The sequence below is a fragment of the Lontra canadensis genome, unplaced genomic scaffold (assembly GCF_010015895.1).
Source record: "Lontra canadensis isolate GAN:19392208 unplaced genomic scaffold, GSC_riverotter_1.0 scaffold222, whole genome shotgun sequence".
In the NCBI taxonomy this organism is placed as follows: domain Eukaryota; kingdom Metazoa; phylum Chordata; class Mammalia; order Carnivora; family Mustelidae; genus Lontra; species Lontra canadensis.
The window spans coordinates 646337-715280 of NW_022631216.1; the positions used below are offsets into that span (position 1 = coordinate 646337).

General features: G+C 45.5%; 4 protein-coding genes and 1 pseudogene across 14 annotated transcripts in view; 2 read left to right on the forward strand and 3 right to left on the reverse strand.

Moving 5' to 3' along the window:
• Positions 1-3235: 3235 nt before the first annotated feature.
• LOC116862137 (HLA class II histocompatibility antigen, DM beta chain) lies at positions 3236-8449 on the reverse strand. 5 transcript variants are annotated; one of them, XM_032849275.1, is made up of 6 exons: positions 8154-8446; positions 7196-7477; positions 5607-5891; positions 4054-4170; positions 3859-3894; positions 3236-3485 (listed from the first exon to the last, which is right to left on the reverse strand). In XM_032849275.1, the coding sequence occupies exons 1-6, from the start codon at positions 8206-8208 to the stop codon at positions 3469-3471; spliced, it is 792 nt and encodes a 263-aa protein (XP_032705166.1). In that variant the 5' UTR covers positions 8209-8446; the 3' UTR covers positions 3236-3468. The 5 variants fall into 5 exon arrangements, with proteins under 5 accessions (XP_032705166.1, XP_032705170.1, XP_032705169.1 ...); XM_032849279.1 differs by having other exon boundaries at positions 7196-7388; positions 8278-8444; XM_032849278.1 differs by having other exon boundaries at positions 7196-7388; positions 8154-8444.
• Positions 8450-15603: 7154 nt separating this feature from the next.
• Positions 15604-20148, reverse strand: LOC116862136 (HLA class II histocompatibility antigen, DM alpha chain). 2 transcript variants are annotated; one of them, XM_032849273.1, is made up of 5 exons: positions 19964-20148; positions 18419-18703; positions 17558-17836; positions 17202-17327; positions 15604-16144 (listed from the first exon to the last, which is right to left on the reverse strand). In XM_032849273.1, the coding sequence occupies exons 1-5, from the start codon at positions 20049-20051 to the stop codon at positions 16128-16130; spliced, it is 795 nt and encodes a 264-aa protein (XP_032705164.1). In that variant the 5' UTR covers positions 20052-20148; the 3' UTR covers positions 15604-16127. The 2 variants fall into 2 exon arrangements, with proteins under 2 accessions (XP_032705164.1, XP_032705165.1); XM_032849274.1 differs by lacking the exon at positions 15604-16144 and adding an exon at positions 16569-16832 and having other exon boundaries at positions 17199-17327.
• Positions 20149-34074: 13926 nt separating this feature from the next.
• On the forward strand, positions 34075-45740 carry BRD2 (bromodomain containing 2). Of its 4 annotated transcripts, none has more exons than XM_032849258.1 (13): positions 34075-34183; positions 36770-38092; positions 39710-40013; positions 40630-40767; positions 41261-41399; positions 41483-41697; positions 41795-42169; positions 42673-42801; positions 42985-43233; positions 43352-43617; positions 44248-44552; positions 44763-44885; positions 44993-45129. In XM_032849258.1, exons 2-13 carry the CDS (start codon positions 38064-38066, stop codon positions 45127-45129), a joined length of 2409 nt encoding a protein of 802 aa, XP_032705149.1. In that variant the 5' UTR covers positions 34075-34183; positions 36770-38063. The 4 variants fall into 4 exon arrangements, with proteins under 4 accessions (XP_032705149.1, XP_032705151.1, XP_032705152.1 ...); XM_032849260.1 differs by lacking the exon at positions 34075-34183 and adding an exon at positions 36087-36175; XM_032849261.1 differs by lacking the exon at positions 34075-34183 and having other exon boundaries at positions 38064-38092; positions 44993-45740.
• Positions 45741-61452: 15712 nt separating this feature from the next.
• On the forward strand, positions 61453-62509 carry LOC116862142 (annotated as a pseudogene).
• Positions 62510-68041: 5532 nt separating this feature from the next.
• The window catches only part of LOC116862130 (HLA class II histocompatibility antigen, DO alpha chain), a 2957-nt gene continuing 2054 nt past the window's right edge, over positions 68042-68944 (reverse strand). For all 3 annotated transcript variants that reach the window (XM_032849263.1, XM_032849264.1, XM_032849265.1), the window contains 3 exons: positions 68616-68897; positions 68392-68527; positions 68042-68154 (listed from right to left, as the gene is read on the reverse strand). In XM_032849263.1, coding sequence (XP_032705154.1) covers positions 68151-68154; positions 68392-68527; positions 68616-68897 — 422 coding nt within the window. In that variant the 3' untranslated portion in view covers positions 68042-68150. The remainder of the gene's footprint in view (positions 68155-68391; positions 68528-68615; positions 68898-68944) is intronic.

Here is a 68944-nt window from a genome sequence, read left to right on the forward strand (position 1 = left end):
TTAGATCCCACATATGATTGAGATCATATCAAAAGAGGAACCTCAAACTTGAAATCAACACAGTTCTCTAAAGTATTGGTATCTGCCCCAAGGGTTGAAGGGACTCCCTGCCTTGTGTGTGCCCTTGGGAGCATAGAACCAGCCCTTCATGGGTGGACAGTTGGACTAGATGACCTTTAAAGTCAATTCCAGGGACGCCTGGGTGGCTCAGTTGGTTGGACGACTGCCTTCGGCTCAGGTCATGACCCCGGAGTCCCGGGATCGAGTCCCGCATCGGGCTCCCAGCTCCACGGGGAGTCTGCTTCTCTCTCTGACCTTCTCCTCGCTCATGCTCTCTCTCACTGTGTCTCTCTCAAATAAATAAATAAAATATTAAAAAAAAAAAAAGTCAATTCCAACTCCAAGTTCAGCTTTTAAAATGAACAAAACATTGAAAGGAGAGAACCAGGGGTGCCTGGGTGGCTCAGTGGGTTAAAGCCTCTGCTTTGGCTCCGGTCATAGTCTCAGGGTCCTGGGATGGAGCCCCGCATCAGGCTCTCCGCTCAGCGGGGAGCCTGCTTCCTCCTCCTCTCTCTGCCTACTTGTGATCTCTGTCTGTCAAATAAATAAATAAGTCTTTGGAAAAAAAAAAAAAAGAAAGGAGAGAACCACCTGGATTAGATATAATCCAACAGCCCATCTGTCTCTCTCCTCTCTCCCCCCACCACCTCTCTCTCTCTCTCTCTCTCTCTCACACACACACACACACAGAGCTTTTATTGACATTTTATTATGTTTAACATTCTAGTCTCCTCATACAGTCCTAGAGCTGGCTCACCATTATCCTACTTCTTTCCATCCAAGCACCACTCATCACCCCATGTGAGGACATGTAGTTCCTCCCTTTTCTCCCTAGTCTGGCTTCCTGGATCCCAGACACCTACGTGGCACTTTCTCCTAACTCCTTACCTGGAAACGGACAGCCATCCCTATAAAACACAAACACACAAAGTTAGGGCAGAGAGAAGCCTGCCAGGACTCTCCAGAGGAGGACTGGAAGCTATCCAACTAGCTGACTCTCTCTTTCCTTCCCCTGGGGGTCCTGTCACTTTGATTCTCACTGCTGTGACCAGACCCGGACCCTCTGGATAGGCAGCTCCCTCAAAATCAGCCCTGCAGAGACACCACCTAAAGCCCTACCCCAAGACCAGACTAGCACTTCAAAAAGAATTTATTTTGTCAACTAAACAAAAACAAAAATCACGAATAGAAAAAGGAAAATGAGGGGCACCTGGGTGGCTCAGTGGGTTAAAGCCTCTGCCTTCGGCTCAGGTCATGATCCCAGAGTCCTGGGATCGAGCCCCACCTGGGGCTCTCTGCTTAGCGGGAGCCTGCTTCCTCCTCTCTCTCTCTCTCTGCCTGCCTCTCTGCCTACTTGTGATCTCTGTCTGTCAAATAAATAAATAAATAAAGGAAAATGAAACAACATAAGACTTTAAACAGCAAGTTTTCAAATTAAGTCAAGCAGAAGTGGAAGATTATTTACATGATGCACAAGCTTAATCATTAAATGCTGTATGTAAATGCAAAAAAAGAAATACAAAACTGATAAAATTTCTAGAGATTAATTTCTGAGCCAACATTTGCCAATTACCACAGCGCTCAGCACTTTCCATCTTCCAACCTTATATGGCCTTGTTCAGAGAATAATCGTTTTGAATTCATGAGCACTTTCCCCTCCCATTGACTCCTCCACGAAACTCCTTCCAGAACAAATGCCCTTGATCACAGGGATCCTTCTGGGGAAACCAGGGGAGTGGAAGAGATCAATTCACTGGTTGGACAAACCCTGAGCACCTACTTTGGACATCAAGTCCATAAGAACAGTGCTTCCTCCATTCCTCTGTAGGTCCCCACCAGCACAGAAATGGTCCAAGGATGAAGGGTTTTAGACCCTATGATACACACACACACACACACACACACACACACATTCAAGGATAGCAGCACACAAGAAGGTTTTACAGTCTATCTTCTGCCTCTTCCCCCAGCTCATCAGATTCTGATCTTACGTATTCCTGTGCAGACACCCACATGCAAATATGCATCCATAACCCCTTGTTCTCCCTCCACAATATTCCGTTAGGCTAAGCTGCTTCAAGTATTTGTATTCACTTCTGGCTTCTTTTTCTTGCCCAAAGTCTGGCGTCCAACTCTAATTCCAAAGGCAATGCCACAGCCCCGCTTTCTGTGTCCAGCAGGTGTCGCCCCTCACCGGAAACAAAATGCACCCTCCCTTCTACCGTGAGAAATCTTTACCCCTACAGCAGACGTCCCTCGGGTTGGGGTTGAAAGCGGGGCTCTGGAGAGAGGTGTGCTCTCCTAGAGTGAGGATCCTCTGAATAAAGCCATCTACTTACTTCCAGCTAAGGTAGACAAACATCCCATGGGAAATTTGTTCTTTGATCTTGGGCAAGTTATCCACACTCCAAGCCTTGCTTTCTTCACCTGTGATATGGAAGGAGACAACCTTTTTCTCCTGGCGTTATTGGAAGAAGTAAGTGAGATACAAATACAAAGCACTTAGCCCAGCACCTGGGTCATTATACGTACTTGAGCTGTGGGCTTTTCCCCACTTAGGGTTTGGAAGAAATCACCACCCAAAACTTCTATCTGAAGTTAAGCTCTGCCCCCTGAGTCTTAGCTAAGGATCCACATCAGAGCTGCAATGAGGATCCGTGAGATAATACATGTAAAGTACCCGGTCCAATGTCTGGTCCAGAAAGCTGAGTAACAAGCAATAACTAACATCACTCCTGTGGGCTCAGCACATGCCAGCAACGTTCTTAACCATCTGCAAGTATGAACGCACTCAATCCTCCTAAGACCCCTTATGAGGTAAGTAATCTGTCAATTCCCTGCCTCTCTCTGATTCTGTGACTCCATCCAACCACAGTTTAATTTCTTTTTATGAATTATAGATCAGAAAACTGCCCCCAATTCTGTCATGTCTAGAGGGAATAATTAAGAGGACATACTGACTCCTCCACTCAAGGAGGAGAGAATTAACCCCAACCCATAACTCTGCTCATGGTCCCTCCCCAGGGCCTCAGGAAAAAGCATAAAAAAAAAAAATACAACAATATTTCCACCAGAGTTTATTCCTCAGAGATGATCACCAGTAACTCACTGGCCCCTGTGGCACACTGTGGCTTCCAGAAAGGTCTTTAATCTCCCTCCCCAGATGATATTCAACCCAGAAATATAGTTAGCCTTGGACAATAACTTGATTACACAATATTCCCAGGATTGAGTTCCCCTAGCGTGCTAAGGTGTACACAGGGTGGGCTGGGAAGTTCAAAGATCCGGATGGAGAAACCATAGGATCCAAGAAAATGTGTAGGGTCTGACGATGTTGGGGGGACACAGCAGCATCACTAAGACTCTGAATCTCCTCGCTTGCGGTATAGAAGGTGTAGGTCTCTTCCTCTAACTGACATGTTGACCTGCAGAAGAAATAAAAAGGAAATAATAAGGCTTCAAACCAACTTGACCCCATCCTCTGTCTCTAGAGCCATCCATGCCAGAGCCCTTAATACGATGACATCAAAAATTCTAGATCACCAAGGACTAATACTACAAAGCCACTTTCAGTTGTCTCCCCATAAACACTCCATTGGATAGAAGAAGGGGGTGTGGTTGCTCCTCTTTCCTGCTCCTAATCCCAGCAATGGCACTTTAAATTATGCTCTTGGCTACATCCTGGTGAAGCCTCGCCCCTACTATAAACACCATTAGCTGAGCCCAGCACTGACTCCCGAAATCTCTCACCACCACCCCACCAAGGACCAGGAGGCAAACAACTAACACAGATGTTACCTTCTGGATAACTGGCCCCAGGGAGGAAAATGTAGCCTGGAAAAAGAAAATATCTGATTAGGGGACAGTCTGTAGATAAAAGTATCTGGTGTTACTCACAACAAATGAGGTAGCAATGGGAAAACCAGTCACAGACAGAAAGTGAACAGAAATTGGGAGTGAGATTGGCAACAGGAGGTCAGGGACGGCACTCACCGGAGGAGTGAACTCTCCGCCAGCTGAGCAAACCAAGAGAGAAAATGACGAAGCCCAGGCCCAGAGTCACTGCAGACACGGAAACCTTCAGTGTCTGCATCGGGGACAGCCCAGGTGCTGCAAAAATAGAAACTTACTGGAACCAATCTATTGCCCATTGCCAGAGCAACTTAATTTAGTGTGACTTCCAGCTAGGAAGTTCAAAGGTGCTTTAGCCCAATGCCAAGAGTCTGGCGCACACCAACCTATACCCAAGGAAACAGACTTTACTCAAAAATCCCCATCCTGTAGCTCTCTACTGCTAGAGCAGCCCTGGGGGACCCCTCTCAACACAGTTAGCACCAGAGCTTCTAGGTCCTCTCTAATATACTGGGGTCTCTCGGGCATCTTTTTTCCCTTCCTCACCCTGAAGGTCTTCTCACCAAAAAATAAAGGATTCCTCATTCTCCTCAATATTTACCCCATAGTGACTATGTTGGCTCCCTTATGTGCTCTAACAGAGTATTTATCTATTAAAATGTCTTTCCACCTTTCTTAACTCTCAGTGATCCCATTCCATGAGTTATCTGACTACTGAGGTATCTCTTCCTGTCCACCTCCAGATTTCCAGAACTGGTCTCCAGCCCACCCCATAGCTCCCACTTCCTGGAACCCATCATACTCTGAATCCACCCTACCTGGATTCCTCCCACCATGCTGAAATGAACATTCCATCATCAAAGGAAACTCTGGCACACGCTGGGGAGGAGACTTTCCCAGGAGAGTTCTGGTGCACCTGTGGGTTCTGCTTTTCATGCCCTTCTCAGCTGCCCAGCAAGACAGCATTCCCCAAAGGGGAGCCCAATCTCAGCAGCCAGTCTAGGATCCTGTTCCCCAGCTCTTCGTAGATACCCCTCCTCTTCCTCATTGCTCCCTCTTCTATTTCCTCAAATATGTGTACCAAATCTCTTGGTACGTTTAACTACTTCCAATCCTGGGGTTCAAGCAGTGGTTATTGGTTCCTTGTTCATTAGCCCCCAAGCATGTAAACCAAAGTGTTTGCCAGCCAGGCTTTTTCTTCCTTGACAGAGCAGCCCAAATTCACAACTGCCCGTACGCCGAGAGAAAGTCCCGTTTCTTCCGAAAGCTTTTTTATTCCTTCGGTTCCCATTCCTGGCCAGACAACAGAATAGTTGAAATCTGAAGATCCTAAAATGTTGCATCACAATTTTTGGTTGTGAAAACATGGTCACCAAACCACATCCTCTTTTCAGGATAGGCACGCTGCTCTCCTGCCACCCCCAGATGCACACATGACATCAACCACGCCACCGTGGCAACAGCAACAGTAACTCTTCCCATTCCTGTCTCCCACGGCCTCATCTCTGGTCATCAGCCCTCCACCAGTTCCTCCAGACTGGCTGCTCATTCTCAGCATCTCCCTCCCTGCTGTCATTCCCTGGACCTGTCCACATGTCACTCCCTGAGCCAAAATGTTGGTGTTCCTTGTCAACAACCCATGCACAGTAGCTCTCTGCTTCAACCGTAATTCCTCCCACCCTCCATGCACTTACTCCAGTCCTGGAAGACAGGCTCAGGAGCCCCAATGTGCACCACCACACAGGTGTAGGTGTCCCCATAAGAAGGGGTTGTAGCTAAATAGGAGACAGTCTGATATGTCCAGTCTCCATTGGGCTGGGCCATCTTAGGGTCACTACTGTGAGGAGGGACAGGCTGCCCATTCTTCCTCCACCAGATGGTCACATCAGCTGGATAGAAGCCCCAAACGTAGCAGGCCAGCATCACACTCTCCTTCGTGTTAAAAGGAGTGGTTTTGGCTACTTGCACAGTTGGTGGCCCTGCATAGGAAGAAAATGTGGTCGTGAAAGAAGGCAACATTCTGGCTTTTTCTCCAACCCGGTTTCTTTCCTGCTTCAACTCTTCATGGCTTTTGCCAACTGACCCTTCCCACCCCCACTCCATGCCTCCACACATCCCTTTAAAAAAGGAATTAGAATTATTCCTGCTTTGCTCTTTATTTCCCCTCATTCCTTCACTGCTCTTTCAGATTCCTGATCCAACATTATGGTTGATCACATTAAGCAGAAGCCAGGTCTGAACTGCAAGCTGTTTCAGAAGTCACTGAATATATATTTCAAGTAATATATTGATAATTTCAAGTGAAATGTTTATTTCAAGTATATAAGCTAACCGTTATCAAGCATTGTAGGTTAGGATTTATAAAGGTAGAAAAAGATGTCTGTCCTCAAATCTAATTTAACAAACTTAAGTGGCTGAATCAAGCAACATTTTTCCCTCAGATAGTTTAAGGAAATGAGCCTAACTCAGATCTAACTCTCTTAAATTTGGATTAACATAATCTGAATTAATGAGATTGTTAATATTGCCATTCCCTACTAGTATATTCTTCTAGGTGGCCCTCCTGCTTGCCTCTACTTTGGTGCTTTTCAAACAAAATCTTAAATAAAAATCCAAGAAATTGTGTTAAAAGGCAGTTTCACTAGGCTGCATCCCCAAATATTTTCACTGAGAAGATCTATAGTGGCACTCAAGGGCTTGTATTTTTAACAAGCACCTTCCCCAGGCAATTCTGAGAAAAGTGGTCCAGAAGTCACATTTTAGACATATTACTCTGTCTAATGGAGATCTTCATGTTTTCTTTTATCAGTCTCAAGTCCTTCTCAGTGCAAGGGATTGGGGGCAAGAAAGCATGTTGAAATTCCCAGGGAGGCTTTCTAAATATTCCCATGCCTGGGTGCATCCCAGACCTAAAACATCAGAACCTATGACAAAGAGGTATGAGCACTTTGGAAAAAGGTATTCTGGTTATTCTGACACACTCCTGGTTGAACTTGACTCTGCATCATGAGATGCCCTGAATGGAAGGAAAGCATGCTTACTCTCTCAGCCCATTGGCCTCAAACATCACTTCCCTTTCTTTATTCCTGCTCCATACCCGTCAACAACACTTTGAGGGTCCACATTCACTCTTCTTACATTCCAGGTCCACACATTTTCTGCTTCTTTCCTGCACAAATCTCAAACCTGTTGGCTATAGAGGGATGGAGGGATGGAAGGATTCTCCCTGGCTTCTCCTCTAACTGTGCTTCCCAATAGCCCCGTTGTGCCCCTCTCTTCTTACGTGTCCTGTGCGTCAGTGATCCCCAGAAGGACTGGGTATGTGTGGCACAGTCCTGGAGTCCATTAGACAAGCGGGAAAGCACGGATTCCTGACGGTTGAGGAACTCTGAGAGGTACTTGGCCAAGGGATTCAGTGCCCCAAATTCAAGAGGGACCATTTTGGACTTGTCTCGATCCCAGCAGGTCAGCAAATCCTTGTTGAAGGAGACACAATATGTGAAATCCTTTGCAGTCCCATCATCATCCAACAGACAGGTGCTTTCCACATGGGCTATAAAGCCACCTACAGGAACCAGAGAAAGGGGGCAGCTCAGAGACCTCTGCAGGGAGCCCAAGCCCCGGTTCCTGCCCCAGTTACACCCAGTGAGTGGGGTGTAGCTTTCCTGCTTCAGGCAGCATCTACAGACCAAGCTCGTGTACTGGAGTCTCTGAGAGCACCAAGTCAGGGAATAGACGGTAGCAGCAGAGAAGTTTTTAGTTACCGTTTCCTCTTTATGAGACTAAATATGGGAACAAGAATGGCCCCAAATTATTTGCTAGTTTAAACACAACAATTTACCCAGGACAAGACCTTCAGTAAGGTGAATTATTGATTGAGAAAAGGGGTCAAGGGAAAGAGTCAGCTTTGTTGCATGCTGGATATATTATTAAATATTCACTCCATATATATTTATGGAGCACACACACAAATGTGCCAGGCACTGTGCTAGGAGCTGAGGATATGAGGATACAGAAATAAACAAGACAGATATTGCCCTTGCCTACACTCCAGCAAAAGATACATATTACGCAAATAATTATACAGTTCAATTATATTAAAATTGCAACAAAGATACAAAGGTAGGAAGTGCTATCAGAGTATATACCAGAGAAACAAAGAGTCTGGGGTGTCCAAATCCAAGTGACTCCCTTGCCCCAAAGGAGCAGAGGAAGGGGGATCCCAAGCAGGAAACCCTTACCTTCTCCAGCAGAGCCCAGGCTGAGGCCCAGAAGCAAAGGCAGGAGTGTGGTCATGCTCTGCTCTGGGGACACACCAGGAATTCAGTGCCCTGGACTAGTTCTTCCAGGGCCCTGGGTCCTCACCTGCTCCAGTAGTTCCAGCCTGGGTAGATGATCTCCAGACCCTGAGCGGACTAGAATATAGCCCCGACTCCTTGATCCCCCATAAATGAGTGATTTGGAGCCACCCAGTCCCTAGATACTAATTCTGTTCCTACCAGCTCTTCTAAATCAGTCCCAAACTAAGAGTTGTCAGATGGGTTAGATGGGCGGGGACAAATAGGAGACAAATCACTGAGTGCTTCAGCCTAGCATCACCAGTTACCAGGTAAATCTTATCCTGCCCTAGGCTTTAAAGGACTCTGTCTCTTAACTCTTTCCCTGTGGGAAAGACCAGTCTGTAGATGGATTTCCTTAGATCAGTGGAGAGAATAATCCCAATACTCCCAGAACATACGTAGCCTGGGCTGCCCACCGGTTTAACTATTTCCCTTCAATATCCTTCCAAAAGACAGAGACTAGGTAACTTCTCTGTCCCTTAGAGGGAGGTAACTTAGAAAGATATTGCATAACCCCTGGTCTGCCCTGTCACCAGGAGATGGGAGATGGAGGCAGGAGCTGTAAGGCTCTTCTGGAGCAGGTGGCAGAGACAGGGCTGTTGAGATGGAAGGAGGCCCAGGGAGCGTGCAGGGTTATTTGGCCTCAAAGCGCCACTGGGGAAGAGGGGAAACAATTCCACTTTAGAGGTCAGAGACGGAGACTGGAAAATCCTTCCCTGGGATTCCATTGCTTCTTGCAGAGCTGCATTTTGTCCTTCCTGCTTTTTTGGAGCCAGTCTGAGCCATCTCAGGGCAGACCACAGGACAACTCCACATGAACCCTTGATAAATAGCTGGGAATGGACCAATTCTCAAAGCTCTCCTGCCTTGCCCAAACTCAACACTCTCCTATGCGTTTCTCCCACTAATCCTATCTGTCCTGGAGCAGGTCCCTGCATTATGAAGCCACTAGAAAAAATAAGATAAAGATTCCCTCCTTTACTTCCCCCGGAAAAGGCAGATTTTAAATGGCAATTCATCCTCCTATCCCATTGTGAACTGTACAACTGTGATGGCTTCTTCACTCACAAATTTAAAACCTGAAATTGTCTTCTCTCTCTTCCCCAGTGGCTTCGGGGCTGCATCTCCCCACCTCAGTTTCTGCAACCTTTAGATTTGATTTAGCAGTGAGCTAAATGAGAGAGGACTAGGAGAGAGCCCCTTGACACCACACTTACCTGTCCTCCTCCAAAGTCCCCAACCTCAAGAAAATCAATACTTAGGAAGAAAAAAGAAGTATGTACCAAAAATGAATAGAAAAATGACTATCAGAAGCAAAACACTTGGGTAATAATTGAGATTATCTGAAGTTGTGTTTCCCAGCAACCCCTGCTCTGAACCTCCTCTTCATTATAAGATGTTTCTACACTCTACATCCTCTAATATGAGCCATCAGGAGAGCTGGAATGGGCAGAAGACGGAGGCAGCGAGTCCAAAATTTGTTGAGCTTCTGCTCTGGAACTGATACTACACTAGGTAGGCCCTTTCCATGCTATCTCATATAACCTTAAAAGATTTGTTGAGCGTCCCCATTTTACAGTTTTGAAAAGAGCTCCAAAGATTCACACACAGACACGCACACACACACGTGAATGCAAATGAGCAAACCCACACACTCACTACATCCTGGGGCTGGAGGTGACCCACATAAAGGTAGCCAGTGGTGGCCTCCACTGAGAGAAAGATAAAGGGAAAAGTCACTCCACCATCCAAATCTTTGCTTCGCTGTTCTCAGAATTCCTTCTGTTCTCAGAACCAGGGTCTCTCCGCGCTTTCTCTTTTGACAGTTTCAATACTGTGTAAACTCTTCCCCACTTGTACATGCACTTCCCCCGGATGCTCTTCCCCGCCCCGCCCTCCCACCAGGTAGGCAGTGAACCTGACCTTGCAGGAGCCAGGGCTTGAGATCCTTTTCACCATCTACGAAGCCCGCACCTGCACAGAATTGCTGGTGGTGAGGTCCCGTGCCTGCCTGCACCGGGATGGCCGCCCACCAGCAAGATGAGGCCATGTCTAGTCTCTGCTCGGGCAGCCAAAGGAGATGTGAAACCTTCTCTGAGGCAGCAGCAGGAAATGCAGAAGTTTTCACTTCTCCATTAATGAGAAGGCGACGGGTGCTTTTTAGAATAAAGCAGGACAGAAAACCCAGAGACCTGTGCTCAGCCAAGAGGTTTTTTCCTTCCCCTTTTCCTCCTAATTTTACAGACCAAGTTCTGTCCCCCACCTCCCATCAACCCAAAAGAACGTTTCACGTGCTATCCATTGTGATTGGATAACTATTTCTGTAGTGTCAGGACCGCCAGGACTGCAGGAGTGAGGGAGCCGCAGCCTCATTCCCACAAGCTGTCCCTCTTTTCCTGGCACTGCCCAAGCTCGGAAAGCCAGTCCTCTCCTTTCACATGCTTCTTCCTCCAGGCTGTCCACCACGCACCACAGGTGGACTAACCATAGCATTCCTGTGCAGAACATTACAGGGAATACCCAGGGAGGAGACAGGGATTCTGTTCCCATGTCACTCACTTTTAGGTCAGTTGGGGAGTGAGAACAGTCATCTGTAAAGAGAAGAGTTTATTTTAAGGCAAGTAAGCAGTAATGCCAGTGTACTTCAAAGAGAAAAGAGAAATCATTGAGGGCACAGTGGACAGGGAGTCCTCTCCAGGGAGGAGTATTAGAGGTGAGCCCTGACTACTGGGCTGAAGTTGTGTTCAGAAGAGGAAGGCAGTCGCCATCGCAGTCCTGGCACATAACACCACAAGCTTGGCAATGTTATGAGGTGCTGTTGAAGGTCTACCAGGAGCCTGGATTGACTAAAACACAAAGGAACTGCAATAGCATCAAGGGCATCACACAGTGAAGGAAGTCACAAATGTGGTCTCATGCTCTTCCTAACAGCACGGCCATAATAATAAATCCCTTCTAGGTACTTCTTTCTGTTTCTCCCTATAAGTTCTCAGGTTCCTCTTCTGGACAGATGGCTTTAACTCAAGCTTCAATTTTATAAACTCAAAAATGGTTCAGCCCATCAATCATTTGCAATCTAAAACCCATAGCATGACGGGGCGCCTGGGTGGCTCAGTGGGTTAAAGCCTCTACCTTCAGCTCAGGTCATGATCTCAGGGTCCTGGGATCGAGCCCCGCATCGGGCTCTCTGCTCATCAAGGAGCCTGCTTCCTCCTCTCTCTGCCTGCCTCTCTGCCTATTTGTGATCTCTGTATCAAATAAATAAATAAAATCTTTAAAATAAATAAATAAATAAAAATAAAACCCATAGCATGAGAACACATTTGTGACTTCCTTCAATGTCTTCTCAAAACTACACGCATCTGCACCCTGCCAGGACTACATCACTTCCTAGTCTGTCTAACCTCAACCCTCTCTATCCACACCTCATCTCTGTCCTCCCACTCCCTCTTCTCTACAGGATTCACTGCTCCAGACCCTGACCTTGGAGTTACAGCTGCTGTAACTACCCCATCATCCTTCCATTCTTCAGCCAAATGACTTAAGCTACTAGGGGGATATTCTACCTGACTTGCCACCACAGCTCCTGAATAATGTTATCTTCATCTTAACTATGAGAAAATGGAGCCAGAGGGAGGTTAGCAAGCAGACTTACCCAGACACTAAGTAATAGAACCATGACTTGAACTGAGGATTTATGATTCTAAAGTCTGTACTCCTAATAATCAGAAAATAATAGAACATTGCTAGCCATTTATAATAGTTATAAAACCCATAACATGTTTAGAAATTAACATTAAAAAGTATAAGCACTTTATGAATAAAAGGGAAAACTTTATTAAAGTACATAAATGAACACCTCAGAAAGTAAAGAGACATATTCACAGATGGGACGTCCTGACATAACGTCCTGACATAACGAAGAATTTCTCCCCGTATCACTAACCTAAATGCTGTCCTAACCACATCATAGCAGGGCTTGGGGAGAACTTGTTAAGGTGATTCTAAAATGTACACAGGTATTAAATCCATGAGTATCTTAGACAACTTTGATAAAGAAGAGCAAAATGGGATTTGGGGAGAGATGAGTGATAAAGAAATGAAAACGAACCCTGCCAAGTATTAAGACATATGAAAAGTCATAATAATTAAAACAATATGATACTGATATAGGAACTGACAAACCAATGGAGTGAATAATTCAGAGACAAATCTATGCACATAGGGAAACTTGTTATAAAATCCCCATCAATAAGTGGAATATTTCGTAAATAATATTAAGAAGATCAATTTACTATTTGGAAGAAAAGAAAGTTGTATCCTTATTCCCATTATACAGAAAAATTCCAGATCAATAAAGATCTAAATATGAAAGAGAAACAGTAACACAAATGGAAGCAAGCATAGTAGAATGTCATATATGGCCAGGTAAATATAAGGCAAAGCTTTTCCACCCAAAACTACTCAACAGAAAAAGAGAATTACCTTATGCCTAAGTCCTTGGGTTTTTTTCCTTTTCAAATTAAGGTCACTCTTTCAAAGCTGTTTGGAAAAGATACATTATCCTAAAATGATGCCAGTAAATACAAGATGCTTGTTTTGTTTTTAAGATTTTATTTATTTATTGGTCAGAGAAAGAGAGAGAGAGAGAAAGGGAGAGAGAGAGAAAGAGAGCACAAGCAGAAGGAGCAGCAAGCAGAGGGAGAAGCAGGCTCCTCCCTGAGCAGGGAGCCTAATGCAGGACTTGATCCCAGGCCCCCGGGGGGTCATGACTTCAACCAAAGGTAGACGATTAACCGACTGAGTCACCCAGGCATCCAGTCCACACTGTTTCCTATAGTGGCTGCAGCAATTTACAGTCCTACCTACACACCACACGAACAGTCAGTAACAGTATGGAGTCTCCTCAAAAAAATTGAAAATAGAGCTACCATATGATCTTACAATTCCACTCCTGGGTATTTACCCAAAGAAAATGAAAACACTCACTCAAAAAGATATATGTACCCCCATGTTCATTCAGCATTGTTCACAATAGCCAAACCATGGAAACAAACTAAGTGTCCATTAATGGCTGGATGGATAACATATCCATATGGCTGGACACATATAACACACACAACAATGAAATGTTATTCAACTGTTTAAAAAAATAGGAAATCCTTCCCTTTCTGGCAACATGAATGGATCTCAAGGGCATTATAGGAAGTGAAATAAATCAAACAGAGAAAGACAGAAACATGGAATCTCTCTTTTATGCAAAATCTAAAAAACATTAAAATCAAAATAGAAAAAAAGATTTCATAGATATGGAGAACAGATTGGTGGCTGTGGGGATCAGGGAAGAAATTAATGAAATGATTTTGGTGTTTAGTTTAAATAGATTGATTTATTTAAAAATAGGTAAATAAATGTGGAAGTCATTTGCATAATCAAAAAATACATGAGAAGAATAAAAATAAATTTGTTTGGAGTGTCTGGGTGGTACAGTTGGTTGAGCAGCTGATTCTGGGTTTCTGCTCAGGTTGTGGTCTCAGGATGGTGAGATCTAGCCCCTATGTATGTGGGGCTCTGTGCCAAGTATAGAATCTGCTTAGGATTCTCTCTCCCTCTGCCCGTCCCCCCTGAGCCCTCTTGAACCTCTGCACACTCTCTTTCCCTCTCTCTCTAAAATAAATAAATAAATCTTTTTTTTTTAAATAAATTTGTCTTATGAAATGTGAGTGGAAATAGCAATATCCCTACATTAATATAGTATGTAATAAAATATGTGATTTTAATTTTGTGAGTTAGTAACTAAAGGTAATTAGCAGATGTTTGACTATTTCCCTATAACTTCTGTATCCCTCAAACTTTCTATATTGAAATTTGTCAAAAAACTTCTAAAATATTCTAGTTGAGAAAATTGAGCATCATTTTATCACTTTATATTCCAACAAAAACTGTTAACTTCACTGCCTTGGGGTTGGAAAGGATTTCTTAAGATCATAAAAGCACAAACCATGAGGGTTCTGACTGTCAGAATTAAATAATTCTATTCAGGAGAGGAACATGTACAAATTTAACTGGTGAGTAGCAAACTGGAAGAAGGCATTTGTAATATTTATACTGACATACAATTGTTACATAGACTATATAAGAAATCCCCACAAATTCACAATAAAAGACAAGAAAATACAATTTTTTTTAAATAGACAAAAGATATGAATCAGCAAGTCACAGAGCAAGAAACCTATGAAAAATCCCCAACTTCAGTGGTAACATGAGGAAGGCAAATTAAAACGAGATACCACTTCACTACCACCATATTGCCAACATTTGAAAGTCAAATAATTTCAAGTGTTAGTGATGACAAAGGCAAATGAGACCCACCTTGCTCTGTTGATAGGAGGATAAACTGTTTATAATCCTTGAATTACATAAATTACAAACTAGTTGGGTGAGAAAAATTAGCATATGAAATAGGACAGCATATCCTAGAGAGCAAAGTCTGGGTCAAAGTGGAAGTACATTAAATCTTAGAAGAGCTCAATAAAGATCAGTTAAGGTTGCAGGAGGGGCACCTGGCTAGCTCAGTCCTCAGAGCATGAAACACTTGATCTAGGGGCCATGAGTTTGAACCCCATGCTGGGTATAGGAATTACTTAAATTTACTTAAGTAAACTTAAAAAAAAAAAAAGAAAGACTGAAGGATTAGTGTTAGTTAGGTTCATAGAAGAAGTCAAACTTAGGTTGGATCTATAGTATTGAATAAGATGGGAACAAGAGGAGCAGAATAGAGAAGGCATTCCAGTGAGAGGAAGCCTAAAGGGCACAGTATTCAGTCAAGGAAGAGTGGTGAAACCAGATTCTTTCCAGAACAGGATACCTGCTGGGAAGGGGGATGCCAGACTGGAGAGGCTCTTCAGTGTTTCTTGAGCATTGCAAGTGACAGTATCATAGATGTCTAATCAGAGAGCATCTAATGTAAGCTCATCATTTTACAGGTGTGGAATTTGAGGTCCATAGAGGGGATGTGACTTATCTAAGATCTGTCTAAAAGCAGTCTGAAGACATGACTGGCAGGAAATTTCTGGATAAGCTGGAGAATAGATAGAAATCAGGAAGAACTACAAAGTGGAGAGAGAACTGTAGAATAGTAAAGAGAAAAGAAAAAGAAAAATATCTCAAAGGGAGAAAATACAATACTTGAATGTAGATTCGAAGTGGGTTCCAGAAAAGAGAAAGAAGTCAGTGATGCCGCTAAAGTTCCCCTGTGGAAATTCTTGCTTAAGTATTGATCAGCTTTCCGTGTGCCAAATACTGTTCTAAGCATTCTACAGAAATTAACTTATTTAAGTTCACAACAACCCTATTAAGGTGAACATCTTTATTATGATTATCCTTTTGCAGAAAATAATATCAAGACACAGAGTGGTTAAGTAACTTGCCGAAGGGCACACAGCTAAAATTTGACAGTTCCAATTGAATCCACAGCAGTCTGGTTCCTGAGAGGATACTATTGAGCAGGAAGCCTGCTGCTATTAGAAATGAGATGGTTTAGAGGAGGTGCCAACTCCTGGGAACTTGATCTTTCCCCTTAGATTAGATTCTGGTACAATGTGAAGAACAGAGGCTCTCTCACCAATACCAAAATATTTCACTCTTAACTTTAACACCACCCCCTCCTCCAAAGCAATTCCCAAACCCTCAGGAAGGCAAGACACAACGCATATGCAAAGTAGTTTACCAGCAGTAGTCAGGTGACCCCTACCCTCGCTTCTGCTCCCGGCACACCACCGCGGGTTCTCCTAGGATAATCCACTACAGCCCAACAACAAGTCCTTTGGAGGAACACGTGAATTGTGGGCCCTTCCAGGCTGTTCTCACTTCGCTTCAGGATCTTGAATACACTGTTTTTACAGAACCGACAGGACTGAGTTAGAACAGCATTTGACAGCTCATTTTTTCCCACTCCTGAGTTCCTGGTTTCCCCGATGGTGAAGGTTGAAAGGAGTTACATATTTCTCAAGGCAGCCTCTACTAGCCATAAACATTTCCACAGACAGTAAAATGAAAAGAAAAAAAAAAAAAATCCGCAATCAGCCTGCTCCACCATTTTGTGAGCAGATAATCAGAAAGTAGACCTGCCCTCTTTTTCATGTATTCTGCACAAACTGTTAGGAGTGAAAGCCATCGTACGGTGGTGTGGTGCTGAGTGAGACCAGGGAACAGGAGTCAGGGAGGCGTTAGGGATTTTCCCATTTTCCTTCCTAAGGAGGGCAAGCCGCGTTCAGGTTAAGGCATGTTGGATTTGAAATGACAACCCACGCAATATTAAGAAATAAGATTTATTGCCCTGAAGTGGGAAGGGATGTGGTCCTGATAGAAAAGCCACTCTGGGTTTCCCTGGGTGCAAGCCCGGGGACAGCAGAGCCCCCAGCTGAGAAACCTGCACAAATGCGCATGCGCACACCCTTGGGGCTGTCCCAGGGACTCCTGCCGTGAGGAGCGATCCCGGGCGGGATGCGGGAAACCCGAGCTCCCAATGCATGCAAGGTCGACACTGCTAGCACCAGACTCTGGTCAGGAAGAATCAATCTGAGGAGAGAGGGATGGAGGGAAGCCATCAGGGGGATTCCCCTCCTCCCTATAGGTCCCTCCCCTCCCTGTCTGCCACATGTCTTGGAGAAGTTGATCTCTCCTTGGCCCCAAGTCATCTCCAGGCATCCCTCCTACAGCTCCCCCATATCACTCCTCTCCCACTCAAAGCCACGCCCATGATCCCATAACTGCATGTGTGCATAACGGGGATCCCACCAGAAGGGTGTCTCCATGTTGCCTGATTCAGGCCTCCGCATCCAAAGGCCTTCCCATACCACAGGATGACCCCGGGCATGCCCCCCACATACCCCACTGTATGTGGTCCCCACGGTTCGCCCACACACTCCAGACACTCCAACGTACCACCTGAGCAAGGCTTCCGGAAGTAGATGATGAGGACTAAGCCAACAATGATGCCCAGCACACCCAGGCCAAAGGCCACACCACACAGCACATTCTCCAGAACATCAGAGGGCAGCGCATTATGAGGCACTGGAGAAAACGGGGAGCAGTTCAGCCTGGAGACTTGGTCAGTGAGCCCCCCACCCAGGGGAATTAAATGGTGTCTGGGATAAAACAGGAGAAACTGAAGCATGAAAAATTGAAGTTGCCCAGAGTGAGAATAGACTTCAACGAAGCCCAAGTAGAGAAAAGGCCCTCCCATGGGTCTATCCTTTTTCTCCCCCACAAAGGAAGCAGGCGTCCGAGGACAAAGTTCTCACCCCAATAGGCAACTGCCGTGTGGCTGTCAATCTCGTGAGTCACGATGCAGGAGAAAAGATCAGAGGGTGCTGGTGTGAAGTTTAAGTAAGAAAAGGCCTGGAAGCTGAGTTCATCAACCGCGGACACAAAAGTGGGCCCGATTCCTTCCACAGGGTCCAAGTGATGCCTCCAGTTCACCGTCAACGTGGGTGGGAAGAGATTACTGATAAAACAGACCAGCGTGTTGGGCTTGCCAAACTCCAGGGGCTTCAGCGTGAACACGTCAACAATAGGAAACCCTGGCGGGAGGACCAAGGCAACGAGTTTAGATGGTACCTGAGTTTGGAAGGGGCATGGCATACAGAGGCGAGGGCAGATTTGGGAGAAGAGATGAGGAAGGAGCTGGGGCTCTGAGGGTGGTCTTCTTACAGGCAAGAACCAGACCTGAACCTAAAGGCAGGGCCAGACCCAGGCCACTCTGGGACCCTTCACCCTGACTTCCTGCAGGGTTTCCTGTCTAGACCTCACATGGGCTTCTAATCACATACTGTCTTCTTACTGAAACACAGGCACATCACCAGATACTTCCTTTCCCCCCTTCCATCCTACTGAGCATAGTGACACAAGCTCTAATCAATATTCAGCAGACATCAATTGGTCCCTGTTGCATTCATCAAGTTCAAAACAAATAGTTCTAAACACCTACTGTGTCCTAGGCACATGGCTTTGTCCCACAACGAAAACAGTGCATACCATAGGTGGCGCAGAGAGACCCAGAAGGCATTAGATGAGGCGGCTGGTGTGAAAGGGAAGAATTCAGCATACAGGTAGCGGAGGTTAAGGGTGTAGCCCTTCCCTCCACCCCCAGAAACACCCCTGACCTCTAGACACAGGGATTTGCCCTTCGAGTTGTGGTCCTATTTCCTGGATCATAGACTGGCAGAACGTTTTGTCAAAGAAAATGGTGGAAGTATCTCCTGGCTTCTGAGCCCAGTCAGCAAATTCAGGCAGGCGAGGCACTCGGGTGTTCTGGGAAAAGTCGAAGGAGAAGAGCTGGTCCCCATCATAGGCTTCCGAGAGGCCGATGCTGGGACTCCAGTTCTGGCAGTACATTGTGTGCTGGAACGTGTGGTTTTGCAGTTCATCCTGCCACGCTGGAGTAGGACCTGCAGAGGAGACAGGCCGGGTCAGGGAAGGGGTTCTCTTTCTCCTCTTTAGCTTAGAAAATAGCACAGCCTGCTGCAGGCAGTAGGGTTGGGGTGTAACCCTTCCTTGTGTCTGTTATTTAGGTTCTCCCTCCCAGGGGGAGAAGAGGACATTACAGCATGTCTCCAAGCTTCCCCTGCCCATGGAAAAGCCAACTGTCTAAAGTCCTAAAAAGTAAAAAAAGGTCTACTGTCTAAAGTGACAGATTCGGGGTCCCAATGTTGGTTTCATGTGTGTGTGCTGCCCAGAGGTATCTGGCCAAGGAAGTATTTGGAAATTGAAATCTCCCCTTCCCTCTGCTCACCAAGCCAGACATCCTGGCAAGGGCTGCATGCTCCCAAAAAAAGATAGCTTTGTCTAATTCCCAGAAGGTCACCGTACTGACTTATGAAGGCCTTGGATAGGTTCCCCAGTCTTAGAAGGGAAGGTAAAGGAATGGTCATGGCCTCCCCAAGCCACAGATGACACTGCCCATCTTACCCACAGACAACATGGTAAGTTGAAAAAAACAATCTCCAGGCATTTCTTTAGACACTTCATTAGCACCAAACCTCTCTGAAAACGTCTTCATGTTTTCATTGCTCCTGCAGTGACAGGACTGGGGGACCCAAAGTTGCAGGAAATAATCTCTGTTCTTTAAAACTCCTGGCAAGAATCTCCCCCCACACACACACACTAGCAGGAAACTTTCTACCCAGTACTCAATACCTAGAATAATAGATACATGGAGGAAAAGGGATCTTCCAGATTATCCTTCCCTTCATTCCTGTCCTTTACAAAGAAGGAAACGAAGGACCAATAAAGTTAAGAGACTTTCCAAGAACCACAAAGTGAGTTGATGACAGAGTGCAGAGTAGACAACTAAATAGGACAGTGAAATAACATTTGCTTTGTTCAAATCCCAGCTCTGCCCCCTTCCAGCTGTGTGAACTTGACCATGTTACTTAGAGCCTCTGAGTCTCATTTTTTTCCCCATCTGTAAAATGGATATAATAATCTCTGTTTCAAGAGATTGTCTTAAGTGGGCTTAAGTGATACTGTTTGCCATCCATCCGTAGTTGATCTCTTTCCCAGTGCTGCTATTGTTCCCACTACTTCAGAGTACTTCCCGCCACTTAGAAAGTACAAGGCTTCAAATGCAAAGAAGGCTTCAAATGCTATGGGTGCCTCTCTAGGCTCTAACCTGTCGGGACTGGAGTAAATGAGAGGTACTGTCATACCTTCAGGGGCGGTCCGGGAGTAGGGCAGCAGCCACAGCAGGTGTAACAGCCTTAGCAGTGCAGTTCCCCGCCTCCGCTCATGATCCATAGCTTCACACCACACGGTGGGCTCAGAGCTACCAACCAGCTGACCCAAGGCCCCAAACTCCTTCCACAGATCATGTTTCGCCAGCTGCTTCCAATAGTTGCCCTTATCATTTGGCTAAACCAATCACAGAAGCGGAGGGTTTAACATCATCAGTTGCTGGGGAGAGACACCGTGCGCGCAACCTCCTCAAGACTTGGCTCCTCCCTGGGCAGGGAAGACAATGGAAGGACGTCTGCCTCCTGCTGGGAATCCCTCTTCTGTACCAAGCTGTAGGCTTCCTCCTGTAACCTAGGTAATGGCCTCTTCAGAACAGCACCACCTCCTGGCGGAACGCTGCAGGGGGGACGCTCCTCTTCCCACAGCAAACTCCCCGGGCTCTTCAGACCCCGCCTCCTCCTCCCTGCAGCCCCCCGCTCCTGCTCTTTCTCTCTCTGAGAGGTATTCCTCAGGCATTAGCTCTAACTCATTCGGCAGAAATACGTGGAAAATTTAACAAGTGCTAGTATTGGGTCCAGGCCTAGAAAGACAAAGATGAATAAAGGGTATTCCTGCCTTCAAAGACCTTAAAGTCTAGTGGGGTGGGGGTGGGGGGGGAACAATGAGTAAATCATTACACAACAATGGAATGTATTCAAACAAGAATGTGCCAAGTGTTTTGAAAGTAGTAACTTAATGAGGGTGGAGGAATAGGTGGAGCATAGTGAAGGCTTCTAAGAATCTTGAAAGAAAAACAATTTGAAAAAAATAAAAAGAAGAAAAACAATTTGACCAGCAGAACATGAAGGAAGAGAAAAGCATTCTGGGGTAAGGGGCAGGCAAATACCTGAAGGTCAGAGACACTCAGAGCTCCTTCTCTTGGAGACCTCTGTGTGGTTGCACGTGAATGGTGTGGAGGCTAAGATTGTGTCCCTGTTTGGTAATGGGGGGTGGGGGAATGTCAAGATGAGCTAGAAATTTAAGCAAGAACCAGATCACATAGGCCGTGTTTTACCGCAAAGAGGGTCTGGCTTTTATAGATATTAAAACTAAGGAGTGGGGCGCCTGGGTGGCTCAGTGGGTTAAGCCGCTGCCTTCGGCTCAGGTCATGATCTCGGAGTCCTGGGATCGAGCCCCGCATTGGGCTCTCTGCTCAGCAGGGAACCTGCTTCCTCCTCTCTCTCTGCCTGCCTCTCTGCCTGCTTGTGATCTCTCTGTCAAATAAATAAATAAAATCTTTAAAAAGAAAAAAAAAGGAGTAACCCACTTATTTTAAATTTTAGAAAAATTGGTCTGACATTTCAAAGGATGGACTGGAGCTTGGAAAAAATTGAACTAAAACTGCTGGTCAGAGTCTATAGTATATTGCATCAAAATAAAAAGTCACACATACCCACACACCACTCTTTTTTAGCAATATAGCAATAATTTAGGTGAGAAATAATAAGAGCCTGAATTGTCATGAGCAGAGGAGTTGGAACAGAATGTTGAGATAATTAGGAGATTGACTCTAAAGGGCTTGGCTACTGATTAGCCCAGTGGAGGGTCAAGGCTAACATTAAGATTTCTAGATTGGGCGGCTGAATGGGCCGTCAGTAACGGACCACGCTAAAATAGAATGTCATGGAAGCAGATTTGATGAAGAAGAGAATGAGTCAGTGTTGAAAATGTTGAATCAGGGACGCCTGGGTGGCTCAGTGGATTAAGCCTCTGACTTTGGCTCAGGTCATGATCTCAGGGTCCTGGGATCAAGTCCCGCATCGGGCTATCTGCTTGGCAGGAAGCCTGCTTCCTCCTCTCTCTCTCTGCCTGCCTCTGACTACTTGTGATCTTTCTCTGTCAAATAAATAAATAAAATCTTAAAAAAAAAAAAATGTTGAATCTGAGAGGCCTGTGGAAGAGCCACACAGGAGACGTGAGGTGTATGGGTATGGATCTTGGGTATGCGCTAAAAAAACTCAATTTGGGAGTCATCACCATAGATGTTGAAACAGAAGCGGTGGACAGAAAGCAAGTAGACTGTGCAGACAGAGCAGAAAGTGACACGAGGACACAGATCTGCGTGGGTTCCAACCACAACCCTCTTACCAGTTAGCATCCAGGATCTAGTCGGGAACATAGAACCACTCTAGATCTTCCCGACTGAGGGAATTTCATACAGAAAATTGGTTACAATGGTGTTAAAAGGGCAGAAAGTGCAAAAGGAAAAAAACATGTGTCTGAAGACACAAATAGGAAAGAGGAATGCCTAGGAATTGGAAGCTCCTATTGCCCCTGACACGGAATCCCTGTCTACACCTGCTGCTGTCCTGGGACAGACACCATCGTAGCTGGTTCTGGCTCTGCTGAAAAGGTTCCATCTTCTTCAAGGCTGGATCATGGAGAAGCTGCTTTTTCTACCTAGGAGGCTGGAGTCCAGAATCCCTCATTCTCGCTGCTACCATATCTACCAGCCACTGCCACTCTGTTAGAAACTAAAGCAAGAAGCTTCTTGGTTTCTCTGCCTTATCTCCCACCAGTGCCTCCTACCGAGAGAACCTAACAGGAAGCCAACTGGCTGGGAAGCCAGGGGAGTTACATACCTTACAGATGCCTAGGCCGAGCAGTCCAGAACACAGTATAGGAGAGCAAGAGTGGTACTGACACCAGCAAATAACCAGTACACGGACATGAACTAATTTGTAGGAATCTAATAACACCAGGACCATCCAGATAGTTATGAGAGCTAAGAGAAGAACAAGGAAGAAGTAGATTCAGAGAAGCGGAGGTTTTCCATGAAGAAGGACAAGGTCAACATTATTAAATGTTATCCAGAAGTCAAGGAAGGACTAGACGTGTCCTTAGATTTGGTAATTATGAAATGGTTGACAAATGTATTGAGAGCAATTTCAGTGTTGCAGTGGGAGTTGACTCCAGATTGTGGTGGGCTAAGAAGCAAGTGGGAGGTGAGGAAGAAACTGTCATTGTATATGCTGGAAGTCTAATAGAGAAGAAAAAAGAGAGAGACAGAAGGGGTGGGGGAAGAGGCAGTGAGAAACATCTAATGTGGCAATTAAGTAATCTTAGAAATTAATCTATGTGGTTATTGTCCCTCAGTATTTCTCAGACTTTCAAAATCCATAGTCCCTTTTGAAAAATAAATAACAGCAAATAATAGCCAAACCTAAAAACAACCCCATGACCTCCTGGATATTCTGAAACACTGATGTGTAAACACACATGCGAGTGTATGTGGTGGGGGCAGGCGGAGCGCCAAGGCTGGGGTAGGGTTTGGAAATCATTGTGCTACGCTCCAAAAAACAACATTTTCCCAAAGTCCCACTCTTTGTGGACTCACCCATCAGCAGTTCCTGCCGTGGGAAGATTCCCCTTGGAGGAAGGAGAAAGGAAGTTTATGACATCACCAGGACTATAGGGGGAGACATAGAGCACAAAGCTACGTTTAGTCTAAACCAGGGGTGGGCAAACTTCTGTTACGGACCAGATAGTGACTGCTTCAGGCTTGTTTCTGTCTTGTGTACTCAGCTGCCACAGAAAAACCGCCACAGGCCACATGTCAGTGAAAGAGCATGGCTGTGCTGGTTTCCTCCCTGCTTTTCCTCCCACTTCTTGGGCATCTCCTTCTCAGTCTCCTTCGTGGACCACTTCCTTTCATTTACTCTTTTTTCTTTTCTTTAAAGATTTTATTTATTTATTTGACACAGAGATCACAAGTAGGCAGAGAGGCAGGCAGGGGGGTGGGGGGAAGCAGGCTCCCCGCTGAGCAGAGAGCCCAATGCGGGGCTTGATCCCAGTTCTCTGGGATCATGACCTGAGCCAAAGGCAGAGGCTTTAACCCACTGAGCCACCCAGGCGCCCCTCATTTACTCTTTAAATGGTTATGTTCCCTGGAGTTGAGCTCTTAAACTTCTTTTTTACTTATGGATGCTGAAATGTAAATTTCATATCATTTTCATGACAGCATTCTGCTTTTGCTTTTCTTCCAACCATTTAAAAATGTAACCATTTTTCTTAGTTCTCCAGTCACATAAAAGATGGTGGGCTGGATTATGCTCCATACCATAGTTTTCTGAACACCGTTCTCTGTGTGTGTGGTCAATATTGGGATGGGGGACTCAAAATAAACCAAAGAAGTGCTCCATTCCCCCCTTGGGGGTAGCAAGGGGTTAATGAACACATTGTGGCCCAGAAAGGACAGATTGTTTGAAAGGAGGCCTGAGGGGAAACAGGAGGAAGAAGACTGGGTGGTGGGAAGGCTAGGAACAGGTAGCAGACACTGCAACTACGCTGGGTGGGAGGAAAGAGACAAAAGGGTCCAAGTGCTCCACAGATTAGAGTGTGGACAAGATCTGGGTGATCAGATATATAACTACCTATCCTCAAGACTCTGGTGAGGTGTGGTTAACTCTTTTCTCTCCCAGTGTAAATAGTAACAAGTTAGGACTACCCTTCCCTCTATGCAATTCTTCTTCCTATCAGGACTCTTCAACAAGTTCTGTAACAGATACCTCAAAAAAGAGTCTCTAATTAGTTTGGGGAAGCAGTAATTGTGCGTGAAAGGAGCAAGGTAACCTGTTCTGTATCCCAGTAACTCACTGTCTATTTTGGTCATTAGATAGGAATGTCCCTGAAAATAATAGCACCTCTAAATCCAGTAAGCCATGGCTTTCTAACACAGCTCTCCCATCCCTGACTAGTACTGCCCCATTTATTTTTCCTAGAAGGCCAAATTTCCTGAAAAAGGTATGGGTTCCCATATTTCTAATTTTATACTTACCATTTAACCCAAAACTCTCAACCATGAGACTGTTTGCCAATATTTTTGTGTAGTTAAATCAAATGGACTCTTTGCAACATTTGACACTGTTGGCCATGCCCTCCTTCCTAAAATGGCCTATTTTTTGGCATTTTGAATGGCACTCTCTCCTAGTTTTTCCTCCCACTTCTCTGGCGTCCTTTTCTATGTCTGCTATGTGGACTCCTTTCTTAAGAGTGGGTGTTCCCTGGAGTTTTGTCCTCAGGCTTTTCTCTTCTTACACTACATTTGTCCTGGATGGCAAGCCTTCAGCTGCCACCTATTTGCTGATGTCTTCCAAATTTATCCCTTGAGCTCAGATCCTGAGCTCCATTCCACCCAGACACCCAGCTGCCTTTAGGCCTCTCCTCTTGACCTCCATAGCAGTCCTCAAACCGTATTCTCCACAAAAGTGTCCCTCAAGAAATTTTTTCAAACGTAAATTTGATAGTAGCAGTGTTCTATTTTTAAATTTATTTCCTCACAGAGGTAATAAGGTACCAAATACATTTACATAATAATTTTATTATGTAACCATTTATTTTATTGAATAAAGTTCTTGGAGATGTAGACAGTAGACACCAATTCTGGGTAACTTAACTTTTTAAATGGCAATTTACTGGAAGGATACTGAGCTAGTTCGTGAAATCAAAGGAAGGGTGGAATAAGCTAGCCTCAGGAAGGGGAGCCTCACAGGCCTTAGCAGCAAGCGTTGAGCTGCTGTTAATTATGCCTCACCTTTAAAGTCCTCCAGCCTTCATCTTTCAAGTTTCATTTTGCTGGGAGAGACAATCTGACTGACTCAGCTTGTATTAATGTGTATTTCTGGATCAATTAGCTGTGGCCAAGCACAACACCACCGCTATGTATCAGAATTATTTCCAGAGATGGGAGAATCGTCATAAACCCACAGCTATCTTCAACATACGGCATCCTGGACAATTGCATGAGACCATCTGAGACATAAACATGAGGTTTAAATCTGTGTATTAATGCTCAGACAGCATTTCCCAACTAACTGCCTGGGTAATATGTCTTCTACCTGATGATCTCTGGTCTGTCACAAGTCTTGCCACAAATTCAAAACATACTCATAATACAATTCAATGTTGATTTATTAATAATAAATATATTTACATTCCACTAACTGATTCCCTTTGGATGTATGACTAAAAGAAGTTCTATTTTAAATTTTACTATGAAAAATTTCAAACAAGGACGTCTGAGTGGCTCAGTTGGTTAAGCATCCAAGTCTTGATTTCGGCTTAGGTCATGATCTCAGGGTCGTAGGATCGAGTCCTGTGTCAGGCTCTGAGCTCAGTGTGGAGTCTGCTTGTCCTTCTCCCTCTGCTCTTCCCCCCACTGTCCCTCTATCTCTAAAATAAATAACTAAAAACTTTTAAAAATTTCAAACATACATAAAAGAGAAGAATCTAACAACTCCTCATGTACTCTCATAAGTTTAAATACTTACAATCGTCTAAAATTCTTCCTTTTGTTTTTCATCTATTCTGTTCTACATCTTTTTTTTTTCTTTTCTGGGTTATTTTAAACAAATTCTGTTATTATATTTCTAAGATAATAACTTTTCTTTTTACATAATACAATATTATCACCACAGTCAACAAAAGTGAAAACAATTGTTTAACTTCATTTAAATCAACCTGTGTTCATTTCCCCCCAATTATCTCAAAAATGTCTAAATTTTAAATGAAAAACAGTGTCTTATGGTTTCCAAATTGCATGCATTTCGAAAGTATCGGCGAGTTTTCTTTTTTCTGGTTTTTTTTTTTTTTTAGATTTATTTATTTATTTGGCAGAGAGAGACAGCAAGAGAGGGAACACAAGCTGGGGGAGTGGGAAGAGGGAGAAGCAGGCTTCCTGCCAAGCAGCAGGGAGCTCGATGCAAGGCTCCATCCCAGGACCCTGGGATCATGACCTAAGCAAAAGGCAGACACTTAACAACTGAGCCACCCAGTCGTCCCAAGTTTTCTTTTTTTTTTTAAGGATTTTATTTCTTCATTTGAGAAATAAATGAGTGAGTGGAGGGGAGAGGCAGAGGCAGAGGGAGAAGCAGACTTCCAACTGAGCAGGGAGCCTGACGTAGGACTTGATCCCAGGATCTGGAGATCATGACCTGAGCCAAGGCAGACGCTTAACCATCTGAGCTACCCAGGTGCCTCTGTGAGTTTGCCATTTTACATTATGTCTCGTAAACCCCTGTTGATGGCTCAACAATGAATTCTAATAAGAAAATTAAGTTCAGCAATTACTATCTTGAATGCACCTCTGTCTCAAAATCTACAAAATTAAACTCATCACCCTCCCTTCCTAACAAGTTCCAACTCCTATATTCAAGACCTCAGTAAATAACTTGACTATCCAACCAGTCAAATCTATGAGCTACAAATCTATGAGCCAACCTTGACAACTTCATCTTCCTCAAACCTTCTCACCCAATTGTTTACCAAGTCATATCAATTCTACCTTGTTAATATCTCTTGCATCTGTCCTTTCTTTTCTTCCCATTCCCATTGGCTCAAGCCTTCATCAATTTGTTTGCATTTTCCTGGATTACTACAACTTTCTTATTCTTTTTTTTTAAAGATTTTATTTACTTATTTGAAAGAGAGAGAGTGAGAAAGAAAGCATGAGCGGGGGAGAGTCAGAGGGAGAGGCAGACTCCACACTGAGCTGGGAGCCAGATGCGGGACTCGATCAGACTCCAGGATCATGACCTGAACTGAAGGCAGTCACTTAGCCAACTGAGCCACCCAAGCACCCCTCTTATTATTATTATTATTATTTTAAGATTTTATTTATCTGAGAGAGAGAGCATGAGCGGGGGTGGGGGGGTAGGGGCAGATGGAGAAGCAGACTCTGGGATCATGACCTGAGCCAAAGGCAGATCGTTAACCGAATAAGCCACCCAGGTGCCCCATACGACTTTCTCTTTCTTGATCTGGCTCCCTCCTTATTGTCTAGTGCTGCCAAAGGAATTTTTTTATTATGCACATTTGATCAATAATACTTTTGTATAAAGTCCTCCAATGATTGTAATCTGCTTTCCTCAGTATGATCCTTAACGACCTGAATCCCATTTAACCTACTTCTAGATGTCTTTTGAGATGAAATCTCATCTCCCTCAGGAAGCCTTGGGACTTGGAACAGAGATTAGTAGCTTCCTCCGTATGCTTCCACAGCACCCTGTGCCGGCCATTACCATCATTTTTCTTGTACTATTTGATTTATATAAGTGCTTCATAGTCACCTCACCCTCACTGTGAGACCCTTAAGGAACCGTGCCCTATTCTCTCTTTTTACATGTTTAGCATCCACCAAGAAGGCCCCCAACAAGTGACTACTCCCTGGATGAATGTGCTGTTACTGAAGATGTTGAAAGAGAGACTGAAGAGCCTTCAAGCATTAGATGAATGATAGATAATCACTTCTGACACAGATACTCCAACAGTAGGTCTTAGCAAGCATGCCTATGGGCTACTCTGCAAATACTTTCATTCCCACTGCCTTCCCTGTGTGACCCACCATTCTCCGCCTTCTTTCCATTCCATTCTAGGTCTTTCCCAAGTTCCTTGCCAACTGACACTTTCTTCCTACTCCCTTCCACCTCCCATTTCAGAGAGCAAACCTAGTCATCCATCTCCCACCACCCTCATTCTCATCTTAATATATCTCTTCACAGCCATATTCATTCTTTCTTTTAACTACCTTATTAGGGCGTGGCATTTCTATCAACTACAAGGTTGAAATTTATTATTCCATCTATAAACAAGAAAACTGTGCCTCAAAGAGGTTCGTTTGTTTGTTTATCTATCTAGCAAACTGACCACCCTCTATGTGCCTGGCAGGATGCTAGACACCAGACATATATCATCATCAAACTTATAATCTAGTGAAAAGAGAGACATTAAACAAGTATACAAACAAAACTATAAAAGCAAAATGTAAAAGGTACTATGAAGGAAAAGAACTGAGATCCATAAGATTAACTGGAGTGGGGACCCTAGTGATAGTGACGTGGGGTCTGAAGGGTGAGTAGGAGTTAGGCAGAGTGGGAAGAATGCTCCCTTGGAGGGAACAGCATGCATAAGCCACTAAGACAGCAAAAGACTGGCTCCTTCAAGGAAGTGAAAGATCGTGGGCTGTCTTCTTAGCATAGTTAGTCCTGAGACTGTGATTACTTTATTCCTTCTCATCTCACGTGAGGATGCATGCTAAGATTCCTAGCTGACCTACTTCCGGTCTCCCCAAAGCCAATCCATGGTGCACATTATCGCCAAATAAATTTCCCTATAAAGGTAGTTCTCACTTCCCCTCTCTGAAAACTTAAATAGCTCCCTTCCTTCTACTGTATTCAGTCTGGATTACTTGGTCTGGGTTTTCAGGTTTCCTATACTCTGTATTCTACCCCAGATTACAGAAATGTTCTCCATGATCAGTCATGACTCACAGTTACCAACCTGTGAGTTTTCCCCCTTTGTTCCCTTATACCTGTCTGCAGAATCCCACTTCCTCATTCAATCAGAACAACGTTCTTAACCTGCAGTTCATACACCACAAAATTCAGAGGTCCACGAATTTAGACAAAATTTTTTAAAGTCAACTTTATTTTCAATAACATCTAACTGAAATTTAATTTTAGGAAACATAGAAATTAAATCTTTGTAGTACTAGCAGTACCTGTAACGTTGTCATCAGTAGAAATTATCAATTAATATTTTCATATCACACATAGACATCTCAAAATATCTTTATAATTAATGCATTATTAGAGTTGCCAATAAATCATTTTGTTATCTAATAACCACATGTATTATATTAATGTGGAAGCACATATTACTGGATCATCACACATTTCTCTAAACATTCTGATAATTGTGTATTTCATTTATGCATTTACAAATAGTATTGTCAGGCAAAGTCTTGAGGCTTGACCAGACCACCAAAGAAGTCCATGGCACAAACAAGCATAACAAACTCCTGATTAGTCAGTCATTTGTTCAACAAACATGAAGTCCTCACTGGGGCCCTCTCTTGTTCTGGCACCTTCATTATATTTTTGCTTTGCTTTTCCTTCTTGTTTGATGCTCTTTCAGTGGTTGCACTTCCTATTCTGTTTCCTCTGTGAGGATATAACCCAAAGCTCAATCCTGCACTCTCAACTAAATTCTGTTTTATATTTCCTCCCTTATAAATCTCACCCTCCTGCATCACTGATTCAAACATCAATTCAAAGATGACTCCCAAATATACCTCTCCTAGTCTTCTCTTCCTCCAAATTCAGTCCTAGATTTTAAAGCACCTGCTGTGTCTAGCAACCAGAAAAACAGACTGGGCATGGGCAGACTGCCTGGGTTCACATCCCAGTTTGGATCAGTTACTAAAAGTGTGACCACAAGTAAATTATTTAACATCTGTTGCTTCAGTTGCTTCATTTGAAAAATGGGGGTAATAATAATAGCATCGACTTTATAAGGTTATACAAGTTAAAAGAGTTAATATATGTAAAGCACTGGGGCACATGGGTGGCACAGCTAGTTAAGCTTTGGACTCTTGGTTTTGGTTCAGGTCATGATCTCAGGGTCATGAGGTCAAGTCCCGCATCGGGCTCCAGTCTTAGCCAGGCATCTGCTTGAAATTCCCTCTCTCTACTCAAGTACTCTAAATAAATAAATAAATAAATAAATAAATAAAATCTTAAAAAGAAAAAAAAATACGTGTAAAGCACTTATAAGAGGGCCTAACACATTTCAAATACTCAATAAATGTGAGCTATCACTGGTCTCATCTCCTTTCAACCACTGACATTTGTATCTGGTGTTTATTAACAGATATAGTGCTAGCTATTGGGAATGTGTGAAGATAGGATTCTTACCTAATGACATAAGATTGATCAAGTCATTTCTCAAGTGACTTCCCACCTGGTCCAAACGTAATGGCACAGGAAATCTTTTACAACACTCCCTCATATAAATTTATTTTCCAGTCTTCTGTCCTCCTGCTTCACCTCTTATAGCTTATATTCTATTATGGCCAGATTGGACTGCACTGCTCTCTGAGAAGGTGCCCTGTGCTGTTCTGCTTCTGTCTTTCCTCACACCCTTCAAATGTCTCAATTATGTACTTGACAGCAAAGATTATGACTTACAATGATTATTTTCCCAATATTATGAATGATGACCGATAAACATACACATTACAATTTCATCTAAGTCACATATTTAAGAATCAATTTCCTTCAACATTTGCTCACTTTGTGAGAACCTCACATTGTCCAGGTACTGTGCCAACAACAGTGGATTTTTTTTTTTTTTAAAGAATACAATATGACCCTGCTCTCAAGATCAAAGTCTAGTAAGGGTTAGAAACATGTAATCACATAAATGCCATTCACTATGAAAGGTGCAATCATAAGAGGAAGGGACACCAAGGAATGAGCAGTCAGCTCAATTTGAGAGGCAAGAGTAGGCTTTTCAGATGATGGATTTGGGGCTTAGATGCATTGGAGAAAAGCTTATTCCATGTAAGAGAGCAGTATGTGTAAAATACAGAGGCATAAACCAAAATGGTCTGTCTGGGGAACAGTTCATTATGGCAGGAGTATAGGGCCCAAGGGGGAAGTGGCTAGACACAAAACTGGTGAATCAGAGAGGATTTTCTGTAAGCATAGGCATTTGGACTTGATCACACAGGCAATGAGGAATTAATCGAGGGCTTAAACAGTAGCATATGGTCAGAGCTGTATTTTTGAAAGCGCACTCTTGTCAATGTTGTGCCAGGGACAGAGAAGAAAATCTAAAGCAGTGCTGTTCAATAGAACTTTCTGCAATAATGGAAATGTTCTATCATTCCTGCTATCCAATATGATAGACACTAGCCACATGTGGCTAATGAGAACTTGAAATGTGACTAGTTCAACTGAGGAACTGAGGAATTTAATATTAACTTAAATAGCAGCATGAGCCTAGTGGCCACTGTATTGGACAGCTCTAGAGATAGGGAAATCAGTTAGGAAGCTGTTGATGTAGCTCAGATTGTAAGACTATGACAGAATGTGATTCAGTATATACTTAAGAAGCAAAATGGTTTAAGTCTTGTGGATATAAAGCTGTGGGGGCGCAGGGAGGAAGAAATTGAGAACGGCTCCCAGATTCCAGGCTTTGTGACTAAAGAGCTGCAATTAGCCAGGCTAATACAGAAGCAGATCCAGCTTGCAGAGATTTCATCAATTTTGAACTTGTTGAAGTGCCCAAGGGTTATCCAAGCTGTAACATTTAGTAGCAAGTTTAGCTCAGGAGAGTCTTCTGAACTCTCTGCCAAGTTACACATTTGAGAGGTTGGGAGCCATTGAGTGAAACTGGGTAGAGAAGATGAGCAGAACTAGAAGCAAACGGAGGCAAAATCCTGCAAACTTCAATCAACCGGAAGAGGCTAAAGAGTCCACGAAAGAGAGTTGAGAGGAGCAGTTGGACAAGTAAGAAAAGAAACAGGTGAGACTGGCCACAGAAATCACCGGTGTAGAGAATTTCAGGAAGTGTAATCAAAGATCAAATGTTTCAGAGGTCAAGTAAGGTGAGAACTGAAAAGTGCATCCTGACTTTGCCAATTAGGAGGTCCTTGGCGACATCTGCCAGAACAGTTTCAATAATGGAAGAAGTGGGCTGACGAGTGGGAATGGGGCTGAGAGAGGAAAATTTCGATATTTTGAGGTCTTGACTGTGCAGGGTAGCTCAGAGGTAAATAAAAAGTCTACAAGTTGACACGATATTAGTAAGGTGTTTTTTGTTTTTTCCTTTTTTGAGGCTGGCAAGCCAGTAGAAGAGAGCAGTTAAAAATGCCAGTTGGAACGAAATGGAGGATAGCTTTAGAGTAATAGATAAGGTTGACCAGGTCTAAAGAAAAGGAATTTCTTAAACCGAAGAGAGGACTTCTAGTACAATACTAAAGGATTACAGACAAGGCCCAGTTCATAGGAGGGAAATGGAAAATCGCCAGCTCCCCTGCAGGTTGGCTCTTCTGTTCTGTTCTAACGGTGGGGAATAGGGGTTATGGACTAGAGTTAAGATCTGAATCCATACACTGAGGGTTAAGGGAGAGATTACTGGCTATAAACAAGTAAAAGGTTTGCTTTAGGTAGCAAGAGAACCAACATATCCTTAGATTTTTATGGGATTGATTCAACATCGAGAAAATAGAGGGCAAAATCTTAGGAAAAAGTAGAGGCGTTTTAACTGAAACGGTAGAGCAGGTCAGTAAAAAAGTGAAAGTGACCAGAAGGCCGGTAAGTTTTGTGTAAGGTAAGGAGTCGAGGCTGGGAGGCCTCAGTGAAGCGACGAAGTCAAGGTAGGTTCGGAGAAGTAAGAGGGTGTAAAGCTACCTAAGACAAAAGATGCCCAACAAGATGCCCACATCCACAGTCAGCACCTCCTTTCCCGCCGGAGGCACCAACAAGGTGATAAACTCCCTTTCCCCTGGTGGAACTACACTACGGCCGGAACGGGCCCAACCCGGCAAGCCCTAGCATCTCCAGGTCCAGGCCCCACGCTCCTTCACTGACAACTTGGCGGGGCGCGTTTCCGCTGGACTCTGTCCAGGACGAACGAACCGGCACCTCACACCTAGGCAAAAATAAGCAAACCAGCCCGCACCGGGAGCCCCACACAGAGGCGGCTACTAAGGGAGGGGCTCAGCGAAGGAAAGAGATCTGCGTGCCGCGCCCGCTTCCGCCCCACCCACTGCGCGCGCTCCCGGGCCTGGCGAGTGGGCGGCGGTGCCTGCGGACGCATGCGCTCTGCTGTTCTCCCCGTGGGCTCCGGCACTCCTTTCCCCTCCCCCCAGCCGACCGAACCTTTGCGCTTGCGCAGTGCACGTTTTCGGGCAGCGGCAGCCATGCTGAACCCGTACGGAGAGGCTAGTGGGGGGGACAGGGTCGACGACAGCGGGATAGGAAGCCAGGGAAACGGAGAAGCAGCGGCATTAGAGCGCCCCGGGTCTTTGGAGATAGGCCAGGGCCATGCGGCTTCCTTGGCCCCTTGCGCGACCCCCAGAAACCTTCGGAAAGCTGGTCCTCGTGGAGGGGGGGGGAGAGGAGGCGGCTGGCACGTGACCCAGGTCAGCCAATCTGGGTGTTGCTGACGTGGCGGCGCGGCCCCGACTATCTCCCCACCCCCACCCCCAGCTCGCTCGGGAAGGGAGGGGCAGGGGGTTACGCCCCCTCCCCCAACACAGCTTCTGTTTCCCGGGGGGCGGTGACACCCCGGATTACATCCTTTTCCCCCCTTCCCCCCCGCACCAGGCCGAGGGGAACGTTGGCTCCCCCCTGGAAGATTCCAGGTTCCAGGTGAGAGGGGCCCTTGGGGGGCGGGGATGTTGCTAGTCATTTAAATGCTTAACCAATGGTGGGGGGTCCGGAGGGAGAAATTCTTGGGGTTCAGAGAAAAACCTGAGGTTGGGAGTGTTTGTCCTTCAAACAGTTTACAGCCAATGGGAGCGTGGAGGGGGGGCGAGCGGGAGAGGGCCCCTCAGATGGGGGAGGGGAATGGCCAACCTCGTGCCTCCATACCAATTGGAGGGCAAAGGGGCGTGGGGGCGGTGTGTCCCCCCATTCCATTCGTCCCCTGGGGGTAGAGGAGTCCGGAGCCAGGTGAGGTTTCCTTTTGGCGGCCGGAGGGAGGGGTGACCTAGTGGGCTGGGGAGTGGGAGTGGTGTATTTCCAACTCTTGGATTTGAGTGGGCAACTCAGGTTGTGAACTGAGATTGTTCCCGGGCGCCCACTCCCTTTCTCCCTAGAGACTCGGGAAGGAGCATTTCTGTGCTTTTGTGTCAGCGGTAGGAAGCTCGCAGTCATCACATGGCATGCTGGAGGTTACGCTTCGAATCGCTTATCGAATTTGTGTGCATTCACGTGGACACGGCCTGTGGAGCCTTCTGTACAAAACTTCGTTTCCTCGGTGGGGTCTTAGCTCAGCATGTGTTACCCAGGCTGGGGAGGGCTTACAGGCTGAAATCTTGGGGTTCGTTTGGGAGCAGAAACCAAGCCCAAGGTGGGTGCTGGGAGGGCTGTAGAAAGCTTGGTCTGAGACTGGACGGAGTTGAGGCTTAGGACCTGGAATGATTTCACAGCTCACAAGGTTTCGGGTTTCTCCAGGGTGGCGTCTTTTGCCTCCTTCATCCCCTCCCCCATTCCTGAACAGTTCTCTCCTTGTGTACTGCGGGGGAGGGAACGGAAAGGAGGGAAGAGTTACTTTTCCAAATTCCTGACTAGCTGTTAGCCTCCCCTGTGACTCATGTGGGGGAAGGGAGGTTTGAGAGGGAGTAGGGAGCAGTGATTTTCCGGAATGCAGGAAAGTAAGCCAGAGTAAGGTCTGGCTGCCCTTTCGCTTTCGAAGACCCAGCATTTCGCGACCTCCTACTAAATTTTTCTTCTTGGCCGGCCCCCCTAATGGGCCTCTGCTAACTTGCAGGCCTCAGGCGGAGAACTGTAGATTTAGGAGGCTGGGCCACTAGGGGGTGGGGATGGGGGGAGGGGAGAAGGCCTCAGCAAAGTTGCTGTGTCACTGCCCTCCCTGCTGCAACCGCCTGCGCCAGCCCGCATGTACTTTTGGGGCCGAAGCCTGATCCCTGCGTGGGGGAGGGCGGTAGTAATAGGGGAAGAGGCTTCCTTCCCGGTGTGCACTTCCCCCCCGCAGGGTTGGCCCGACTCTGGTGGTCGAGAAGACGTGAGATTGGCGGCCATTTTAGACGCAGTAACTGAGGTTAGGGCTGAAGAGCTACTGCAAAAGGAGGGGGGTGATGTGGTTGGAGCGCGAGGATCTAGGCCCTCAGGAGCCTTTCGGGGGTGGGGGGGGCTCTTATGTTCGTTGGTTACATTATTTTCCTTTCTCAGATAATGCAGTCTTTTTAATCTTGGTATCCAGAGAAGGGGAGATGGAGGGAGAAGGAGACTGCCCGCTAAAGCGCAGGTTGGGGATAATTCTTTCACTCTCCCATCAGGAGAGGAGGGGGTGGCGGGGGTGGCGGGGTCGTGGTCCCAGAGATGGCTTGAGAGATTCCTGGCTTTGTATTTTGGGTCTGTACTCATACATAGTCTAATCCTACTCAGGTAACAAGATTGTGGGGAGGACTAAGTGAGTAGGTTGGGGGAGGGGGGCGAGACTGAGCTCCCAAAATGGCTCCTGCCCCTCCTCGGAGGCGGACGGCCCGGGGGGAGGGGAGGAGGGGAGAAAGGAGGGGGAGGGCTAGTCTGAGCTGCAGCCGCCGCCTCCTCCGCTCGCCCTCCTCCCTGGCGCTGACCGATGGACCAGCCGCTCCGTGGGGAGGACTCCGGACCCTGGTGGGGGGATGGGGGAGACCCTGCTGCCCCCGAGGCGGAGGGACCCTAAGAGGGGGGTTCGGGCCTGCTCTCGGGTGGGGGAGGGCTGGGAGCTTGGGGAAAGGTCTGGGCTCGCCAGGAGGGGAGGGTTTCACCCTGATTCGTCCCTCGCAGGACTGGTTTTTTTCCGCTCTGATCTGACACCGGAATGAAGTTTGGGGAGGAGGTGGGTTTCATTTTATATAGATATGTTTGGAGATTTTGCTTCCACTTTAGTAGGACTGCCGTAATTTTGACCAGGCATATACTTAATGGGTAACTGAAAGTGTGAGCAGGGAGGGATTGCAGAGGTGCTTGGGTGAAAGTTTGGGAACCTATTTTAGATTTGGTTGTCTTGTTGGTAAGCCTTTGGGAGCTTTCTGAGTTTTGCCTTTGTCTTCCGATTATTTGACCTGGGGAAAGACGGGGAAGATTTTAAGACTGCGGCAAGCCTGTATTTTTTATTGTGGGCTATGGGAACGTTAGATCCCTCCATGGTTAGGTTCGGGAGCGGTTAGTTCTCTGCCAGAGTAGCAGGCCGCGGCTTCTAAAATGGCGTCTTCTTCCTCATTTCAGATTCTTCACTGCGGCGGCCTCTCTGCCGAGAACAGCAACCCTCCAGGCGTCCTGCGGCCACACCCTGGCGGGCCCAGGCTGGCTACGCCCACGCGGCCCCCTCCAGTCCTGCCGGTGTGGCCAATGGAGGAGCTACGAATGGCACGACCTGCCCCAGCTTGGCAGTCCCCGGTCGCACCGGGCTTGGACGCCTGGGAAGACTTTGTTGGAAGGGGAGGCGGGGAGAGGGTGCTGCACCCATGCCAGCCTCTCTCTTTCCCTGGAGTCGCCGAACCACAGCACAGCCAATTGGCTCAGAGATGTGGCGGGTTGCCGGTTCCCTATGGGTCTATGCGGCACTCTTCTGCCTAGTGACTGACACTTTGGAAATGAAGCTTATGACGTCACCGGTCCAGCCAACCAATAGAAAACGCTCCCGCGGAGAGGTGTTCCTCCCCTTTCGACTTTGCTTCTTCACGCGCGTGAGCGAGCGTGCGCGCGCGGAGGGGGTGGGGGAAATCTCGAGCACGGTGGCGCGCATGAGCGGCGAGGCTCCTCCTCCCTGCCTATATATAAAGGGCTGGCGCGGGCCTCGGCGGCGCCATTTCGCGCTGGAGTGGAGCAGCCTCTAGAACGAGCTGGAGGATTCTGCCTACTGATAGAGAGCTTTCGAGTCGTCGGGGACCGCCATTGCAATCCACGTCCATCCGTTTGGAAATGGCCTTCGTCTCGGCCTATGACCGGTCCCGGCGGACAGTACAGACCCCATAGAAGCCCCCGACGCTCCCCTTTTTCGGGCCCCGCCCAATCCTCGGAGTCTGTCCACCCCCTCTACTCCGCCCTCAAGAGGATTTCAAAGATGGAGGCGGCGGCTCCCTAAACCACTTTTCGTGTTCATCCGCCTCCATCCGAGATCGAAACGGGACCTCGTCCGCTGCGGGCAGTCCCAGCAGGAAGAGGGGATCCTTGCAGATCAACAGCGGGCAGTATTGACGACGGTGTCCGGGATTGGGGGCCGTCCTAGTGTTTGAGGAGTCCGTCCCCCCCTCGTTCGCCCGCCTCTGCTGAGGCCGCCGCCATTTTCTCGCTGTCCGCCGCCTGCGGAGCGCGCCAAGCTGCTGGGAGCTCGCGGAGAAGACTGCTTTCGTGCCGGCCGGGCGCGGGGGCGGGGGGGAGGTTGTCGTCTGGAGGGCCAAGGGCAACGGCCCTCCACCCCTCCCCTACTTCCCGGGTTATGCTGGACCGGGAGGTAAGGGGAACCGAGGCCACCCGGACTTCACGCGGCTGAGGGCAGCGCCGGTTCCCCGTGGTCAAGATGCTGCAAAACGTGACTCCCCACAGCAAGTATGTCCCCCTGATCCGCGTGTGGGAAGGAGATGTTGGGGGGCTGTGGCACGGGGATAGGGGGCGTCGGGTTCGGAGAGCGGACAGAACCGACTCGGGCGCGTTCTTCTTCCACGGCGCGGCTGGTGGCTCTCGGGGGCTCGCGGAGGGGGTTGGGTGACGGTTTTGGAACGGTGGTAGAGGGCCAGATACTGCGTATGGAGGGAGAACAGGTTGTCAATTTATGCGTTATTTTTCCCGCCGTGGTCTAGTCTTAATCTAGCCGGACAGAGCGGGTTGGCGGCGGAATGTAATGGGGAAAGACAACATTGAGTGGGTAGCCGGTCATGCGGGCGGTGGGTCTGGTGTCTAGCAACGGTTTGTCATAGGGCTTTTAGGGGCTTTCGTGGCCCCATCTAGCACCTTATAGGGTTGCCATGGTGATAGAGCCTCAGACTGGCTACTGAGATTCCCACAGTGGGGTAGAGGGATTACTTTTAGCCAGTGGGTTCGTGTGTTCAGACTAGGTCGTTAAATTCTTGCTTGTCTTTCAGTGACCGAATCGGTTTTGTGTTGGGGGTTTGCGTGCTTTTTGTTTGGAGGCATGTTTTTGCTCTCTTTTTAAGAGTTTGACTCTGGGCAGGAGGGTGGAGCTAAGGATTTTTTGTCCAGCTGTACGGATGTAAACAATGAAATCTTCGTGTAGTGTCTTTAGTCTTTGGACCTGGGAAGCACCTGGTTCTGCGGAGTACCGGAGAGAATATAAGTTTGAACCAGTCTTGACCATTGATTTCAAGAGTTTGGTGATGGAGTGGGAGTCTTTAATCTTATTTTTTTGGCGGGGTTAAGGGTGGTCTGCCACTGTTTATTGGAATTGCTGACCTTGACTGGGGACTGGGCTGGCTTTATTTTTAAGTCCCTGGGAGAAAGACGAATTCGAATGATTTCTGGGGTCTGGCAGCTGGGTTATTCCAGGCCGTGAAGTCAGACAAATGCTCCCTTGTCTGAAAATTTTTTTAAGTTGGTAAGGTTTTCCGTTAGATTTCTGATTCATTCTCTGCTTTAAATTAAGCAGCAGAGCTTGTGGAGAGGGTGCCGTTGTGTTCTCTTATGCCTGGATGGATTTTTAGGTGTCTTCATCAGCATTTTATGAAATTTGCTCCCTGTTTTGTTCCCTTCCTCTTTTCGTTGGCTTCTCTCAGGCTCAACCACCATGGCAACCACCTAGCCCCTAGTGAGGAAGAAGCTTGGGGTTTGAGCTTCTCTGCTCCACCCATTTTAAGTCTCAAACTCTAAAGCTGTGGTTCTCAGATGTTAAGTTAGGCCTTATGAGAAACCATTTTAGGATTTTTTTTTTTTTCTTTAAAGGAACTACAGGTGATACACTTATCCATCAGAGTCCAGAATAGGAGATCTGGATAGTTGTAACTAAAAATAGGGAAATAGAAAGTGGGGGGTGGAGGGCCAAGAACAAAAGGTCCACATATTGTTTGGATACTGGTTGTGGTTGAGATTGACTTCTATAAGCTTGGTTATCTCTCATTAAAATGGAAGTTTGGATTTATTGGATATGTAGTATAAGTGGCACTACTGATTGTCGTGAAATTACCACATCTAATTATGTTTCCCATTTCACAGGCTCCCTGGGGAGGGGAATGCAGGGTTACTGGGGCTGGGCCCAGAGGCAGCAGCTCCAGGGAAGAGGATTCGAAAGCCCTCTCTGTTGTATGAGGGATTTGAGAGCCCCACAATGGCTTCAGTGCCGGCTTTACAACTGACCCCTGCCAACCCACCACCCCCGGAGGTGTCCAATCCCAAAAAGCCAGGACGGGTTACCAACCAGTTGCAATACCTGCACAAGGTGGTGATGAAGGCTCTGTGGAAACACCAGTTTGCATGGCCCTTCAGGCAGCCTGTGGATGCCGTCAAACTGGGTCTGCCGGTGAGTGGGGATATTGGAGTGGAGGAGGTATTGGCAATGAAAAAGAATGTGTGTGAGTGGAGGTGGGCTGCTTAGTATAGGTGCTGCGGCCCCTAGGGACTTCCCATCTCTCCCCTGTAGGGCAGATAGCCACCAGATTTCTGGATTCTCGGTCCTTTGTGATTATTGATCCAATCGCTTGCTGTCTTGGCATCTCATTGTGCCCTCCATGTGTCCTTCCTTAACTTTTGTGCCCTGGCTCCATTTTACAGATTCCCACCCCAGGTTGGGAGAGGACCACGGTGGCCAAAATTCTTAGCTTCTTCCTCTCCCTCATGCCAGCCCATGGATAGCCAGCCCCAGAGGTAATGTCACAGGAGGGGGAACCTCGCAGAGTGGGTGGGAGGTGGGTGGTTAGAGAAAGGTGTACTAGGGGCCTCCCAACGGGTGTTAAGCCCATTACTTTTTTTTTTTTTTTTTTTGTCCTTAGTTTAATTGGGGCCGCAGTGTAGGGGACTACATACTGTGATACGGGGGGGTGTGTATGTGTGTGTGTTGCTGGGGTCAGTAGCTTAGAAAAACTGGCATTTATTTTTCAGTGGCTCTGATCTAGCTTTTTTTTTTTTTTTTTTTTAAGGATTATCACAAAATTATAAAACAGCCTATGGACATGGGTACTATTAAAAGGAGGCTTGAAAACAACTATTATTGGGCTGCCTCAGAGTGTATGCAGGATTTTAACACCATGTTCACCAATTGTTACATCTACAACAAGGTGAGTTTTTCTGTGTGTGCTCATTAATAGAGGGAGAGAGACCATGTCTCTGTTACTGCTTAGATGCTATGTGTTGGTGGGATGTTTGAAGGTGTTCTCAAAGTGGGTAGGATTCAGAAAATCTGAGTTCCAAAGGATACAGCTCACAGTGATGTAGCTTCAGAGATCTGGAGTTAAAGGTTATTTAAGTAGAACATTTAGTATTTGGGGATGGTGGCCCTATTTCTCAACAGAAACCTCCAGAGAGCTGAGTAGAGCAGAACGTATTCTCCTTGACAGTCTCATTCCTTTATTCTGAACTTTTTCTTCACTGCATTTTGAGGGATGGTTAGGGGAGAACATGGAAATAAGTGGCCCAGTGTAGGCAGTTGGCAGTACTTGACAAAGTTGTCTGAGGGGGTGTGGTGATAGTTGGAGCTAGGAATTTCTCTGAGAAAAATGGTTTGTCTGCCTTTAGCTGGCATTTGAATCTTCTTGTTTGTGTTTCCTGTAGCCCACTGATGATATTGTCCTAATGGCACAAACGTTGGAAAAGATCTTCCTACAGAAAGTGGCATCTATGCCACAAGAGGAACAAGAGCTTGTGGTGACCATCCCTAAGAACAGCCACAAGAAGGGGGCCAAATTGGCAGGTAGGAAGAGCAGCAGTTGCCCTAATGGAGACAAGATGGGGAAGATAATAGAACTAATCTTTTTTTCCCCCCCTTTCTTCCAGCACTCCAGGGTAGCCTCACCAGTGCCCATCAGGTGCCTGCTGTTTCTTCTGTGTCTCACACAGCCCTGTATACTCCACCACCTGAGATACCTACCACTGTCCTCAACATTCCCCACCCGTCAGTCATCTCTTCTCCCCTTCTCAAGTCCTTACACTCTGCTGGACCCCCGCTCCTTGCTGTCTCTGCAGCTCCCCCAGCCCAGCCCCTTGCCAAGGTACAGATCTGTGGATTTCTTTTGGACAGTGGGAAGGGCAAGGTCTTGGATGAATGAGGTGGACCCTAAAAGACTTGCATCTTATTTTTCTCTGCAGAAGAAAGGCGTAAAGCGGAAAGCAGATACTACCACACCTACTCCTACAGCCATCCTGGCTCCTGGTTCCCCAGCTAGCCCCCCTGGGAGTCTTGAGCCCAAGGCAGCACGTCTTCCCCCTATGCGTAGAGAGAGTGGTCGCCCCATCAAGCCCCCACGCAAGGACTTACCTGACTCTCAGCAGCAACACCAGAGCTCCAAGAAAGGAAAGCTGTCAGAACAATTAAAACATTGCAATGGCATTTTGAAAGAATTGCTCTCTAAGAAGCATGCTGCCTATGCCTGGCCTTTCTATAAACCAGTGGACGCTTCTGCTCTTGGTCTGCATGACTACCATGACATCATTAAGCACCCCATGGACCTCAGCACTGTCAAGGTACCCACTGCATGGGGCAGATGGGATGCTCAGGCAGTGATTGGAACTTTGGGCTCAATAAAACAATCAGTCACTTCTAATGGGCACATGGCAATCTTGATTCTTGGTATTTTTTATAAAATGGTAATGGGACAGAAGGTTAAGTGCTTGATAATTGAGTTGGTATTTCTTGGACTTTGTATGGTGAGTTTTGTCTTCAGAGTAATACTACTCATGTATGTTTAAGTTCTACTTACTGGGAGCATTGGGTTAGGGGAGTAAGGGGTTGGAAGGATAGAGGCCACCCACCCCTATCACTTAGAAATGGTTTTTTTTTCTAGACATAGATATATCTTCAACCCACCCAAATTCATTTGACTTCAAACTTGAACCCCAGGGCATAGATCTTTAAGGTCATCCCTACTGTGCTCTCAAGAGAGGGCTACTCTTGGCAGTGTCTGGGGTTGGCAGGGAAAGGTGAGTCTCCCTGCCTGTGCAGCTTCTGATGCTGCCTCCTTCTGCAGCGGAAGATGGAGAATCGTGATTACCGGGATGCACAGGAGTTTGCTGCTGATGTGCGGCTTATGTTCTCCAACTGCTATAAGTACAATCCCCCAGACCACGATGTCGTGGCCATGGCACGAAAGCTACAGGTGAGTGTCACAGTTGGAATTTGAAGAACAAATGGGTCTGGGGAGAGAGGTCTTGTCCTTTGCTATACTACTTTATTGTGAGGGTCTCCCCCAGTGCAAGGTTGTAGTGTTGTACCACCAGGTGGCTGGGTGTAATTGGGGCACTGCTGACTAGCAAGGCTCTGATGGTATCTTTCTTCCTAGGATGTATTTGAGTTCCGTTACGCCAAGATGCCAGATGAACCACTGGAACCAGGGCCTTTACCTGTGTCTACTGCCTTGCCACCTGGGTTGGCCAAATCCTCTTCAGAGTCCTCCAGCGAGGAAAGCAGCAGTGAGAGCTCTTCTGAGGAAGAAGAGGACGACGACGAGGAGGATGAGGAGGAAGAAGAGAGTGAAAGCTCGGATTCTGAGGAAGAAAGGGCTCATAGATTGGCTGAACTACAGGAGCAGGTATTATTATTTAGTTTATAAAGTCATTCCCTGTCTTTGCCCTAGTTTTTTTTTCTTCTTACTCCCTTTTATTCTGCTTTTACTTTTCTCTTGATACATTTGATTATTTTGTCTCCAGCTCCGGGCAGTACATGAACAACTGGCTGCCCTGTCTCAAGGCCCAATATCCAAGCCAAAGCGGAAGAGAGAAAAAAAAGAGAAAAAGAAGAAACGGAAGGCAGAGAAGCATCGAGGCCGAGCTGGGCTTGATGAAGAGGACAAGGGACCTCGGGCACCCCGCCCGTCTCAACCCAAGAAGTCCAAGAAAGCAAGTGGTGGTGGGGGTGGCAGTGCTGCTACACTGGGCCCTTCCGGCTTTGGACCATCTGGAGGAAGCGGCAGCAAGTAAGTTCTCAGAGGTTAGGGAGCAGGGACAAAGGACTGTCACTACCCTGTCCAGGAGGAGAGTGGTTTCTCCCGTTTCGTGCAGAGTGTTCTCTAAACCAGAGGTCAGCAAATAAGTTCTTAATTGGCTAGGTAACACTGATTTTGAGAGCTGTGGAACCACTCAAAGTCACTCACCTTTGGCGGGGTGGTGTGAAAGCAGCTATATAGAGCTTACTTACAGAAGTGTGGGTAGGACTTCTCCAGTAAAACTTCACTTATGCAGAAAGCAGTGGCAAGCCAGATTTGTCCTCTAGTTCATCTAGTCTTTCTCTTTGCACTCAAAAATTACACACTTTGTCTTGTTTTCCGTGCTGGGGTGGGTTAAGAGTGTTTTAGGGAGCAAAAAGGTGACTCATGCCAATATACCAGTGTCTAGTTTTCAATGCCCCAAATAAGTGGTTAAGTGTTTAGCATGTGAGAAGGTTTGTATTACTGAGGAGAGTTGGTAGTATCTCATTCCCCATTTGCCTTATGGGAAGACTGAAGCATTACTCTGGCGGGAAATTTAGATTAGTGGATTAAACAATGGAAATGTGTTGGGAGAGGTTAGTGATGCTTCCCTAAGTGACAAAATTTTTTTGCCTATAGACTGCCCAAAAAGGCCTCGAAGACAGCCCCACCTGCCCTGCCTACAGGCTATGATTCAGAGGAGGAGGAAGAAAGCAGACCCATGAGTTACGATGAAAAGCGGCAGTTGAGTTTGGACATCAACAAATTACCTGGGGAGAAACTTGGTCGAGTTGTGCACATAATCCAGGCTAGAGAGCCTTCTTTGCGTGACTCAAACCCAGAAGAGATAGAGATTGATTTTGAAACCCTCAAACCATCCACGCTTAGAGAGCTTGAGCGCTATGTTCTCTCCTGTCTACGAAAGAAACCTCGGAAACCCTATAGTGAGTATGAAAAGACCTTTCCCACCATTAATCCGCAGTCCTCAAGTAGTTCTGAGGACAGTGGGGTATGTTTGAGGCACTCTTGATTGTCAGCCCCAGGGCAGGGGGGACGTGCTTGTTCCCTGATCAAGAAAGGAACTTGGCAGCAGTAAGGTGCACTGAAGCTACGTGCTTATGGCAGTCTTAGACCTGGAATGCTTGTTTTTCTAGCCATTAAGAAACCTGTGGGAAAGACAAAGGAGGAGCTGGCTTTGGAAAAGAAGCGGGAATTAGAAAAGCGGTTACAAGATGTTAGTGGGCAGCTCAATTCCACCAAAAAGCCCCCCAAGAAAGGTGAGTACCCTGTAACCTACAACAAATTCATTGCATCTCCCTCTCGACTTTCCTTGACAAATGGAGATGAGATTTATGCAACTTTAACCTTTAACCTTATCTTGCAGCAAGTGAGAAAACAGAGTCCTCCTCGGCACAGCAAGTAGCAGTGTCACGCCTCAGCGCTTCCAGCTCCAGCTCAGATTCCAGCTCCTCCTCTTCATCATCCTCTTCTTCAGACACCAGTGATTCAGACTCAGGCTAAGGGGCCAGGCCGGATGGGGCAGGAGGCTCCGCAGGACCGGACCCCTAGACCACCCTGCCCCGCCCCTTCCCCCCCTTGCTGTGACACTTCTCATCTCATCCCCTCTCCCCCCCACTGTAGGAGAGCTGGCTCTGCAGGGGGGAGGGGTGCAGGGACATTTGCTGAAGGAGGGACTTAAATGGACAAAATAAGATTGAGTTCCCAGCCCCACTGAGAATGACCTCTTGGGCATAGAGCCCCCATTCAAAATGACTGACGTGGGGCAGGGGTACAGGGTGGGAGTGAGCAAAGGCCCTGATAATGGGTTTACCTGAGGCCATAGCTGCCCTGTTCACTTGTAAAGGCCCTGTTTTGAGGTTGGTTATTCTAATTTATTTTAAGCTAGGTAAGGCTGAGGTGTATGGGGCCATGGTACCCTCAGCCTCCATGGGGAGGGAAGAAGGGGGAGCTCTTTTTTTACGTTGACTTTTTTTTTTTTTTCTACTCTGTTTTCCCTTTTCCTTCTCCATTTGGGGCCCCTGGGGATTTCAGTCATCACCCCATTTGGTCCCCTGGATTGTCTTTCTTTGTCTGTTGATTCTAACTTGTAAATAAAGAAAATATTATTCAAATTTTGAGTTACCTTAATAACGTTTGCTTTGTAGTATTTCAAAAGAAACATAATACAAAATTTTGAGGAAAATAATCCTGACGTGAGAAAAGGAGAGCTATCTTGTAGTCGGATTGTCTTAGTTTTTAGACCAGTAGGCTGTTGCTATGGTGATTAAAAAGTAAGTTCATGTGCTTTGTAAAATGAATCCTTCAAAATACCTTTAGGTTCATGGTTTGCTCTGGTATTGTTTTTTTTTTTTTTAATTTTAGATTTATTTAGAGAGCACAAGTGGAGGGACAGAGGAAGAGGCCAAGCACGGAGCCTTACAACCCTAGGTCACAACCTGAGATGAAACCAAGAGACACCTGAGCCAGCCAGGCACCCCTGCTCTGGTTTAGAGAAGTTGTTAAACCCTCTGGCTCATTGATAGTTTAATCAAGCTTAGGACTCAAGACTTAAGATAGATTTAAACCAAATGTGAAAAGGATGAAAGGTGGCTGACCACAGGTATTTTTTTGTGTTCTGCATCTGACTTAGAGAAGACAGGTGTGTTTTCCTTTTTTGTAAGCTTTGGCCTCAAATTCTAGATTTACAGAGCCCTGCACAGTTTATTAACATAATCCAGTAATTTTTGCCAAATTCAGATTACAAAAATGAACATCCACAAATTTAAGCCCTTGTCTTGCTGAGGGGAGATGGACTGTATAGTTCAGGGAACTGGGGCGTGTGGGTTCTGGAATTGGGGACTAGCCACAAAAGTAAAAGACATTTTGGCTTAGTATATCAGACCACTGTAGAAAACTCGATCTTTGAAGTAAGAGCTGGGAATTGTTAATGTAGAGAAAATGGTCTTTCCCTCCCTAAATAATGATGTCGGAAACAGGAAAGTACAGGGTGGAATCTGGTTTGGAAATGGAAGATTTTAGAAGCGAGAATGTGGACTGTAGCAGGGATACTCGGCCCTTAACCACATACTAGGACTCCAGTAAAGCTTTTTAAAAATACTGCACTAAGTATTCTGTCTTCCTGAATTCTCATTAAATTGGGGCCTAGGCAATAACGTTAACAAGTTCAGGAGGTATGGCAAAGCACAACCTGGGCTGAGAACCACTTGGTAGGTTTTTTGGAAAGCCCTTAGCTTGAAAAGGGAGGAGAGACCTGACTGGGCTTTTGGCCCAACTTAATCCTAGAACTCAGCGAATCTTGAGCTTTGAGCTCTTGATCTTTTTGAGCAAAAAGGGTGATCGAAAAGCTAATGGACGGCACCTGGCTGGCTTAGTCTGTTAAGCTTCTGCCTTCAGCTCGGGTCATAATCCTGGGGTACTGGAATCCAGCCCCTCGTCAAGCTCCTGTTAAGGGGTGAGTCAGCTTTGCCTCAGCCACTCTGCTGTGCTTGTTCTCTCAAAAGTCATTTAAAAAACTGGAAAACTTGGACATACTTGTAATAGAATTTGTGGGGGTAGAACAAGAGTTAAGTCTAAAAACAATGTTACAATTTTAATCAGATGCATGTTTGTATGTCCAGGATTACATCTCATTTCAAAAAAAGTTGCATTAGTTTGGGAGGAGGCTAGTCACAGAATCTAGTATAACTAAACTGAGAACAAACGCTGTAAGAAAAGGCAGAGCAGCTCATCGCCTTGACTGCAGAACAGCATGAGATGGAAGGAGTGGCTCCAGGCCTGCATTACATCTCCCATCCTGCCACATCAGGCCAGTTTTAAGTGTACATGGATTTCCTGAGACTTAAGTTCTTGGTAGAGTCCTTGCTGTTGTCCCTGATCCTTGCTTTAGTTTGGCGCCAGTCTTCTCCCTTAGTTGAATTTGCTAGTCCAAGCCCCAGCTTCACTCCATCCCCACATACCCTTTCGCATGGTAAGTAGTTGGAGGCGTCAGAATGCTACTTCTGCCGTGGTTGGAATTTCTGTCTTTCACAGTAACTAGTCTCCAGCTGGACTAGCAGGACACAACTGTGGAGTCCTGTGGGTATCCCTCCCATGCTCTTCCCAGCTCTTGAAACCACGGGTTCCACTGCCTCTTTCTAAACGCCATTTGTTGCTCTGATGTCTCCTTTGGGAGCTTTTTTATTCACGTTTTATGGAGTTCCCTTGGTCGCCTTTTATTTTTAACAAATTCGGTCAGTAGACCTAGACCCTGCTGAGCTCCGCTAAGCCAGAGGTGTGGGGGTGAAGTCAGAGAGCAGGCCCTGCCCTCATGCAGCCTGCTCTGGAATTCCTCATTCTTATGGTACACTGTGCTGATGGTTTCCAAGATAAAGGCATGATTTAGTCTTCCCAGACACTTAATCTTTATTGTATGCCAATGTGTGGCTCCTAGTCCCAGCCCTTGCCAACCTTGCTCTTGGATTCCCTCAAGACTGTTTTGATTGGAGCTAATCTTTGGATTTTGCCCAAAGTAACCTTGAGAGTGTTTTTCCTGAACAGTGAGAGGGACTGTGGTAGAGCTGGGAAGGCCATGTGCAAATGATGGCAGGGAACTGATCTGACGTCTCCCAGGATCTTACATCTCCCAGGATCTTACATCTTTGGGGCTTTCCCCTTCCCTGGATCACAAGTAGTTCGAGCTCTGCAAAATCTCACTAGCTGGTCTCCAGCACCGGATGAGACAGCTTGCTGCCCCCATAGTTTATGTGTGTGGTTTGGGGCGGGGGGACACCAGCTAATTGCAAATTCTAATGAAAATTGTATTTCTAGCCCCACAACATGCAAATATTTTATGAGCTTAGAGGGTTCTTATCAGAGAGATCACATCTCAGATCTGTTCTGACAGATCTCAGAAGGGTGAGTAAGTATGTTGGGCTGGATCCAGGGGAAGGGGGAGTGAACATTGCCCGCAGGAAAAATAGTGGAGGTAAGCTTCCAGAATGTAGGTGGTGCTGAAGCAGTAAGAATGAAAGGGTGAATACTTCCAGGTAAGGCCAGAAAGGCAGAACTAGACCACGGAGAACATTTAGCCACAATAAAGATTTGAATTTTTATCCTGAAGACTTCAATTAGAACTCACATTTATTGAGCACTATGCCAAGCAGTATACCGAGAACAACTTATTTTGTCTTCATTATAGTCCTGTGAAGTAGGTCTAATCTCCCTTTAACAGATAAAGAAATGAGGCACAGATAGGTTAAGGAACTTGCCCAAAGTTGCAGCACAACTAGTGAGTGGGTGGGATTAGAACCCAGCAATCTGGCTCCAGGAACTACGACCCTAGAATTCCAATATTGTGGGCTGGTGGGGTGCTAGGAGACACATCCTTTGAAAAAATTGCAGTGGTAATTGCAGTGGGAATCATGTTGGGTTGGTGGGGCATGGAGAAGGGATGAAGAGTGATTTAAAAAGCAGTCTCTTCAGGTGAGGATAGTGGTTTGGAGCGGAGAGGCAGCAACGAAGGTGAAGAGTAGATAACATTCAAAAACCTTGTAAGAGATAAAAATGGATGGGATTATTCTCCACACACTGTGGAAGAGCAGAATTGCAAATACCTCTGTATCCTTTGGAGTCCCAGAGCTTTCCAGTAGTAGAAGTTTGGTAGTTGGTTGACTAAAGGAATGCCACCTGGCTGATGGGGTGAAGAAAACCGGCAGCCCTTCCCCGGGGAGGGGCGGGGTGGGGGGGTGGGGGTGGGATGGGATTGCTGGAGTCCAGGCACTTGAGAGCCTCAGAGGGTCTTTGGCGCCACCTGGTGAGCATGTTACCATGACTTCCACCTGTATAGTTCCGGTAGTATCGTGTGTACCCTCCCATCTTTTGGCTCTTCTTTCCTTCTTACTTCCCTACAACTCATTTCTTGAAACCGGAGCTTCACTCTTACCACGCGATCACCCTTGACCTCTGAAGCATCCGATGCTCTCTTCAGACAGACCCTCTTAGTTGGCTCCTCAAAAGTCTCTACTTTAGCCTTCCATGAGATGTTGTCTCTCATGTTACTTTCTTTGTCCTCCTTATCCTTATTTGGACAACATCTCTAAGCAATTCTACCCGTTCTTCCGGAGGTAGTTCACACCCCTAACCTCTGTCTCTGTCCAGACCTTGCTCCAAATTTCCAAGTCTCTTTTCAACTGCCAAATGGCAATGTCCCGGAGCTCCTAGCACTTGGCACATGTCCAAAAACAATCTCATCTTTCCCCACACATGCGCCTCAGTGAGTTACCTATTTATGCAACAAGCACTCATACAAAATTCACTAATGTGCCAGACACAAGTGTCTTTGCAGGCAAGTCCTCCCAAGAATGCCAGGAGTTAGGTACCGAGCACCTTTTTCTAGATGAGGAAACCAACAGAGCTACCCGGAAACAGTTCTACAATAAATAAGTGTCAGAGCCAGATTATTAACATACTGCCATTCCCCCAGTCACTGGAGCCAGAGCCTGGTGATCTGCCTAGATTTCTCCCCCTTGCTCTCCCCTTCTTTGTTCACCCGGCAAGGCCTGTGGAGTCTTCCTCCATCACTTCTCTCCCCTCAGTGTTCCCGTCAGGCTGGACTGACACAACTCTCTGCTCACCAGTCTTCTGTCCACAAGCTCATTTCCACCGTATCCATCCCCCACATTAGCTGCCAGAGAAATCCTTCAGGAAAGAAATCTGATCACGTTGCTTTTATTACCCTTCAGACGTAAATTCTTTTGCAAGGCCTCTATCTCACCCTTGTTACCTCTACAAGGTTATATTTCTCATTTGCCCTTGAACTCTGCACTCAACTCATAACAAAAGATGGGCCTTTCCAGATTCTCCCATGCTGTTTAGCCCCATCAGGCCTTGGCACATTCTGTCGTCCTCTCTGCCTGGAATATCCCCTTTCCCCCATCAGCAAATCCTACATAATCTCCAAGAACAATTTATTTTTTTTTATTTTTTTTTAAAGATTTTATTTATTTATTTGACACAGAGAGAGAGAGAGAGAGAGAGAGATCACAAGTAGACAGAGCAGCAGGCAGAGAGAGAAGGAGAAGCAGGCTCCCCGCCAAGCAGAGAGCCCGATGTGGGGCTCGATCCCAGGATTCTGGGATCATGACCTGAGCCGAAGGCAGAGGCTTAACCCACTGAGCCACCCAGGCGCCCCTCCAAGAACAATTTATTACCTCCACTATAAAGACCTTTCTGACTGTCCTTCCAGCTCCCATGACACATACACACACTTTCCAAAGGACCTCATTGAGCTTTGAACTGCACTAGGCCCTCCGTCTAACCACTCCCCTGTCTCCAGACTGCGGCGGGAGTTTCTAGCATTGAGTTACAGTGACCTCTCTGTTGTGGCTGTTCCGTTCATCAGCCTTTGAGGACTCTCCCTATGAACAATTCGACAACTTCAATTTTTCAGGTCACACTTAAGCACTTCCTCCTTAATTTTGCCCCCTTGTACTTTTATGTCTCTTATAGCTCCTTCATGAGGTAGGAGCTGTGTCTTGCTCTTTATAACCTAATCAGTCCAGTGCCTGGGGAAACAACTTAAATTTAAGCTTAAATGATGGTTAAGCTACCTCTTATTCAGTCTCGCATCCTTCCGAGGTACCTCAGCACAACTCCCACCAGAAGACGCATCAGCTCTGCCGTGGGGCCAGTGGGCTGGACACTGAGGTGTGGACGGGCACATCATCAAGGTGTGGTGAATGTAGGGAAACCACCCACCCCTGGCTTGTCCGGGGCTGACGAGTTTTAGCTATAAATATGGGAAAATCTCTGGCAAATTGGGATACGTGGCCACCTCGTGGATGAAGACATCACCACTTTGGCCACGCAGGGAGCTAGTAAGAGCTAACATACTCTAGGCATTTTTTTATTTTCCAAGCCCCATGATTATTATGCCATATACCTCATCTCCTGATTCTCACCACATGTAATTCTTTATCATTAGATTCCAATATGCCTACCTAATAGAAGAGAAAGCAGAGGCGAACTGAGGTATAGTAACTGGGCCTGAGTCATTGGTTCCAAAGTCCATGTCTTTCCGCTATACTGTGTTGTCTCCGGGCTCCATCAACCACCTTCTCCCATCGTGCCCTGCCCTACCCTCACCGTGCCAGGAGCTCTCCTTTTCTGAGGCACCAGGCCTGTCCCTTGCAGTGAGGCCTCACATCAACCTAAGGTGGCCAAGATAAGAGTAGCAAATTGTGCCAGAGGAACTAGCAAACATTTACACACAATACTCCTCATGTGTATTTGCCAAACGAGGACATGGCTACTCTCATCGGGTAAGCTAATGTTTGATTTGAGGTTGGAGTAGAAAAGGAAGCTATTCTCCAGGGATGAGGATTTTTGCCAGGTGTTGGTTTGAAAGCAGAGTGTTACTAAAGTACTCTTCCATCAGTTCAACTGTCAGACCTCAGAGCTGCTGCTATGATTTCTGAGACCGTGAGAATGTAATAGGGCTCTCTCAATGAATATTTTCTCCTCTTCCACAGTGCATATGTTGGAACTGGCTTCCCCATTGAGGCAGGTTGTAGGGACACTGAGAGTTCTTCCAGAAATGGTTATTACCTATCCTCCTGCCTAGTCTCTTCTTCTCACCCAGAGTTGCTGCGAAAAGGAGACAGTTTCAGCCATCCCTTTCCTTCTTTCTCTCAAAAAAATGAAAACAAAAACAAAACCAGTTTTTAAGGTTTTTTAAGTTTGCATGTATGCTTTTAACTCTAACTCCAGGGGAAATAAAGCTGAAAAGTTACTAAGAGGGGGCCAAGAAGGCCTCCATCCCTCTCAGAGGGAAACTTCATGCTCTTTAGTGAGACACAGAATAATGGTTGTTGTCCCAGACCCATGTTTACTACATTTTGTTCTGTTCGTTGATTGGAGAGACAACAAGGGCTGCGCAATCCCTCTAGGGCCTTTGGTCTCTCGTGTCGGGTTTCTGGTTCACCCGCTGCTTTCCATAAAGAGTTCTCCTTACCTGGCACCCAGTTCCCTGGGGTCTAGTCGGTGCTGAGATGGCCCCGAACCTCTACTTAGACTGCCCCTTCCAATTCTGCATCCTTTTCTGGACCTCGTTCCAACCACAGTAACCAAACCCACTGATTGGCTGCTCTTGAGCCCGTCTCCCGCAGCTCAGCCTGATTTCCCAGTATTCTCCTGCTTTTGCACCACTGCCTTGTATCTTGCAAATAGACCCTGCAGAGCCCCACAATGATGTCACCGATGATCCAGCCAGAAGAAAACATTGAGTGCAGAGAGAACACCTAGCGAGCAAGTGAGGGAGCAGGTTGGGGTGGAGAGGCTGGTTCTCAGAGCAGTTCTGTTTATGGAGAGGCCTACTTCCAAACAAGGGAGAAAATAAAACGGAAAAGAACATGCTTCTGCAGAGTTGAGAGAAAGCCAGGGAAGGGCAATTGACACTTGCTGAGCTCTTGCTAACCGCCAGGTATTTTGATGGGCTCCTCTCCTAGTGATCTTTCAGTCCACGCAACATCTCGATCACACGTACATTATTGTTCTTACTTTTGAAATGGGGGAACCCTAACTTAATGGGTATAAGAGGATCCCATTAGTTAGTGAGACAGGATACGGCTGATTTCGAAGTTTATATTCTTTATTCTATGCTGGAAGTTTTGGATTATATTCTGGATATAAGCAAGAAAAGAATTCACAAGTGAAATTTTAAAAACACCCAGAAAAAAACATTCCAATATTAACTCTACCAACCTAAACTAAAGAGTAAGGCTGGAGATAAACACACACACACAGACACACACAGACACACAGACACACACACTTCTATCTATCGTCTGTCATATCTATATCTTTTTAAATGTAGCTTCTTCCCAAGTTTCCTCCATGCTGTTGAAAATTAATTTTTTCAGCAAGCCCAAGTAATTGACTGTTAACTAAAGAACTACTAAAGAACTACTAAAGAAGTGTGAAGACACTTAGAGAAAGTGAAACCACCTTGTTCCACAAGTTTAGGCGAAGGAATTCCCAGTGACAGCTCTGCTGTGTGAAGAACACCCAGGCTGAGTAGAAACTATTCTCTTTGTACTGAGGAATAGCTGAATGGCAACTCATGATTCCTGCCATCTCTCCTAACCACGCCTTCAGGCTTGCCTTACAGACCAGAACCTTGGTGAGAGAGGAGGCCTATGGGAACCAGGAGGTGGCTGGTGAAGGACATGTGTGCTATGACAAGGTAGACAGGTCCATGAAAGGGAGAGTGTGGGCTGGGAAATATCTGGGCTTGTACTGACCAGGTAAGAAGGATAGAAAAAGAATGATAAAAATTATAGACGAGGAATAAAAATTACAGGAACTTTGTAGGATTTTGGAAACTTTGTGTCTTCTCCATTTTTACTATTTTTTTTTTAAATTAATTGTGTCTGTTTTCTGATTGGGATTGACAATAATACCTCGAACATGAAGAAAAGTACAAAATTACAAACCATTCTAATATTTTTACAATTCCATTTATTCTTGGTGTTCCTGACATGACTATAGACAATATTTTAGTAACTTCTGACCACAGAACATGGTTTTTAAAGGTCAAAACTCTGATGAAGCAATTGTAGGACTCCCAAGATAAAATGAGACTGTGCTTTGAACCCACAAATGAAAAAGTTGCTATGCATTACACCATGTTCATTTCATTTCAGTTAAAATCAAAGAAAAAAATTTAAAAATTATTTATATTTAAAATTATAAAATATCTATTCCAGAAACGTAATTATTCAATAGGTGACACTCATGGATTCAGAAATCCAGTTACCTCTCATTTAATTTTCTATTTCCAAATATGGCATAAGTTTACAAACACACACATACATACACTTTTTATTAGGAAAATTCTAAATATACAGAAAAGTTGGAAAAATTACAAAGAATACTTGAGCAACCTAAATTCAACGTCTGTCAAGATTTTGCCATATTTGTTTCAATTATGTGTGTTTGTATGAGCATCTGAATCCATTTCAAAATAAATTCCTCAAGGCATTTCATCTCTAAATGCCTTAGCAGAAAGACGTCTTGCTATGTAACCACAGTATCATAATCATACTGAACAAAACTGAAAATAATTTTCTAATATCATTGATTACGCAGTCCATGTTCTAATTTCCCCCATTTTCCTCCAAAATGTCTTTATATTTGTTTTTCCCTGAATGTGTGGCCAAGAATCCCACTAAATCTGACTGCAGTGTTTCCTCTTACCCCCATCTTTTTTTACATTGTCTTTTTGAAGAGACCAAGCCAGAATATTTCACATTCTGAATTTGTATGATCCTTTCTTCATGGTTTTCATTTGACTTGTTCCTCTATCCAATGTATTTTCTATAAACTAGAACTTTGAACTAAAGACTTGATTATATTCAGTTGAAAGACTTTTGGCAATAGTTCTTCATAGGTGATGATCCACGTACCCTACTTTTCATCCCCTCAGGAGGCATACGTGATTACTGTCTTGTTACCCATTATTGATGAGGCCACGTTTGATCACTAAGTTGAAATGGTGACAGCCAAATCTCTCTCTTCTGTAGAGATATTTTCTCCCTTTTTTCAATAGCAAAGAACCTATGGGCGTGATACTTGGCCTCGATGTGACCCATCAGCTCCCAATCAACTGTTCTCCTAGTGCTTTGTTTTTGTTGTTGTTGCTGTTGTTTTAGAGAGAGAGAGCAGGAGTACAAGCAGAGTCGGGGAGGAGCAGAGGGAGAGGGGAAGAGAGAATCTTAAGGAGTCTCTACACTCAGCCTGAGCCAGACACAGGACTCCATCTCACTACCCTGAGATCATGACCTGACCTGAAATCAAGAGTCAGACGCTTAACTGGCTGAACCACCCAGGCCCCCCCTCCTGATGGTTTTAACATCAGGGATGCCTCCCCTGAATCAGTGATCATACTAGAGTCACAAAACACTGATTTTCTAATTCTATTATTTCTTCTACATTTATTGGCTGGCAGTCATGTAAAAGGGAGAATTTTTCTTATCAATGGAACCATAGTTCCTTCCGAAAAGTCATGATATATTCTTGTTTTCTTTAAGTATCAATTTTCCATGTCAGGAATTAGAATATCACACGCAGTGGTGGTAGAAAAGTTTTGTTGTTGCTGCTTATTTGTTTTATCTCTATCTGGTTATTATTAGGGACTCATGGGGTATGTGTATGTGTGTGTGTGTATATATATATATATATATATATATTCGACATGTTTAAGTTGATTATAGTCATTTTTTGATGCTCAAGTTGCCCAATTCGGCCAACGAGAGCCCCTTCAAGCTAGCTGCTCTTTTCTTTTGGCATGCCCCTATTAGCCTTAGAACACTTCCTTGTTTACGGAAACAAGTTTGCTTTGTATTTTCCCTAACCCAGACCTGAAATCAGTCACTTCTCTAAAAAGTTTCATTTCCTTTTATTGGGTATTTAGAAACTACTATCTGTGTCCTTGGGAAGCTCCTTGCTACCAGGTACCATTGCTTTCAGGTTCTTTCGGCCACTGGAATTGGAGATATATATATTTATAAATCATTAATTAAAATTGACTTTTTTTTTGAGAGAGAAAATGCACATGCATGAGCAGGAGGAGGGGCAGAGGGAGATGGAGAAGCAGGCTCTCCGCTGAGCAGGGTGCCCAACTTAGGGCTTGATCCTAGGACCCTGGAATCATGACCTGAACTGAAGGCAGATGCCAAACCAACTGAGCCACCCAGGCATTCCTAAAATTCATTTCTAATTAAAATTTAGTATTAGTGTTTCATTTTTTTAACTTTTTAAAAAAGATTTTATTTACTTGAGAGAGAGCACAGAGGAAGAGGGAGAAGCAGACTTCCTGCTGAGCAGAGAGACCAATGCAGGGCTTGATCCCAGGACCCTAAGATCATGACCTGAGCTGAAGGCAGACTCTTAACCAACTGAGCCACTCAGGCACCCTAATGTTATTGTTTCAATTCAGCTACATTTTTCTTTCTTTTTGTACATTAAAAGTCTTGGCTCCTAAAAAAAAAGAAATCTTGGTTCCTAATTACATCAGTAATGACTGATTTGTTTTATTCCATAATATACATAACATAGTTTCAAAATAATAATACAATATTACTGTTAACAATGAAGCTACTGAAAGATATATAAGGTTTTTGGTAGTTCCTTCTGTCCTTAGAATATGTTCCACTAAGAACATACAGTACTGTCTTCTAATATTAGTTAAATTCTCTTCTCTGTGTGGTTTAGTTGTTTCTGTTTGTTTCACATTTTAGGGTTTTTTTGTTATTTTTATAAAAATTATAAAGCATTTATGTGTTTCAAAAGTTAACATTCATTTTTATCCCTGTGTTCTCAAACCCATTCCTTCACGTTTATTCTCCACCTCATTTTTATCAATTTCTGGTTTATCCTTCCAGTATAGCTTTTTGCAAATATATATTTCCCCTCTTTCTTACTCCAAAGGTAACACATAGTATATATAATTCCTTTGTATCTTGCATTCTCCATGACTCCCTTGAGATTCCTCCACACCAGCAAAGAGATCTTCCTTATTCTGCCAACGGCTTCAGAGTAATTGTGTGGAAGTACCATAGCTTTTGCAACCATTCCACTCTTACTAGATACATTAACAATCTCTTGCTATTACAAAAAATGACATAACAGTCTTAAAAGACAGATGACTACATAATAAAGACTACATGTTTGACATTTCCTTATATGTATTAAAGTATATTTTATTTTTATTTTTTAAGGATTTATTTTATATTTGGAGAGAGAAAGCATGCAAGCAGTGGGAGCGGCAGGTAGAGGGAGAGGGAGAAACAGACTGCTGCTGAGTAGGGAGCCTGATGCAGGGCTCTATCCTGGGACCCTGGATCATGACCTGGGCCAAAGGCAGATGCATAACCAACTGAGCCATCCAGGTGCCCCTATTTCTTTATTTTAGAGAGAGAGAGAGTGTGAACACAGAAGCCGAGTGAGGGGCAGAAGGAGAGGGAGAGAGAGAATCCTCAAGCAGACACTCCACTGAGCATGGAGACTGACTTGGGGCCCAAGCCCAGGAACCTGTGATCATGACCCGAGCCAAAACCAAGAATCAGCTGCCTAACTGACTAAGACACCCAGGCCCTCCTAAAGTATATTTTAGAAGAAAAATATTACTTGCATTTATTTATTTTTAATTCCGTTATTAGCATTCTTTGGAATTCCAACTTGAGTTTCATGGAACAGTTTAAGAAATGCCAGGTGAGGATGCGGAGAAAGGGGAACCCTCCTACACTGTTGGTGGAAATGCAAGCTGGTGCAGCCACTCTGGAAAACAGCATGGAGGCTCCTCAGAAAGTTGAAAATAGAGCTACCCTATGACCCAGCAATCACACTACTGGGTATTTACCGTAAAGATACAAATGTAGTGATCTGAAGGGGCACGTGCACCCGAATGTTTATAGCAGCAATGTCCACAATAGCCAAACTATGGAAAGAACCTAGATGTCCATCAACAGATGAATGGATAAGGAAGATGTGGTATATATATACAACGAAATACTATGCAGCCATCCAAAGAAATGAATCTTGCCATTTGCGATGACGTGGATGGAACTAAAAGGTATTAGGCTGAGGGAAATAAGTCAATCAGAGAGGGACAACTGTCATATGCTTTCTCTGATATGAGGAATTTAGGAGGCAGGGCGGGGGGGGTTGGTGGGTGGGGAAGGAAAAAACGAAACAAGATGGGATCAGGAGGGAGACAAACCATAAGACTCTTAATCTCAAGAAACAAACTGAGGGTTACTGGGTGGGGGGGTAAGAGAGGGTGGCTGGGTGATGGACATTGGGGAGGGTATGTGCTATGGTGAGTGCTGTGAAATGTGTAAGCCTGATGATTCACAGACCTGTACCCCTGGGGCTAATAATACATTATATGCTAATTTAAAAAAAGAAAGAAAGAAATTCCAGGTGGACTTCATGCTGAGTGTGCAGACTAATGGATTTGACAAATGTAAGGTGTTCAGACTAGTTCTTGGCACATTGGCAGTGCCCAATAAATGAAAGATAATAATCATAATAAAAGTAACAATGTTAATAAAAGCAGAAAAAATTTAATTACAGACTAGCTTCCATTAGCTCCTGAGTAGTGATGGTACAGGAGAAGGAATTTGGGCTCCAGCGTCACACAGACCTTCCCAGCCACCTTCTAGAGGTCTGATGTTGGGGCCAGTTGTATAATTTCAACCCCAGTTTCCTCCTCTGTAAAATGGGTATAGTTATTCTAACCTTGCAAGTTGATTATAAGAAAGGAATAATACATAGTGGCAGAATGCTGCTTTTCTTTTCTTTTTTTCTTCCTCTGTACTTAGGTCTGTGATATAGGGCAATGGCAAGTGTCACCTCCAAGACCTTCCCTTTTCCAGCTCTGAATTTCCCAAAGTTTGAAGCACGCTTGCCATTATGGCAGGTGTCCCAGACATTATGCTAGGGAGAGAGAAAGGGAGGACTGTCTTGGAGAGGCAGTAAGGCAAGGCAGAGAAGGGAGATTCTCCCAAACTGTGGAAGGCACTATGGTCGGCGGGTTCCTAAGAGAGCCCTGTTGCCTTGCAGCACTGAAAGCAGGTAGAGAAGCCTCTGGGGAAAAGGAAGGGTGTCCATGTAGTGCATTTGTGCAGTCCTCCTCCCAAGCACTGGGGCTCATCCTCACCAAAAATTCCCCTGCCTGCCTGATGCAGAACAGCAAAGCTGCCACCCCAAAAGGACTACACAGGGTAAGACCCAGGCATCCTAGAGGTAGCCAGTCTGTACAGACGTAGGAAGACAGAAGGGACTTATCTAATGCCCTAGCACATGTCAGTGCCTTTGAAAAAAGGTGAAAGAGGGAAGCTCAAATCATGACTGAGGTTGAATTTACCACCAGTTTCTGTGGAGGAGAGGTTTGGTTTTGAGTCCAATTTAAGACTTTTTTTTTTTTAATTTACTACTTCTTCCATTTTCTGCACTATTTTCTAGTTTTTGTGGACCAAGATTCAAATCTACTATATATGAAAAGCATTTACCACGAGTTATATAATAGTCAGTAAATGATAGCACTGTTTTTAAAACCAGCTGCAGAACAGTGAGAACAGGCCAAATCTACAGCAAATAAAATGGAATTCAGTAGAATTCTACAGATGTTTGGGGCACCTGGGTGGCTCGGTCGGTTAAGCGTCTGCCTTCAGCTCAGGTCATGATCCCAGGGTCCTGGAATGGAGCCCTGCATCAGGCTCCCTGCTCAGCAGGGAGTTTGCTTCTCTCTCTGCCCGCTGCTCCCCCTGCTTGTGCTTTCTCTCTCTCTAATAAAGAAATAAAATCTTAAAAAAAAAAAAAAAGAATTACACAAATGTTTTAATGCCTAGTATGTTCCAGATAATAGGACAGGTGTTGGAAAGATGAGACAAAGCCTTGCCTTGTGGTAGAGAAGCAACAAAGGAAGACACACACACACACACACACACACACACACACTCGTGCACACATACATAGCTAACTCTGACATATGGCAGAATGTCGTAGGTCCTAGTGAGAGAATGGGCAAAATATTGTGGCTTGGGATAGGAAGGCTTCTCAGAGGTGGCATTTGGACTCAGGGGAGGACAGGTAAAATTTTGACTTGTTGTCAGAGAAATGCAGGTCCAGCGCAGAGAATAGTAGTAAAGACAGGGAAGTGTAAACATATCCTGAGAGTTTTGTGTGACTTAGCATTGACTGTTTTCAGGAGAGCTACTAGAAATAAGGTTAAAAATGTAGATGGGGGACAATTTGAGAAGGATCTTCTTCACCCTGCTGATAATAGAGCACACATAGGAATTTAAAGCTGGAGGAAGAAAAAAAAAGAAAATATTCTAAAAGCTTCAGGAGAAAAAACAACAGATCACACACAAATTTCGGGACTCCGAATATCTTTTGGCTTCTCAATAAAACACTAGAACCGAAAAGGGGAAATGACCTCAGAATTCTGATAGAAATTAATTTGAATCTTGAATGGTATGCCCAACTGCTCTCATTCAAGTATAAGAGTAGAAAAAATACATTTTCTCAAATGAAAAGCACAAAAATTTGCCTCGTATGCACTCTTTCTCAGGAAGCTAAAAGAGAATGTGCCTCCCTAAAATAAGGCATTAGACCACAAAAGGGTAATTACTGGATTTAAGAAACAGAAGCTGCCACACAGAGGACAGGTAAATCCTGACAAGGATCATGAGGGGTGATCCCAGGATGACAGCTGTGTCGCTGAGGGCAGTGATTGAAGAAGACAGAAGGTGGTGGGAGAGTTTTATGACAATAAAATGGGCTGATTGCATTGTGAGGAAATTTGTGCTTCAGTAATAAGCACAAACAAAGCCAAGCGCGAGAAAACAGGACCATTATTCACTCCAGGGAAAACAAAAGTCTCTAGGGAAGGAAGAGCATGGCTCACTCTATGGTTTGTCTCCGAATGACTTTCACATGGTCAAGATAATATAAACACTGAACATCCATGAGCCAGAGCGACAATAAAACTGTATTAAAGGCTACGGCCACGGGAAGAGGGCATGCGTGTAATATGAGGATGAAAATCCTCGTCTTCCACGGTGGGAGGTAAAGAGAGAAAGCCTAAAGCTGAAAAATCAAGATGGGGCAACACAAACATGTTATTTCGAGACAGGAGCTAATACCAACAGAACTGGTTAAAAACAGTTGAAAGTTATCACCTCTTGGCGGGGAGGGCAAGGGGGCAGGACACGGTAGGAGAGGCCGCTGGAGACTGGATGTTTCTGGGAGATCTCATAGAACTATTCAACTGTTTGAACTATGTGCATGATTAACCGGCCAGGCGCCTCTGCACAGCTGGTCGACCCGAACTCCAGGGGAGCAGGTGGGCAGCGGCCCTGGCCAGGGACCCTCCAGCGGACCCAGCGGGACAGCAGCGGCTCTAAAGCCGGCGCAGGCACTTGGAGGCAAGCCAGAGGAGTTAGTATGAATGAAGCACAGAAGCAGACAATGCCAATAGCCGGCGGTAGGTGGTTCGCGTTTAGGAGTGGGGCCGCATTTCCTTCTCCCACCGTGGCTGACTTGGCAGAAATCAGTCGAATTCAGTATAAAATGGAATACAGTGAAGTATTAATCAGCAAACGAGGGTCCCAGAAAAATTAAAGGTAACGCCACCAAATGCTGACCTGGAACAAGGATTCCGAGGGGTCCCACACGCTAGTGTCTTCATGCCGGTTCTGGACAGGGCCGGGCCGCTGTAGCAGGAAATAACGAAGACACTCCACGTCCACGACCTGAGTCCCTCAACTCCCTTTGAACCTCTGGCACCGGGGCGCCTGGGTGGCTCAGTCCGTTGAGCGGCTGCCATCCGCTCAGTTCAGGATCTTGGGGACTTGGGATGGAGCCTGCATGGGACTCCCTGCTCCGCCAAGATTCTGCTTCTCACTCTCCCTTTGTCCCTCATCCAGCCTGTGCTCTCGCTCACTCTCTCTCAAAGAAATAAATAAAATCTTTAAAGAGAAAAAAAAAAAAAAGCCCTCTGGCGCCCAAAATGCCACCTTATATACTGACACCAAGTGAAAGACAACTTGATTTTCGGGATTTAGAAAGACCTCCCTCAACCCATTTAAAATGAAGAAATCTGTGCAGTTGGCGACCCCACAAGAGAGCGTTCTGTGACTGAGAAAATGGTGTTCTCCAAAATGGACCGCTGGTCAGGGCTGACCCCCTGCATGGCCTGTCACAGAGAGAAAGAGCCATTGTGGGAACCTCAGAGGACGGGATGCTTGGACATGCAGCTTCGTGAAGACAACGGATAATCAAACTAACTAGATCTCTACAGCTTCTAGAAGAGGAGAACAAAGAACATGTTCCGTGACTGTCGGGGTCGGGCTGCTCAGCACTGGCTCTGGTTTCACCACTAGAGGTAACCTCGGCTCTCAGAAATATGGTCTCAACAGCTGGAGATAGGAAGAATGTGCAAGAAATAAATAAATAAACTAGGGGTATGACAAGACTTTGTTAAAAATTAAAATTATTCCCTATCATCTGAGGAAAATGAAAGCATTCATTCAAAAAGATATGTGCACCCCCATGTTCACTGAGCGCTGTTGATAATGGCAAAGGTAGGGGAATCACCCGAGTGTCTGTTGATGGGTGAATGGAGCGAGAAACTGTGGTACATATGAAATGGAATATTACTTAGCTGTAAAAAAAAAACCCCACATTGAAATCTTGCCATTTGCGACACTACAGACAGATCTCTGGGGTATTATGTGAAGTGACGTAAGTCAGAGAAAGACGAATACCATACGACTTCATTTATACTGGAATCTAAAAAAAAACCCTACACATTCATAAATACAGGGGACAGATTGGAGTTTGTCGGGAGGAGGTGAGTAGGGGAGAAATGAGTGAAGGAGGTCAAAAGGCAAAAAGAAAGTAAAAAAATAGTAAGCAGATGAACAGAACTGCAGCCCTGTGCAAGGGAAGGAACAAAGTTCTGGGTAAAGCAGCATTACTAAACTCTCCTTCTGTGAGCTCAGGAGTCTGTTCTGCGCTTGGGATAATTGTGCTTCTTTCTTACTGAATCACTCATTCCTCAGAGCTCTGCCTGTCGGTCTTCATTAATAATATCATGGTTTCGGGGCGCCTGGGGGGCTCAGTGGGTTAAAGCCTCTGCCTTGGGCTCAGGTCATGATCCCAGGGTCCTGGGATGGAGCCCGCATCTGGCTCTCTGCTTAGCGGGAGCCTGCTTCCTCCTCTCTCTGCCTGCCTCTCTGCCTGCTTGTGATCTTTGTCTGTCAAAGAAATAAATAAAATATTTAAAAATAATAATAATAATAATAATATCATGGTTTCCCTGTCACTTCCTAAAGTAGGACTCCAGCCCTCTCCTTCAAGCACTCTCTGTCAGATCTTTCATTCTGTTTAATTTTCCTCATAGGACTCCTCACAAAGTGCAGGCCTCATATTTCTCATTAAACATGCCTTATCCATTTATTTGACACAGAGAGACAGAGAGAGAGATCACAGGCAGAGAGGCAGGCAGAGGGTGGGGGGGTGGCGATGCAGGTTCCCCGCTGAGCAGAGATCCCGGTGCAGGGCTTGATATCAGGACCCTGGGATCATGACCTGAGCTGAAGGCAGAGGCTTAACCCACTGAGCTAACCCACAGGCACCCCTAAATATGCTTTTTGTCAGTGGTTTGTATGTTTACCTCACTAAAGATAACCTTTTGGAGGTAGAGGCTATGTCTGGCCTTTTCACTCCTGCCCCAACCCCCGGCCAAAAGCATTTACAAGAGGTGCTCACTGAGTATCTGATTGGACAGATTGATGCATAAATGAGTCAAAGGAGTAGCAAGTCACTTGACTACAATGGACCTGTTTCATTAAACATAAATTAGACCTCTGAGTATTTTCTCAAGCTTCTTTTGCAACACTACATGGACATTCTTAATATTAGGAAGTCAAAATGAATAGTTGCATTCAGCTCTTAGTTTTCTGAAAATTCTGGATGTCCATATCTGCTCTGCTTCCTCCTGGTTCATGCAGTGGGTCATTCATTGATCTGCATTAAACCTGTTAAAACACGAAGGGTATGGCCTTTGGAGTCAGACTTGAATTCTATTCCCTGCTTTGGCACTCACAGTCATGCTGCTTTGAACAAGTAACTGAATTTGTTCAAGCCTCAGTTTCCTCTTATTTAAAAATGGAATGATATTAGTATCGACCAAATGGGATTACTTGGGGTAAGAAGATGCAATGTATGTGTACTCTATGATACACAACATGCACAGGGTGTTGTGTGGGGAGAGAGAAAGAAAGGATCAACAAAAAGGATTTGGAGACTGCCCATGCAGAATACTCTTTCAGAGAGAATGACTGGGAGGAACTTGCAGGGGTGGGGATGCTGGATTATAGGACAAAGAGGAGATTTGATGTTCTCCATATATAAGAGATATGATATGCTCATCATTTGTAGAGGGAACCCTGCAAAGAGGGAGAGTTTGAAAATACAGAAGAGGAGGTACCTATTGAAAATCTATTCTAAAAGACACAGAAAGAGATCAGATCAAGAATATAGCATTCTTCACAGAACTAGAACAAACAGTCCTAAAATTTGTAAGGAACCACAAATGACCCCTAATAGGCAAAGCATTCCTGAAAAAGAAAAACAACCTGGAGGCATCACAATTCCAGACTTCAAGCTGTATTACAAAGCTGTAATCATCAGGATGCCTGGGTGGCTCAGTCATTAAGCGTCTGCCTTGGGCTCAGGTCATGATCCCAGGGTCCTGGGATTGAGCCCCCCACTCCCCCGAATTGGGCTCCCTGCTCTGCTCAGCAGGAGGCCTGCTTCTCCCTCTCCCACTCCTCCTGCTTGTGTTCCCTCTCTTGCTATGTCTATCTCTGTTAAATAAATAAATAAAATCTTTTTTAAAAAGCTGTAATCATTCAGACAGTATGGTACTGGCAAAAACCAGACACATAGATCAATGGAACAGAATAGAGACCCCAGAAACAGACCTTCAACTCTATGGTCAACTAATTTTCAACAAAGCAGGAAAGAAAATCCAATGGAAAAAAATACAGTCTCTTCAACAAATGGTGTTGAAAAAAGTAGGCAGTAACATGTGGAAGAATGAAACTGGGCCACTTTCTTACACCACACACAAAAATAGACTCAAAATGGATGAAAGACCTACATGTGAGACAGGAAACCATCAAAATCCTAGAGGAGAACACAGGCAGCAACAACTTCTTTGACCTCAGCCACAGCAACTTATTAGACAAGTCACAGGAGACAAGGGAAACAAAAGCAAAAATGAACTAATGGGACTTCATCAAGATAAAAACCTTCTGCACAGCAAAGGAAACAATCGACAAAACTGAAAGACAACACTCAAAATGAGAGAAGATATTTGCAAATGACATATCTGATAAAAGGCTAGTATCCCAAATCTGTAAAGAATTTACCAAACTCAACACCCAAAAAATAAATAATCCAGTTAAGAAATGGATAGAAGACAGGAATAGACACTTTTCCAAAGAAGACATCCAGATGACTAACAGACACATGAAGATACTCAACATCACTGAATATCAGGCAAATACAAATAAAAACCATGATGAGATACCACCTCACACCTGTCAGAATGGCTAAAATTAACAACATAAGGCAGACACTTAACAAGCTGAGCCACCCGGGTGCCCCCATAAGTGACTCTTAATGATAGGGAACAAACTGAGGATTGATGGAGGGAGGTATGTGGGGGATGGGCTAGATGGGTGATGGGTATTAAGGAGGGCACTTATGATGAAACTGGGTGTCATATGTAAGTGACGAATCACTGAATTCTACTCCAGAAACCAATATTGCATTGTATGTTAACTAGCGAATTTTTAATAAAATTTAAAAAAGAAAAAAAAGAATATAGGAGAACAATTTTTTTAATGGGAGACTGTTTACTTGGAACTAGAAGAAAATGTGATTTTGAAGGCAAATACATAAACCTAAAAGATTTGGAACTGTTCCTAGAAGTTTCAGTGACTTCTGTGTAATATACGCATAGTGAAAAAAATGCACTTCTGATCAAAGGAAACACTTTTAATGACATTATTAAACACAGGACAGAGATCAGAGAAGCATCTTTTCCAAGGATGATCAAGTTAACTTTTAAGCAAAAGATCAGCAGAGATCGGGGCATGTTGAGGACAAACATATCTTTAGATATCTTCTGAGAACCAACCCATTCTTTTTTCTCTGAGCATGATCTAACCCCTCTCCTCAGAGGAGTTTGTACTATGGATCTTGTGCCTCTGGTCATGGTATATCAGACTGGGATGGACACCTGCCAATGCCCAAGTTTGGGCATTCATTTGTTTTTCCAAGAATTTAAAATTGTGACTGGGAGATAGTGTCGATGGGTGGGTAGAGCTGAGATAATGTACAAACTTAACAGCTGCAGGTGGATATGTTGCTGAAAAGGATTGTCCTCAGAGCCAGAATAATATGGCTAATGCAGCTAACATGCAGAGGGACAACACAGGCCATGTAGCCCAGAGAGAGAACAAGGAAAGCTGCTCTAGATTCTGCTGGCTTTTCAGTTCTGAATTCTGTTCCCTGCAAAGCTTGGCTAAAACCCATTCCTGGATTCAGGACACCACTCCTGTGTCTTTATTGTAAATATCCTCTCCTTATATCTGTGATCGTTTTAAGAGGGTTTTGTTACTGGCAAACAAAAGCCTTGAGTAGGATGATGCTCCCCCACTTCCATCAGGGTCTTCTTCTGGCCATTCTTTGAACTTATTCTCTTTTGGGAAATCCAGTGTCTTCGTGATCTCTTGCTTTCTTTCTTCTCTAGGACCAAACGCTCACAATGCCAAACCCCATCTTGTCCCTGCTTACTTGTATCTTCCTCTATGCCTGAAAAGACTGGTTCTTCAAAAAGCTTTCCTGGACCAATCTGACCTTAGGGATTGCTCCTCTTCCAATAGCATCAGGGTACATCAGTGGGTCCCAGTTATCAGACCACAGTCTAAGTCCAGGGTGGCTGCATCAGCATCATCTAGAGCCTGTTAAAAATTGCACACTGCTACCACTCTCCCCAACCCCCAAGATTCTAATTCAGTAGATCTGGGTGAAGCCTACACTTTTTAAAAGGCTCCCCAGTGATTCTCATGTACATTTCATTTTTGAAAACTGCTAAGAGATATCCACCTGAACTCTCTCTAAACATGTGACCAAGTCTTCCACTGCTATGACTGACCCCAGGTTAAGGAAGTAACCATCGTATCCAAGCCTTGGACCCCTCTTTGTCATGCCTGGGACTCTAAGGGTTGCAGAAAAAGGAGATGACATCGTAGATCATGGCCGTTTGCCTATGGCCGCTTCATTATGGCGTTAACATAGACAAAAGTACAATTCTTGTGAACCTTTCCTCTCCTGAAAACTCTTTTGGGGGTAAATCTAAATTCAGAAGGTAAATTTCATGAAGTCTTTGTGAAATGGCCCATTCACAACTAACACACAATGAATTATTCAAGTGGAGCAAGACATGGCTGAACTGGCCTGAGGGTGGCTCCCAATCCCCAGTATGAAATAATACTGTTTGATGGTCATCACCTGAAACTCCCCCTTCTAGGTTCCTAGCACCCCTCACACCCTGGGAGAATTGGCCAAGACCTGGCAGGAAGGATACAGTACAAACACCAATAAAAAATTTACTGCTGCTAGCCAAAACTTTGGGTAGAGCAAGAAAAGAGTGTGTTTGTGTGTGCGCGGGTGTGCGCGTGCGCTGAGGGTGGGAAGGGGAGCTAGTTGCTGACCCACAAATCCTGTGATGAGTACCAGGTCTAAGAGAGGAGACCCATGGCACAGGGTTTGATCCCATCCAAAGTCAGCACCGTAGGGATATACTTAGTAGACAGAAGCACTGAGTATGCAAGGGCTGTCAGAAACTTGCAAGGAATCCATAGAGCATCTCCCACAATCTTTCGTTCTCGGAAGGTTCATTACCTAAAGTGGTAAAAAGCATATGAACAAGGTTGTTCGAGCTCACAATGCTGGGATCCTATCTCTGATCGCCCACCTTCCCAAAACCTCACCCCCTCATCACCTCTGCTCTTCTATTCTCTCTGCTACTTGTCTATGTTACCCTTCCCTGACCCCAGTGCTCCCCAAGGAATGATCCTTCACCCCATCCTGTTCAGAGCCGCCCACTCTCCTGCCCCCAGAAGCCCGCAGCCGCTGTACCTGCGGGCTCTGGACAAGCACGTGCCTCTGATGATGAGGAGGGTGCCCACAAGGAAGCCCAGCAGGCCGAGAGCCAGGCCGAGGGCGCAGATCAGAGTCTCGGTGGTGTCTGGCACTGGGATAGGCACCTGGGGCTCTTGGGGGAGAAAGGAAGGGTCGGTGAAAGGATTCCAGAGTAAAGGAAACATGGGTCTGTGGAGAGTGAGCTGGGGAGGGGCTCCTACCCCAGTGTTTCAGAAGCGGTTCATCCAGGCCCCAGTGCTCCACCTTGCAGTCGTACATGTCGTCTGCAGAGGGCACGAAGGTCAGGTAGCAGAACTTGCGGAACAGATGGTCGGGCTGGGAATAGAAGCTGGTCTGGGCCACCCCCTCGATGATTATTTGACCGTTGCGCAGCCAGGTGATATTGATCACAGGAGGGAAGATGTTGTCCACCATGCAGATGAGGACGTTGGGCTGCCCCAGCTCCACTCGGAACCTGGGGAGTACCGTCACTCTCGGAGGCACTAGGAAGAATGAGGCCCTGATCCCAAAGGCTCATCCCTGCAGCTGT

What these genes read in the sequence shown, in the direction of transcription:
- LOC116862136 (XM_032849273.1), bottom strand. Translation starts at nt 20,051, where the DNA reads ATGGATCATGAGCGGAGGCGGGGAACTGCACTGCTAAGGCTGTTACAC. An exon ending in CTCCCGGACCGCCCCTGAAG is followed by an intron (nt 18,704 to 19,963) that starts GTATGACAGTAC and finishes TCTCCTCTGCAG; the next exon opens with GTCCTACTCCAGCGTGGCAG. An exon ending in CACGGCAGTTGCCTATTGGG is followed by an intron (nt 17,328 to 17,557) that starts GTGAGAACTTTG and finishes CGTTTTCTCCAG; the next exon opens with TGCCTCATAATGCGCTGCCC.
- LOC116862137 (XM_032849275.1), bottom strand. Translation starts at nt 8,208, where the DNA reads ATGACCACACTCCTGCCTTTGCTTCTGGGCCTCAGCCTGGGCTCTGCT. An exon ending in GCCTGTCTTCCAGGACTGGA is followed by an intron (nt 4,171 to 5,606) that starts GTAAGTGCATGG and finishes CTATTTTTGCAG; the next exon opens with CACCTGGGCTGTCCCCGATG. An exon ending in GCGGAGAGTTCACTCCTCCG is followed by an intron (nt 3,895 to 4,053) that starts GTGAGTGCCGTC and finishes TTCTTTTTCCAG; the next exon opens with GCTACATTTTCCTCCCTGGG.
- BRD2 (XM_032849258.1), top strand. Translation starts at nt 38,064, where the DNA reads ATGCTGCAAAACGTGACTCCCCACAGCAA. An exon ending in CCGTCAAACTGGGTCTGCCG is followed by an intron (nt 40,014 to 40,629) that starts GTGAGTGGGGAT and finishes TTTTTTTTTAAG; the next exon opens with GATTATCACAAAATTATAAA. An exon ending in ATTGTTACATCTACAACAAG is followed by an intron (nt 40,768 to 41,260) that starts GTGAGTTTTTCT and finishes TGTTTCCTGTAG; the next exon opens with CCCACTGATGATATTGTCCT.